Source organism: Episyrphus balteatus, chromosome 1 (assembly GCF_945859705.1).
Source record: "Episyrphus balteatus chromosome 1, idEpiBalt1.1, whole genome shotgun sequence".
Lineage (NCBI taxonomy): Eukaryota > Metazoa > Arthropoda > Insecta > Diptera > Syrphidae > Episyrphus > Episyrphus balteatus.
This window is the reverse complement of record NC_079134.1, coordinates 160,986,023-161,058,111: the sequence shown is the minus strand read 5'-3', so window position 1 is coordinate 161,058,111 and position 72,089 is coordinate 160,986,023. Positions and strand designations below refer to the sequence as shown.

The 72,089-nt window shown below is 29.3% G+C and overlaps 2 protein-coding genes and 2 non-coding genes across 4 annotated transcripts; 1 reads left to right on the top strand and 3 right to left on the bottom strand.

The window, feature by feature from the left end:
• Positions 1-5,496: 5,496 nt before the first annotated feature.
• Positions 5,497-5,568, bottom strand: Trnac-gca (transfer RNA cysteine (anticodon GCA)). The gene has a single exon. It is a non-coding gene; the product is annotated as a tRNA-Cys (tRNA).
• Positions 5,569-22,263: 16,695 nt separating this feature from the next.
• LOC129906419 (diptericin A-like) lies at positions 22,264-22,878 on the bottom strand. Its single transcript, XM_055982188.1, has 2 exons — positions 22,619-22,878; positions 22,264-22,546 (listed from the first exon to the last, which is right to left on the bottom strand). The coding sequence occupies exons 1-2, from the start codon at positions 22,721-22,723 to the stop codon at positions 22,295-22,297; spliced, it is 357 nt and encodes a 118-aa protein (XP_055838163.1). The 5' UTR covers positions 22,724-22,878; the 3' UTR covers positions 22,264-22,294.
• Positions 22,879-23,294: 416 nt separating this feature from the next.
• Positions 23,295-23,366, top strand: Trnac-gca (transfer RNA cysteine (anticodon GCA)). Its single transcript has one exon. It is a non-coding gene; the product is annotated as a tRNA-Cys (tRNA).
• Positions 23,367-27,240: 3,874 nt separating this feature from the next.
• On the bottom strand, positions 27,241-71,422 carry LOC129916731 (uncharacterized). Its single transcript, XM_055996842.1, has 2 exons — positions 70,794-71,422; positions 27,241-27,689 (listed from the first exon to the last, which is right to left on the bottom strand). Exons 1-2 carry the CDS (start codon positions 70,987-70,989, stop codon positions 27,547-27,549), a joined length of 339 nt encoding a protein of 112 aa, XP_055852817.1. The 5' UTR covers positions 70,990-71,422; the 3' UTR covers positions 27,241-27,546.
• Positions 71,423-72,089: the final 667 nt, after the last annotated feature.

Below are 72,089 nucleotides of genomic sequence, written 5' to 3'. Positions count from 1 at the left end.
TACAACAAAATTTCAAACAAAATTCAATGTCCCGTTTTCGAAAATTTGATTTTTCAAAAACAATTATTTTTTTGGAAATTTTATTTTTGGTTTATATTTAAATTATATAAATGCTTCCTCACAAAAAGTTTCGTTGAAATCGAATAAGCAGTTTCGGAGATAATCGGATTTGAAAAAAACGGTTCTATGGCAGGTACCGTTAATAATGATTTTCAAACAAAAATTTTTTCATTAGAAGACCTTTGCTTAAAACTACTACTTGAATTTTTTAAACAAAATCGTTTGAGCCGTTTTTGAGATATTTCAATTTTACTAAAATCGGTATATGACAAGTACCGTTATTTTTGGTCCAAAAAAATTAATTCCAAAAACCCCTCTGTAGAGTCGCCAAATAACGCAACATACCAACTTTGACATCAATCGGTCCATCCGTTTAGGCTGTAGCTCCTTATACAGACAGACAGACAGACGGACTTCCGGGACCCACTTTTTTGGCATTGTCTACCATCGTAATGTCATGGAAAAATGTAATCTCAACTTTTTTTTTGTACGAATGCATAACTTGATATATAGTACCTATATCGCAAGTAAAAATTACGATGAATACGTTTTCGAGATATAATTTTTCAAAGTTTTTTTTGTCATTGTTTTTCCCAGCATACCTAGTATTCACTATTCAGGCTATATCTTGAGTAATAAACAATCAATCTGGACAGAAGAACCGGCACCTGAAAGCTAAATGAATAGGCAAGAAACAGTAGAATAACTTTTTTAGATTTTTTAAAGGAAATTTTTGATAAAAAAAATTCTTCCTGAACAAAAAAAAAATCAAATTTTTTCGAATTCTCATAGTTTTGAATTTTGCATGTGTAGTACACTTTTTGGCAAAGATAACCAGATACTCTATTTCAAAATCTATGAATAAATTATATTATATTATGACCATTTTTGTAACGATAAAAATGTTCGACTATTTTTGTTAGTTTTTGTCTATATAACTTGAAAATGAATGAATAAATTTTATTTATTGAAAAGCAAGCCGAAAATGAAAATTTTTATTAAGTAACTTTTTGTATATTATGTATCCCTCTAAAAAATTTTAAAATTTAAATATTGTAAAAAAACTTAAGAAAAATTATTCACAAAAAAAAAGAGGAAAAAAATGAATTTTTTTATATTTTTACTAAATAGTCAGTTTTTATAATTAGAGCATTTAAAGATATTGAACATGTAAAGGAGAAAAGAAGATATTTTATCTTTCAACATAATGGTCACAAAAATTTAATATGGCTAAAATTGAATGTCGACATTCGAAATTTACTTTTTTTTTGTCTCTTTGAGCCATTTTTCTATCCATTAAGATTTTCGAGTTTTCTGGGCTCAAATCTATGCGAAAAGTATATTGGCACTTGGTGTCCAAAAAAATTTTATTTTTTTTGTAAGCTAGTGTAATTTGATCAATTATTTTAACCATTAATGTTTATATGTTAATTTAATTATTTTTGTTTTCTAATTTTGAAGAAAAAAATATTTTAACACTAACGACCTATACGTTCTTGTTTTGTTTATGCGAAAATCATTTATTGACAGATTCTCCCAAATTATTTTCTGATTTTTTTTTTTCTGAAAAAAAAAAATTATTTGTTACAAGGCTCTTTTAGGATTAGAGCTGTAATTAATAAAAATCGGTCTTTCTGAACTTCTCGTAACCAAACTAGCTAATTTTAATAAATTTTTTTTACAGCAGCGCTTAATTACATAAAAAAATACATTTTTAGATTTTTTCTTAAATCCAATAATTTTTTTTTTTTTTTTTTTTGAAAACTCAGTTTCTTGAAACTTTACTTTTTTTAAATTATATTTTCTCAAAAAGGGCAGACTAATTTTTTTTTTTTAATATATTTTCTTATAAATTTTATTTTTTTTTTAAACAAAAAGAATGTACCTAATGATTTTCAATAATTTTTCAAAAATTCTTTTTATGATACAACATGATAAGGGTTGTTTTTCTCAAGAACAGTTCTAACGTTTTTAATGTAAAAAAAAATAGTATGAAAAGAAGGCCCATTTTCAGATAAAAACCTTTAATAACGGTACCTGCCATAGAAACGTTTTCTTGATGACTGAATTTTTTGTGTAAACGACGTTGCTGATTTAATCATACCTAAATCTTTGCACAACAAAATTAAAAAATTAGAATATTTTTTAATTAAAAAAAAGTTAGTTTATGTTTTTTTTTAGAAAAATCAATTTTTTGAAACCGTATCAATGAATTTTGTAAAAACTTCTTTTATATGTTTCTTTTAATTGACATGTCAGATTTTTGTTTTAAATTTTTGATATAGTAAAAAAAACAGCTTATAGGATTTTCAAAAAAAAAAATCTAAAAATTCTTTGCTAAACGACAAATTTAATGGTATGTATGTATATGTACTTCATATGAAGGTCAAAACTGCTTTTTTTTTAATACAAATTAGGTATATTTTATTCAAGTTTTAATTAAATTTCTTATATATACCTAATCAAATTAAAAATGGCGTTATTTTCGTGAAACTTAAAAATCGCATTTTTTTGCGGCTATTTTAAAAAATAGAAAAAAAAAACTTTTTTTACGGCTTTAAGTCATAGATAATATTAAAAACTAAAAATTTAAAATTATTTTTGAATTGAAATGATGTTTCATTGCAATATATATAAGTATAAAATATCCAGGCTTAAAAAAAAATACGAAGCAAAATTTGTCTCTGCATTTGATTAAAAAATGGTTAAAGTTAAATCACTTTAAATTCAAATAATACAATTCCAGCAAACAATATAATTCAATTAAAACAATTGTTGTGCGGTATACACACATCCATCCAGACTGTCAAAAAGTCAACATTTGTGTTGAGTTCCATTTCATGCCTTCGAGCCATTTTTACTTTCCCTTCAAACAAAACCGCACTCAAATTCATACCACCCGAGGACAATTGAACACAAAATTATTTTGAACTAGGATATAGAAAGAGAGAGAGCGACAACGACAACGTTTGCCATCCGAAGGTAACCAAGAAGATATACATAATTTACACAGAGCCGTCAACACTTAAAGTTTCAACATCATCACTTCGGTCTCTGGCATAAAGGATGAGAATATGAGGATATACAAAATTTCTACACCTTTATAGTGAGCACCAGACATTTCTAATCAAAAATTCATTGCATAAAATTAAAACACCATCAGCTCAGAAGGAAAGGAAGAGAAAGCTGTGATGTACACGAAACGAGTACAGCATGACAACTCCACAGGCTCAATGTTGTGTTCAAGTTTTCTTATCCTGTGGGTACTTTTCCTATCTGCTATCTCTTACTCAGTATCTGCAGTCAATTAGACTTGTAGAGCTTTGAAAAGTGTGCAAGACTAAAATCTAAATCAAGGATGATAGAGATGAAAATGATTACAACGACGGAGGTGGTGATGAAGATGATTTTGTGGTAGAAGATGAGATGTGGGTTTTAAAAGGATCCTTTTTGAAGAAAATTTTTTTTATATCCGCTTGATGAAGCATAAGTTAACGCCTATTTGGAAATTGCACATCAAAAGCAAGTGATATTTTAGAAAAAGCCATACATTCTTTTTTAAATTGCTCAAATGTTTTCAAGTAACTTTTTAAGCTTTAAAGTCCATAATTTTTCAAATTAAGGCAAACTACATTTTTGGACCTCTCAAATAATCAATATTGGCTTAAACTTTTATCAGACCAGATATAACAAAGAAATACAAAAGACACTTTTAATCCTTGAGCTCATCATGTTCAAAAAAAAAAACTTTACCCGTGAAACCTTTCGAACCTCCATTTGTTATGCAAATGAGATTGCAAAGTAAAAATGTGTTAAAGATCAATATCACATAGTCGAATGGACTTCCAAAGTAAGTAAAGTTAATAAGAGTGTCATGGGGCAAAGTGCTTGGTAGACTTGACACAAAAGGTTCTTTTTTTTTCTTTCTTTTCCTTTTTACATATTAAACAATGTGAATATATACTGAATACTCATCAGGAAAAAAAAAATTATTCTTCGTGTTGTTGCCATCGGGATAAGGATAAATTTAGGACAATTATTTTTGTTCATGAAAGAATAATAACATTAATTAATTACATTCAGAAAGATGCAAAGGGATGTACGACATTCTGAGCAAGAAAAAAAAATGTATATTAACACTGATTAAGTTTTTCCTTCAGGCTTTTTTTCTAGAAGGTTTTTTTTTAGATATATTGCTCAAAGGAATTTTTTTTCTAAGAAGGAAAAAAAATATTAATTCATTGGTAGGTACTGGGTTGGGGAGAAAAAAAACTCTTAGAAAAAAAAAGATTTTTCTTTTGAAGTTTTTTATTTTCTTTTACTTTGAAAGGTTCAAACAATAATGAGGAAACGGTTTTTTGATTTTTGCTGGTGCTTAAATTTTAGAGAAGTCATTTTTTATAATTTTACTTTATACCTTTTTTCGTGTTGAGAATTGCAAAGTTATTCATGTTTTTTTTTCTAACTTTTTTTGTGTTATTTTTTTTTGTTTTTCAAATAACTTCTAATTTTAATTTTATAAAGGGACTGACCTATTTTCTATTCAAAAAGAAACTGTCACAATGTGTTGCTATTTTGGGAATTCTTGTACATGTTCAGCTTTTTAAGAAAATAGAAGAGAGAGATTTATAAACAGGGAAATAAGTTGAAAAATTGTTATTTTCAGATTCAATTAAAGGATTAATCAATACTTTGAGTACATTAACTTGATATTGTATAGAACGGACAAATAAGTAATTTAATTAAATCAAAAGGAAAATAATAGAAAATTGGGAAAAGAAATTTTTTGTAAAACTAGATGATTGTTAGGAGGTGCAACTTCAACTCAAATATTTGTTGTTGATTCTTTAAAAATGAATACGTTTTGGTTAAAAACAAGTACAACAACACTAAGAACATAAACCACACAACATCAATAACACCAACAACACCAAAAGCAAGAACAATACTAAGAACCCCAATCACACAATCAACGCCAACAATAATACCTACACCAACAACAACGCCAACAAAACTACAAACACTTAAAACACCAACAATACCAGTAATACCAACAACAACAACAACACTAAGAATACCAACAACACCAACCACATAAACAACACCAAAAACAATACCTACACCAACAACACCGAAAACAATACAAGCCAAAGCCACATAAACAACGCCAACATGACTTAAAACACCAAAAGCACCAACAACACTTAGAATACCAACAACACCAACAACACAAACAACATTAACAACTTCAACAACACCATCAACACCAATAACGCCTACAGTACTTATAACACCAAGAACGTCAACAACACAAAAAACACCAACAACACTGACAACACCAACAAAACCAACAACAACACCAAAAACAATAACAACACCAATTGAAATTTAAAAAAAAATTGGGAAAAAAATACTATCTCCTTTTGTGAGATTTATAGGGGACACCCGGGTTTGAACCGGGGACCTCTCGATCTGCAGTCGAATGCTCTACCACTGAGCTATATCCCCTCGTGAAATGCTATAAATTCATTATTAAAAAGCGAAGCTGTACAGTGTACATTTCTACATAGAAAAAATTAAAAACGATGGGTGACCTTATCTTAAGAAGTAGGTGCATCTACGAGAACTTATATTGACAAATTTGTGTCTAATTGATAAATTGATAACACAACTTTCCACTGATAACAATAAATTCAAGTTTATGTTTTCAACTATCTTTTTTAAAATGCTGGTTAATCATTGCTATTAAACCTTTCCTGAACGAATTCATGAATCTTGTAGAACAAATGTGTTCTACCAGATTTGAGTGGCTTTCTGGCAAAATGACTGCTAGAGTGGGGACTTCCATTTGCCTATTCGCTGAACAGAAGTTACCCCGTCATGACATAATCCCTAACCTGAAGAAGTAGGTAGTTCTTTAGTTGTTTGGACTGAAAATGATTTTCTTCACAGAAAGATTAAAGTAGGGCTTGAAGGATAAGTTTCAAAGATTAATTTTTATTCTTAGAATCTTTAATTTGGTAAAAAAGTTAAGAAAGCCTTAAAGCAATAAATAAATAAATATTCTAAAGAATACCTACTCCTTAAATTTCTGTTTTGCTTCCTTCATATGAAAGTAACTGCGTATTTTATGTTCACACATATTTTGATGTTATTGACATCGACATAAAATTCATCTCCCTTTAAGCCATATTGTGTGTTGATACAACAACCTGGCGTAGCGGTATTGGAGTAAAATTATAGAAAAAAAAAAGAATAGAAAGAATATTTTTTGTCATTTATTGCCAAAAGGACTTGAGTTTGGTATCGGTATGGTGTTGAATATTTGATAAATAATATGTTTTTTTTTTTCTTGTTCATGTCCTTTTCTCAAGAACCGTTCAATAATGCTTTGTTTTCTTTTTTTTTTTGACAGAAAATAATTTCTACTTATGTCCTCGTTATGACACAAGTAACAGTAAAAAAGACATAAATGATGATTCAAGGTAAGGATATAAAAATATACATAGACTCCTTGCTCGTACTTGTGTATACTATGCATCCAGCAAAATGGCAATAAACCTCAATCAGACGCATATATAATATCCTTGAGGCATATTTTTTTGTTTCCTTTATTTTTTTTTTGCACGACTAGGAAGACCGTCTTCGTCCGACGAACTACGACGACGGAGAAGTTGACGACGACGTTAACGTTACGGATGAAATATATCTCATCCAAAATTGCTTTCACATTATTGATTTTCATATGAAAACATGATATTAGCAACAAGATTGATGATCCGATAAATTTATTCGGTAAGGACTTGGGGGATTTGTGAGAGAGAGAGAAAAAGTTAGCGGTTATGTTTGGTTATAAGGTTTGAAATTGAATGGTGGTGGGCAATCAAATTGGACAAATTTTTTCTCGGTGAGTCTTATACAAAATAAGGTTAAAGGAAATGATTAGATTTATAATACTTGCTTCAATATTGGTTTCCTCTATGAGAGAGAATCGTTTATCTTGTAGGATTTCCCTTTCCCTAAATGACAAAGATTTATTGCTTACAAATTTGTTAGAATATTAGTTTTTTTATGAAGAATTTGTAATAAAAAAAAAATTTAAGAGGAGCAAATTGAAAATTAAATTCACGTAAGATTTTATAAGTTTTGATACTTGTGATAACGGTGGCAGAAACTAAAACAACAAATAAGGATTGTAAACCTCACAGAAAATAAAAATGAGATCTGTTCCGTCATCAAAGCACTTAAGCACAAAAAGGCAGTGGTTCTTGACTTCATTGCCGCCAAACTGTTACAAGCAATTCTACCAAGATCCAGCGATTAACTACAACCACTGAATACAGGTTGTCCCAAAAGTCAACACGAAAACGGTAGATAGGGTAGGTGGTGACAGTTATCAAAAAAATAGTTAAAAAAATGTTAGCAATATATTTTGTGAGCATTCGAAAAAAAAAATCGAAACAATGGCCACCCTGTGCTGGTTTTTAATGTGCCGTGACTACAAATCTTAAGTTTTCTCAAGTTTATTTCGAACCTGTTTTGTGTTTGCGGTGCTTACGGTTGCCGTTTCCGGTCATAAGACCGATAGGAAAGGTTTTTCCACTATTTTCACTTATAAACCTATGCTAAAAAGTAGTCTACCAACTATTACTTTATTTAAGCTTCTTTATCTCTTAAAAAATCAGCACTTTACTACTTCTAAAAATACAAATTCAGTTCTAAAAGGGCTCAAAAATTAAATAATACCTACGGAAAAATTATCTAATAAAAAAGTCGATTTTTTCAGAAAAACATTTTTTTATCCGTTATTTATGGAATATACTCAACAATGTTATACGATTTTGAAAAGATAATTGAACACACCAAATTTTAAGGTAACTTGCCGCAAAATCGTAGTTCATTTTGTTTACACTATGGGACATTGAATTAGGGTCATGTATAATTTTTGAGTACTTTGTTGGGCAAAAAAGTGATATTGGCTCTAAAACTGATGATGCTGCTGAGTTAAAATAAATGCATTTGTTAGCAGTTTTCAAGTTTCCGTAGCAAAAGAAGAAATTGAGAAAACTTAAGACTTGTAGTCAGCAAATTAAAAACCTTAACAGGGTGACCATTTTTTCGATTTTTTTTCGAATGCCCACAAAATATATTGCCTTACATTTTTTTAAATTATTTTTCTGATAACTGTCACCACCTACCCTATCTACCTTTTTGGTTTCGAGGTTGACTTTTGGGACACCCTGTATATGGTCGATGGTGGACTTTCCTCTTTTAGGCCACACTGCTGATAAGACTGATTCTTCGCTAGTTGACGCAGTTCAGAGGGCACCTTTTTTAAGGAAGACAATGCTGAGGTTCCATTCAAGAGGCATGCTTTCTTCCGATAATATTCGACAAAAAAGTTGGCGCATATTCCCAAACAGGACATCGCCTACTGCTTCAAATATGTTAGCAGTATGGTCTTCAAAAGCCGTCCAGCAGCTATATCTGCATAAAAAGCAGTCAACGGCAGGGGCACACACAACATTGGGGCAAGTGAGGTGGTGTCCCGGGCCCCCGACACGTCAGGGCCCCGACTGAAGACAATGCAGAAAAGGCAACTTATTTATAAAAGTAACGAATAATAAATAAAAAAAATAATAATAATAATATTCCATCACCCTCAGGGGCCCCAAATATAAATCGGGTTTTTGTAAGAAAAATTATACATCATCTAAGGGCAAAACCCGTTAGTTGAATAATCTTGGCGACCAACAAATGATACATCAGAGGCCCCCCCCAAAAAAAAGTAGGGCGTATACGTACTTTTTTATTTGTTCTTATTTTCAATATCAAAGAGGCCCCCAAATTTCAAAGGTGCCCCAAAATTTAGTTTTGCCTCGTGACCCCGGCAACGTACGTCTCTGGTAGTGGGCGTCTGCTTATTGTTTGGCTGCACAAGCACATGGTCTATTAAGGAACTTACCATTCATTGTCCTTAAGTCGTTTTCATAAAATAAAGAATAATAACTTTTTAAATGGAGTTATCCTTATTAGCCTGGATTTAAAGATTAATTTCAGGCCTATGCCTACCTCACAAGTACAATCCTTCAACTAACTTTCACAAGAGCTACCATTCGATACATGAAACAATTAAAATTAAATTAACATTTTTTCCATAGCACACAAACAATATGAGAAGTCACACATGAAATTCAATAATTAATCGCATTTATAGCAATTTAATTTATCATTTTTTGTGCAAAATTCAAAAAGTCATTATTTTTCGATTCATTCTAGAAAAAAATAAACATTTCACCTACTCTTAAATTCATAATTAACTAAATGTGCTACTTCATTAAATTTAGTTTTTGCAATTTAATTTGAAAAAATATTATTATCTACTGCCTAAATTTTAAATTAAATTAGTTATATTTCCAATAAATAATTAAAAATTCAATTATAACACTACCCAGAGGAATTATTATAAATTCCCTTTTTTTACCCATTATATTAAACCTATATCCATTCGGTTTGCATATGTGTTTTGTTTATTTATTATTCATCAATTATTTACCCAACAAGGGTTCTTATTCAATTACATATATATATTTTGTGTGTGCAACAAAAATTTATTCGAAAAACCCACAGGAAGTAAGTATTTTCAACATTAATTTATTATTTTTTATTGCATGTTTGTAAGTTAAATCATTTAAAAGGTTTCTCTTCAAAAAAATTGAATTTTAGCAATTTATAAATTGTATTGCATACTTACGGATTCAATACATCAGAAATTGAAATAAATAAACTAAATAAAATATAAAAATAGTACGTGTTTACTGTTTATTGTTGGAAAGTCAAGTGTTAGCATCCGTATAAACAAAAACAGGATTTCTTCAATTGTTTTAATTCAGATATTTATTCATCAATTCATAACCAAATGAACCAATATTAATAATCTTTAGTCTTATTAACATTATTTTCTGGATGAAAACGAAAAACGTATTCCATATTTTCTGATCATATTGTTTAATAAATAAAAGGATTAAAAAAGATACATAAATTAAGTGGAGAGGAAATGAGCTCTCTGGAGCATAATCTAGGAAATGATGATAGCTTCTCATCACAACATGATTGATGACCTAATTTATTTACTCGAGAACTCAACAGTTGTTTTCAACAAGGATGAATGAATAAATGAAGCTTCCATAATGAAGTTTATTTAATATATCAAGTGCTTGGTAGAGTGGGATTTCTTTAGGAAATTTTTCAAACGAGTAGGTACATTTTGAAGTCAAAGTATAAATCAACTTTTTATTAAAAGTTATTGAAATGGTTGAAATTTTCCAGATCAAAATACGAGTAATGCACTTATAAAATTAGAAATGTGGAGATAAAAGATATTACTCAGAAAAACTTTTAGGTTTAATAGATAAATAAAGCTTAAAGACATTTCTTTTGATGTCTCTCTCGATGAAGTTCGAGGAAATTTTTTTAAAATGTTTTTTTTTTGTTTTTGCTTATTTCTCATTGATAGTTTGTTATTTTTGTAATTTTTATTTCGTATTTATTCCTCAATTTCATACTAAAGCTCAAAAAATGGCAATATTAGGTAACCCGGACGAACAGCTCCAATTTTGATTATTTTTTTTTTCATACTTGCGTCGTCGGTAATTAAAAATACTTTAACCTCCATAGGTTACAAATTGCCACTGTTGCCGTATTGTATTAAATTTTATTGAAGATTTTTGTAAACAAAAAAATTTTGTTTTCAAAAATGTTGTTTAAATTTCAAACAAAAAAAAATTTCTAAGAAATTAAAGGAAAAAATAAATGGGATGAAGGACAATCTTTCATCGTTTAGTCGGAAAATGCAATTTTCTCACAAATTGACTTCAAACACAAAAAAATATTTGAAAACAACGGCAACACCTACAATATTTCAATATACATTTTTAAAAAGCTAGAAACTCATTTATATTTGGAAATTCAAATTAGTTAAATTGAATGAAGTGTCCTCGAACTCAGAATTTTGAAAAAAAATGTATTGAAAACATTTTAACATGTCGTTTTTAAAACTTTTTCGCAATTATTTTTCAAAATTTTGTTATTTGAATTCTTAAAAGAAAATGCCAATATGTAGATGTAGATATTACCTATAGTTTATGAAAAAAAAAAAAAAAATAAAAAGCATTTCATTTTCGAAGAACTTTTTTTAACAGAAGTTTTTGATAAAATTTTAACTTTTTTTTTTTTTCAAAGTTCAACATTTAAATATAAAGTAATTTTTTCTTCATTCAAAATCCTTAATTGTTGAAAGTCAAATAGCAAAAGTTAAAAATTCTTTTTTTCCAAAGTCTTTGAGAAAATCAATAATTATTGTTCCAATACAACAATGCAGTTTTTATCAACAAAAATCCAATGAAACTGAGGTATTTTTTTAGTTTTTTTATCAAAACTGTAATATATTACCTTTTTCTGAAATGAAAACAAAAAATGAAAGTCATTTAAAATTTTTAAATAACATTTTTTTTTCAAAGTTCTGAGTTTGAAGACCATTTTTGTAAACACTCTTCTTCTTCATCATTAAATTTTAACAGTTAGCAATAAGCTTCTAGCTTTGTGTAAATATGTTATTAAATATTGTAAGTGTTGCCGTTTTGTTCAAAGTATTTTTTTTTTTGTGTTTGAAGTCAGTTTTTGAGAAAATTGCATTTATCGCTCAAACGATGGAACACTGTCCCTTACTCCCATGTATTTTTTTTTTTCTTAAATTACCTAAACAATAATTTTGTATCATTCAATTTATGAAATTTGCAAAAAAATGGTTTTTTTTAAATAAAAATTAATTTTAATTAAAAAAAATAATACGGCAACATTGGCAATTTTAAACCTATTTACTATTGGTAATAATAAAACAAATATTGAACTTGTTTGTTTCGTTTGACTTGTCGTTCAAAGTTCTTAACTTCCGTAAATAGTTTTTTTCTACGAATTCGTATGTGATATTAATTTTTGTATATTTTTTCTTTAAAAACTTTTTGTATACAAAGAGAATATTAAAATTGAACTTTTTACATTTTTATATCCTTGACATGAAAAAATATCAATATCCATTACATATCTACAACTGTATTCATTGAAGATATGTTTTTATTTCCACAACTTTTTTAACCTTTAATGATAGAGTTTGATATTTAAACTATAATTCAATAGAATACTTTCACAGAATATTAACAACTCTTTTATGAATATAACCAAACATAACAAATTCTAACTTCGTTGACCTAATCTACAAAGTTCTGTTTTCCTGAATATTCTGTTTCTTTTTTTTTTCACAAAAAAAAAATAGAAACAATAAAGTAAAAGTTCCAATTCTTTGTTAACACACACAAAAAAAAGAAGAATCTTTCTCCAAGACCATTGCCACGCTCTAAAGAGCAAAAAAGCAATATAACAAGTGTCTATGGCTTTTTTTTTTCAAAGGACAGAGTTTCTAAGAAAAAAACTATCAAACAAAAAAAAAAGAAAAAAAAAACTTTTTCCAGACTCAACTATCAACTTTTCCAGAGAAATAAATTCCCAAAGTAATTTCATCCGAAACGTTAGATAGTCAATTTTGTTGTCTTCTCTAGAAATCAACACACCCACAACGCCAGCCAACGTTAAAAAAATAGATATCAAATTGTGGAAATTCCCATCCCATTCTGTCTATATTTTTGTGTTTCCGCTGGGATAAATATTCCAGAAGTAGCCCTTTTGTCAATTGTCTGCGATTTAGTATAACAAAAAAAAAAAAAACAGAAATCTGATTATAACGGTAAAGTTTTTGCGAGTAAAAAGACTAATACCTACAACTTAAGTTGATGAGTTCATTTATTAATTGCTTTTTTCTTCCATAGAATTTTTCAGCTGATGGAAATTTATGGTAATTATGCGAGTTTCTATGGAGAATCAATTAAAAGCTTTGAGAGTAAAAATTGAAAATGCAGTGAGATGTTGCATGTACTTGCTTTTTTTAAATGGTTTTTTAATTGGTCCCGTGTTACGAGAAAGAACACTTTCTTAGCATAATCTCTAATTAAAGGATTCATTTGGGTTGGGGTCGAAATTCTGTATGTTGCAAAATTCTGTATAAAATACTGTATGCCAAAATACTGTATGTCAAAATTCTGTATGTGCAAAATGCTGTAGGAACAAAATTCTGAAAGTCAAAATTCTGTATAGCAAAATTCTGGTTGGTGAAAATACTGTATTTCAAAATTCTGTACATCAAAATTCTGTAAATCAAAATTCTGTAAAAATGCTGTAAAAAAATATCGTTTTGATAAACAGAATTTTGCATGTCAGTATTTTGTTCATACAGTATTTTGACGTACAGAATTTTGTATTTACAGTATAATGACGTACAGAATTATGATATTACAGTATTTTGACCCCACAGAATTTTGTCGTACTAATGCTAATTCTAATGCTAATGCTAATGCTAATGCTAATGCTAATGCTAATGCTAATGCTAATGCTAATGCTAATGCTAATGCTAATGCTAATGCTAATGCTAATGCTAATGCTAATGCTAATGCTAATGCTAATGCTAATGCTAATGCTAATGCTAATGCTATTGCTAATGCTAATGCTAATGCTAATGCTAATGCTAATGCTAATGCTAATGCTAATGCTAATGCTAATGCTAATGCTAATGCTAATGCTAATGCTAATGCTAATGCTAATGCTTATGCTAATGCTAATGCTAATGCTAATGCTAATGCTAATGCTAATGCTAATGCTAATGCTAATGCTAATGCTAATGCTAATGCTAATGCTAATGCTAATGCTAATGCTAATGCTAATGCTAATGCTAATGCTAATGCTAATGCTAATGCTAATGCTAATGCTAATGCTAATGCTAATGCTAATGCTAATGCTAATGCTAATGCTAATGCTAATGCTAATGCTAATGCTAATGCTAATGCTAATGCTAATGCTAATGCTAATGCTAATGCTAATGCTAATGCTAATGCTAATGCTAATGCTAATGCTAATGCTAATGCTAATGCTAATGCTAATGCTAATGCTAATGCTAATGCTAATGCTAATGCTAATGCTAATGCTAATGCTAATGCTAATGCTAATGCTAATGCTAATGCTAATGCTAATGCTAATGCTAATGCTAATGCTAATGCTAATGCTAATGCTAATGCTAATGCTAAATGTAAATCTTTAAATGCGTGAAGCACTAGGTACTTAAACTAGATTACAGATTAAAATTATCTTCGGCGATTTAATTGAAAAGTTAGCGTTTCGTTGAAAGTGCATTTTAAGAATACAAAAATGAAGCGATTTTTTCGCTTTAAATATTCTATAATATAAATTGCTTAGTTTTCCAAATTTAACACTTTAGCTTTTTTACGGAATCTATGTAGGTATATAAATAAAATCAAGTGCAGCTTAGTTCGAAAAAAAATCAAATCAAGTAAATTTGCAGTCGTCATAAATAAATAATATAATAATAATTCTCAACTGATTGTTAGGCTTTTCCACGATGTTCTAAAAAAGTTTTGTTTGTCAAACTTATTTTAAAAAAGGGGGTTTTTGACATCTGCCTTAAATATTTATTGCCAATTGAACACGATTCTAAAAACAGATTTGTCATTGGAATCTTTTCGCAACTCAAACGACTTCTTCTACTCCTTCTCCAAACTTTAACCCATCCTCTTTAATTAATTATCAGTTGAAAGTATATTTTTTTCTGCTCAAATAAATTCTCTTTAACTCCACCTTTCATGATATAACAAAACTCTTACCTACTAATTAACTTGCTAACGATAATAAATTGATTTTTTTTTTCTTTTTCAAAAAAAAAAGTTACGTATACGCCACAGTTAACCGTAAGAAATTGTGTTTGCTTAACTTAACCCCAATTAATTATTCCTTGTAAGTAATTAACAGAGAATTATTTAATGATTATCCTTTTTATAACACTTGACCCTTCAGACTTTTACTCATTTGAAACCATTTTCTGTATATTTTTTTTTTATATTCAAAGCCAAAGAACTCAATTTGTCACTCTGACAATCGGTTCTTTTGAATCTTTTCCGTTTTGAAGATTACCTCCATTTGATCGTATTTTTTATTTTGTTTCATGAAAAACGTATGAGCTTAAGGCTACGTATACATCAGGATATATGAGTGTGTATGTGTGTATGTATTTTTTGTGAAAATTTAAAACAAGAAAATCGAGTTCAAATGAATGCCAAGGACCAATTTCTTTTGTCATCGTTGTGAGGAAGAGAAAAAAAGGTGTATATTTATTTCTTTTTGTGGATTTCATTTTTTAAAACTTTTCACATCAACAGACGTTGAAATGTTTATGCTTTCAAAGTTCTGCTCGAAGCTGATACGAATCGGATTATGAGGTTTTTTTTTCCTGCTGTGGGGGAGAATATAATAGTCGTTCGAATGGGAGTTTGGGTGGTTTCTTTTGCTGTGTGCTTGTTCTTCCTTTAAGCCACATCATGACAACATGGATGAAATAAATTATCTTGGCAATGCGAGCCAAAAATACACATCCAAACTTTAGGCAAAAAAATATTTTGGTGCTTTTTTGGTGGGTGTTGAAAATTTCACCAAAAAATAAATGATAAACGTGATTATTAAAATCGTAAAAAGTTTTTGTTTTTTTTTTCTTTATTTTTTAATAGATAAGAAATTTGGCATGAAAGAAAAGTTTTAAAAATAAATGTACGCATTCATTTTGGCTTTAGGGAGTTAACAAGAAATTTGTAGAAAAACAATTTACGAGTATATTTTTGGGATGTGCTTTTTTTTTTGTCTCTTCTAATGGAAAAAGGAGGTGTTTGGGTGGGCTTTTGAGTTGGCAGAGTTTATACAAAATTTTCTTTTACAGTCGTCAATTTTTCAAGGCTGAGAGATTTTTACTTAAGAAAATTGATTTAAATTTGTTAATGTTAAGGCGGTGGAAAAAAAAAAAACCTTTTTTAATTAGGAACTTTGTGATTTTTAATTTGAAGAAACAGCAGGGAATTTTTCGTTCTTGATAATGATTTAAAGGGATACTAAGCAAAATTTAAATTGAAGACATTTCCGACTGATTAATGTCAAATTAGAGAAATTTTTTGTTCTTAGAAAAAATAAGGATCTGAGCAAATAAAATAAGGCTTTGACATTTTGATGTCAATTAAAGAGAATTATTTCTTACAGATTTTCCTCCCAAAATAATGTCTTATTTATTTTAATTTTTTTTTATAAATGTGTATTTATAACTTGACTAACATCATTAATTTTTTTTGGCTTCAATTATTGCCTTACTTGGGTTATTCAGCAATTTCTTAACTTATTATAAAACTATCAACTTAAAACAATCTGTTCTTTCTTTTTTTTTATTGCTGACCTTAAAAACTATAAAGACTCAACTGCCTACTTGAATATACTTAAAAACTGTTGACTAAAACATTACATTTTCCTTGCCTTTTTGATTCACTTCAAAACCCATTGTTATTTGTATTAATTCTTAAAGAAGAATTTGAATTACCAACTAAGAAAAGATAAAACAACTAACATAACCGCTTTATGAGCTCATAGAAAGCCTTAACGACTTACGACAATGACAACGACAACTACAACGTCCAAAAGTACTCTCATTTATTTTCCTTGAAATTACTTCAAGTAGATTTTGAAAAAGTTTCCTCCTTCATACACCAATTTTTAAAGAAAAAAAAAACTTTAGCTAAGTAGAAAAAAAGTGATTACAATAATGATACAGAAAACATCAAAAGAAACCTTGGATTGCCGAAATAAGCTGTTTCAGGATGTCCATTCTTTTAGTTTGAAGGACATTTCATTACTTCAATATTGTATAAGTAATATAAACCACTTTAGCAAAAAAAAAAAAGGATGAAGTAGGTTGTAATAGTCTCTTAATGCGGTTTGAAAAAGTTTGGTGTCCTTTTACTTTTTTGGTTTTCAATATTAATACTTTAGTGGTGAAGTATTCAAGATAAATCGATATAACTGTCAAATATGACAGTCAGGATGATAAAGGTCAGAAAACTTGGTTTTTGTGTTCGGGTTTTTATACCTCTTTTATTTATAACTAATCAAAAATGGAAGACAAAAGATAAGGGACATCAGTTGTAAGCAAATGAATCAACCTAAACTCACTTTAAATATATTGATTTTTTCTGCCAATCAAAATTTGTATTCTGACCCTTTTTATACAATATATGTAAAATCAAAATATGTTTTTGAATAAATATTGTAGTTTTTAAATCAAGATTGATCCCTGTTGACTATTATTATGAATTCCCGAATTTCCATGCTCAAGTGTCTTGAAAACAGTAAGATATTTTTTACGTCCCTATCTTTGCCAAACACTTTATTTCGCGATAAAAAAAAAAATTTATCTCGGTAATTTTAGCTAATTAAATGCAAATTTGTTGCGCACACCAAAAATTTATAGCTCGCATGGTTTTTGAGTGATTGAATTTTCCGCTAAGTCTGAAATTAAGAAAATTATTATTTTTTTTATGTAAAAAATTAAATGCTAATTTGTTATTAATTTTGTAGTTTTAAATTTTTGATGCAAACTCCAATTTTGTAGCTCAAACACTTTTAAAAATATTCAAGTTTTGGTTTCAAAAATTTAGCTCAAAAGAAGGCTTTCAAAATTCAAATAAATGCGGAATCCAATATTTTTTTTTGCAGAAATTTGAAGTATCTTCGATTTTGTAGCTCGATTAGTTTTTTTTTTTTTTGTTATTCAAGATTCCGCTGAAATAAGACAAAACCTCATACGAGTATGCAACGAACAAAATTTTCAAAAAAGTTGCATTTGTTAATTTTTTTCTTTTCTAGAAATTTAAAATTTCTGACACAATAAAAAACCAATAATTTTCCTATTTTCATCCGCTAACTTCAGTCTTATTTTATCGGAATTTTGAAATACCAAAAATCTTTTGGGGCTATAAAAATATAGTTTGTGGAATTCAAAATAATTTAAAAACCTATTGTGTTTAATCATTTCAGATTTTGTACGCTAACTTCAGATTTAAGCGGAAAATTCAATAGGTAACTCAAAAACCTTGCGAGTTATAAATTTCTGGTTTGCGCAACAAATTAGCATTTAATTAGCTCGGCCCTCATTGGTCGTAAAGAGCTAAATTTAGTTTTAAATTGAAGATAATTTAGATGTTTGCAAAATAATAGGGCAAGAGTTTGCTAAACAAAAACAAAATTTCGACTTAATACCATTAATTACACTGTGCAAGCTGAAATCTTAGACATGTGCGCCGTTTCCCCTATTTCGAACCTGAAAAATCGATTGGCATCAGTAGTTTCTCGATTTATCGGTACGACTTCGAACAATTTTTTTTTCGGAATTCTTTTTTTCAATAGGTAATTTTAAGTATTTTACCCGGTTTAAAGTCATTTAAATTATTTATATTGCTATTTATTCTGCTCAAAGGTTATTTACTACCAGCATAAGGACAATATAAACAATCTTGAGCAATTTATTTAACAATTTAGCGATGTTTGTTTTTTTTTGAAAAAATTCAAGAAATTTCGATTTTTTTGCATTGGTAGGTATCGTTTTATTATGTTTTAGTGGACTAACTTAAGTAAATTACAGATCCAATTTTGATGATTTCTGTTCTTAAACGTCGGTAGTGAAAAATACTTTGACCTTTATGGGTTTTTAAAAACTTAAATAAAATTTAAATTTGTTTTTTTAATTTCATTAATTAAATATTGTCAAAAGATTATTTAGATTATTAACAAAAAAAAATTAATATATTTTTTATTACAAGATTAAATCGTTTAGGCGATAGAAGAAATTTTCTCACAAATCGACTTCAAATGTACAAAAAAATGTATTACCTACAACACAACGGCAACACATAAATTATAAGAATATAGTAGTAGTTTATTCCTATCTGTCCTCAAACTCAGAATTTTGTGAAAAAATTTAATTTGTCTTTTTTCAATATTTTTCTCAATAAAGTCAATTTTCTCTCGTCCTAAGTGAAGCTGCCAATTTTTGAAAGATACATTTTTTTGTAATTCAAACAAAAGGAATGTGCACCAAATCGATAGGAAATTATAGAACAAACTATTAAAATTTTAATTTTTTTAGGACAGCCTAAAGCTAACATATTCTAAAAAATAGATGTCATCAGACCTATTGTACATGTATCCAAAAACATTTAAGTTAAAAAATTAAGAAAAAATGTAAAAAAAAAACAATTTCAGACTTATTAAAAAATAGCATTTTCAAAATATTTTTTTCGAAAAATTAAATTTTATTTTCATAGCATTTTTTTTTTTGAAAAAATTTTCTAAAATTTTTATATACATAGGTACAAAAAATGGTTTTTTTTTTTTAAATGGCTTCAAAAACTACTGTTGACATTTTTTAACCTTTAATACCTTACGACACTGTCACAATTTATCTAAGAACTTTTGGGTGAATATTCCTTCTAGCATATCAAAGATAAATTGCATTTAAAAATCTTCAAACAAAATTTTTTCAGCAGCAAATGTTTACCTGTGCTAATGTTGCCAAGAATTTCCGCCATTAAATTTCTCTTAAGTATTTTGTTTGCACTCGACTAAATCATACAATTTCAGTTTTCTAGTTTATTATTATTTTATTTTGATGACCCAGATGAAATCTCTTACTATTCCATACAACACATCTATACACAAAATAAAAATAACTATAATTCAACTATGAATATGTGAATCCATTTGAATGTACATACAAATACATAATGGACACTCAAGGACTCTCCAATCTCCATCCACATCCTGCACTCTGTCCATATTATTATTCGGTGTTATGCATGAACTAGATTCAATTGTGTCTCTCCACACACAATTATATTCTGTACTGGATTGGATGGGAAATAGCAATTAGATGCCAAAAAGAGAAAACATGCCCAAGTGTGTATTTTAGTCTATTGGGCGGGCGAGGAGGTAGCATGTGTGTTAATATGTTTTGCAATTAAAATCATTTGCAAGTATATGAAAGGACACTACACAACTCAGTGCTTCAGATGTTTTACAAAATCCTGAATATAATTGATTTCTTTTGTTTGTTCATATTGCTTGTGAAATGGATTTCAATTAACAAAATTTCCAGAAAACTTATTTGCTATGCTGTTTCAAATTATAGTCCCCTGTGACACTCGAGAGAAAGGATAACAATGTGAAAGTTTGTTTATCTAGGCTTAGGTTTGGAGGACGAAACAATGTGAAAAAGTGATAATCTTCTCGCTAATGTACATTTGTTCAAGGAATAATCAGAATCTACCGAGAATTAGCACAAAAAAAACCCCATTTTTTATAGCCCAGCAAATCCTTAAAGGACTTTAAGTTTGTGAAAAAACTATTTTCATTGAAATTAGCTTTTAAAAGTTCACTCTTTAAACATAAATCATTAACAAAATGAAGAATTATTTGAAAAGTGAAAACATTTTCAACATCAACAAATCAAAAGTTCTCCATCATCGTGTTGAATAGTAAATCCTTGAAATGCATTAACCAATTCGCATACTTCGGTGGTTTAGATCGTTTATCATAGCATCCACTTCGTCGCCCAAAGAAAGAAAAAAAAAACAAAAATACTTTCACCACCAACTGCACCTTCACAAAAGATTTATGGGTAAACTAAACCATTTATCAAAACTCAAGTCCGAAATTCTGAAAAATTTGTGGAAATATTTCAACCAAGAGAGAGAAAATGTAAAAAAAAAACTAAAAGTAGACCACAACTACTAGCTTCACGCGAACATAAACACAAAAACGACAAAATAAAATTCATAACTAGCCTTCGGTGGAATATTTATTTTTTTTACTTTTTCGTTGTATTTGAAAACTTTTTCGTTACCAAACAGTTTTGCAAGGATTTTTTGTTACTTAAGCTGATTTAAAGATGAAAACTGGAGAAAAAATCTGGTGAACTAAAAGAGGATAAATGTATATGGAATGAAGGATACAACTAGTGACAAATGTCGAATGGTCAACTGAACCAAACATACCTCATTTTAAGTCTAAGTTTTCTTTTGCGAAAAATGTTTTAAGGCATAACTTTTCCAAGACTAAAAAAAAATATGAAATTTACAAAATAAATACTTAAGTGGTTTTGAAATTCAAGCAAAGTACACCATTCATAGGAGTATATACCATTAGGGCACGTGTCTTGAAAGTGTCCCAAACGTGTCCCAAACGTGTCCCAAACATGTCCCGAATGTGTCCCGAACATGTCCCAAATTTCTCCCGAACATGTCCCAAATGTGTCACAAATGTGTCCCAAACATGTCCCGAATGTGTCCCGAACATGTCCCAAATGTGTGAACGTATCCCGAACTTGTCAATTGATATAATATCTAGATCACCATAATCGTTTTGAAGACTCCTATAAATCCTTTCTGACATAAAACTCTCGATTATATTTAATATGTAATACATTTCCACCAAACTGATAAATATTCTGCTACCCATTTTTAACATCTTAATAACTTATGTTATTAAATAAATAATACATATTTCGAAGAATTCAAATTGTTTCTTATAACGAAACAAAAGGTTAAAGCCCAATCTAAAACAAAAAAAAAAAAAAAAAAAAACATCCAATATTCATTTGAGCTTTCAATCAAAAAAGGTTTTCTCACATAACAAAAAAAAATGTTTTCTGCTGAATCACATCCCTTAAAAAAAAAAACAAAACAACCAAGTAATATGTCTCAATTGAATTTTGATAGCTAAATGAGTATGTTTTGAACAAAATAAAAACTCAAATTTAACCAAAACCCAACCGTCATTCCGGGAAATTTATTCTTCCTTTTGTTTTTTTTTTTTTGCGTAGCCCAATTGTTCCCCTCTGTTTTATTTTTCAACAAATTGAAAAAAAAAAAAAAGAACAGGAGCGGTTTCAGTATCGAAAAAGACTTTAATGTAATATTTCTGGTTTTTGAAAAGTTTTAAGGCCGAAATTATTTACTCTGAATTAAATTTAAAATGTGGTAAATCTTAAAATTTTAATGCGATTTGACAGATTTTCAATTTTTAATGACGACTTTAAATATAATGGAAAGTGAATAAATTGGGACTATTTATATTTTGTGTATTAAAAAATAAAACAAGAATATTTTTTTCATAATAAATTAGTTTATTTGAGTAATTTTTTTTTTTTAAATTGGGAACAATTTAACAGTTGTATTTTTTTTTTTTTTTTTCAAAAACGGTGTGTGAAAGTGAATCCGCCTCGATAATCGGGTTTGCTGTTTCCATATGGACCGTTTACATGCTGCGAGAAACCCGCTGTTCCGTCAAAAGAACTGCGACCGTTTTCACTCTTCCAAATTGGAAAACGACTATTTACATTGACATCATAACCTTGACGATTTGAGCCTGCAATAGAAGTACCGTCCATATTAAATTGACGCTTCTCTCTATGTAAATCAAATGTATTCTGGGCAGCAAATTCCTTTAAATAAAGTAAGTATAAGAAAATTGAAAAGTCTTTATTTTAATTTGACTCGAATTATGTAACTCTTACCTCATTTCGATTATTCTCAAAGGCCAATAATTCTTCAGCAGGGTAAGCTAGAACTACAGCCAGACCCAAACAGATAAAGAATGATACAATAATTGATTTGTTCATTTTAATTGATACTAAAGGAATTAAGTCGAGATTTTAAATTGGACTGTTAAGGGAGACTAGGCTTCTTCTTGTATTTATAGTCAATTTATTAATTTTAGTTGATAAGCCACCCGTCACTTGGGGATGCACTGTATTTGGGGACTTTTTCTGTTTAATCAAAACATAACAACAGTTCAACTTAGTTAAACTTGAGACTCAATAAAAATTAGCCGTTCTAGATGAAATTTGATACAGATGACAGATGATGCACATTGTACCTACTCACAATTTTTGTATGTCCCCGTTCTCAGTGAAATAGATGATTAGGTGCAAGAGGTAATCATTCCCAACAATATATTTTTTTTTTTTTTGATAAAAAGAATGTCCGACAAAAAAAAAACTATTACTAATTGATTTTGTTATCAGTGCCATGTACCATGTTAGAGTAGTTCTAATAGTTTTCTTCTCAAGATAGCTGATAAGGTTCACACATCATTACGCCGCAATCATTCCTTGCTTCCATTATTGTTTGATGTATTGACTTTTTAAGCAAAGTGTTGTTTGTTTTTCATGAAGTAATAAAATTTTAAGTGGGGATATAGCTCAGTGGTAGAGCATTCGACTGCAGATCGAGAGGTCCCCGGTTCAAACCCGGGTGTCCCCTATAGGAAAAACCTTTTTTTGTTGATTTGTATGTTGGTCAAATTTATATACAAAAATAATTAATTTTTTTAAAATGATTATATTAATAACTGCAGCAGCAGCAATAGTTATTGAAATAAATTATTTAGTTAAAAAAGTATTTAGTTTAAATTTTTTGTGCATTATTAGGCCTTTCAGTATTCGTCCATCAACCAATTCAATTTAAATTACTGAAGAGGAAATAAAAACAAAAAATCTGCGCCTGAAGGATATTTTCGGAAAACTATCTTAATCGTTGATAAATGAGTCAAAACTTATTTCCTTATCAATATAAATATGAACAAATATCTTCTTAATTTGCCAGATTTGAATTGAAGTTGACATAAGCGATGTTAACGTTTTTTTTGGCATTTATGGAAGTTTTTCAATATTTTAACTTAATTTTGGGCTCATATTTTAAAACTAGCTATGTATAGGTACTCTATGTAAATTAATTAAAGTAAAATTATTATTTATTTTTTGACTCTGAAAAACATCTTTAATATATGTTGAGATTTATATTTTTCTAAAGGTAGTGTCTAGAGAAATATTTTGCACATGGATTGTCTAGCGACATCCTGTCAAGGCATAGGGTTGCCACGCTTTTCATTTTTTTTTTTTTTTTATTTTTTTTTACTAAACCACTAAATGGTAAGTCTTAGAGGTGTAAAAAAATATTATGTCAGAAAAAATTTAATTTAAAAAATTTGAATATTTAGGATTTTTTGAAATTTTAACAGGGTAACTTAAAAGGGTCAAAAACCTATTTTTATATAAAACGAAAGAAAAGTGAATTTGCAATACCCGAAGGTATTAAAAACACGTTTTTTATCCCAAAATCCAGATTTGGGAGGAATATTAAAAAAAAAAAAACAAAGTATGCAGTTTAAATTTATTCTATGTATATGCCCTACAAAACGGATAAGATCACGAGAAAAAATATTTTCTAATTTTACTTACTTACTTTTTTTTGTTAAACAGATTATAAATATTGAAATGTAAAAATCTGTAATTTTTCTAAAAAAAAAACACAGAAGTCTAAGTTAAATCAAAAATTTGACAGATACGTGTCTAGTTATTTTATTTTTTCTCTCTAATAATACATAAATTATTTCAAATAATATATCTCTCATGCTCATTTTTGGTGAATTATTTCTCAAACATCAAATTTCACAGTTTTGACTTTTAAACTTCCGTATCTGGAGATTGCAGATTTTTAACATTTTTTGTATGTATGTGTGACTTTCATATGTTTACAATTATATCTATCGATTCCAATATTAATCTTTTTTCTCTAACTTTTTACCATTTTCTAAATTCACCCAAAAAAAAAAAACTCAAAAATTTAACTTTAAAGCGTGGCAACCCTATACCTTTTTGAAAATGCTATTTAATGTAGACAAGAACATCATCAAACACCTTTCCTTTAAACTTTAATTCAATATCTAAAAAAATGATCTTATACGTCAAAATTTACCTTTTTTGCAAAATTTAACCATCGTGGGGCGCCATCGAGCATCCAAATAAAAATCTGAAAAAATTAGGTAATTTTTTTTTTGTATTATTTTGAAATGAATTTTTCCACTTAGGAGCTGGATTCTCGGAAATCCCTTAAATAACGAACGTATATTAATCTTTTGAATGAAACTGTTTTGATTTTTAATGACGATGAATATTGAAACTTTCGTGACAAATTTGGTTATACTGGTTGGTTTTTTAGAGACGTCAGATTTCCTTGATTTTGTGTCTTTGCAATCAGCATTGAAAAATATTCAATGCATTTTTGTTTTATATTTGTGCCATAGTTTACATTATGTTAATTTTGTAAGGCTTTTGGGGTTCGAAACTGAAATCGCAACTTTCGGACATGGTATACTTTTCTAAACTCTTGAGGTAAGTTATTGAATTCCAAAACTAGAATTGAAACCATTTTGTATTTAATTTAATTTTTTTAAATCAGTTTTATCTGAAATCAACAGATTTGTTCTCTAAACCGACGCGACGTTTTTATTTTTCAGTACGCTTTTGGTTTTTTTTTTAAATGTGGAACCAAATGGAATTGTTTTATCGCGATAAAAATGCTAATTTCTATTTTTTAGTATTTATTTTAATATTTAATATTTAAGTTTTTTTATATTTATTTAGAAAACGTTGAAGGCATTTGAAGCATTTTTTCCACTCTGATAACAGAGTTCCTCCAAAATACTTGTGTTTACAACAACAATCACTTCTTTTTATCTAAGTTCATGTAAACAGTTCACTCAACAAGAAAAAACTACATTTCTTTTGATCTCTTACCCATTAAAAAATATTGCCAAATGAACTGAAAAATATATTTCGAAAAACCGTAAATGCGCTCAATGTACCATGCAGTTGAGCTTCATAATCTAAATACAAAATACATATTTTTCTTTCAAGGATGGGTTTAAATACAATTTCATCATTCCGCTCCTGAAAACTCCCTAAATCACAAAACATGAATACAAAAAAAAAAAAAACAACCTTAAATCGTGTATAAATTACTAAATCGTGTTGAGCCCCCATACAAACCTTCTATGACTAATATTAAATCATGTCTTACACAGAAATCAACAAACAAAATCCCTAGAATTACAAAGTTCAAGGAATCAAGTAGATATAGTCAACAAAAATAACACGAAAAAAAAATTCTTTCAAGCTCCCTAAAACATGCTTTTTCCACCTGCCAAAAGAACCGAAATGTAAACTTCTTGAAAATCAGACATCACATTACAAAATCATTTTCAAATTTTTTCGATTTCTAACAAACCCAAAAAATATCCTACACAAGGATATATCAACACATCCTCCGGAATTCAATGTAAAACATCCATCGATGTACCAATTTCCTTTCACTTAACAACAACACCAAACAGAATAAAAAAAATACCTATTATAAAAAATCAAGGCTCGACGATGTGTCGAGATGTGTGAAGGACCTGATGCTGTCAGGATAGGTGAGTAGGTCCCTATACACATATCAATTCAGTGAATCTCTCTCTCTGCAGCAATATCCTTTTCATATTCAACCGATAGACATTGCCAGGAGCTCCACCCCCACATAAAATATTGTGCCGACTCGACGAGTATAAAATGGAAGCAGGTCGAACGAATCCTTTTATTTCCATTTAACGTTTTTCTTGTACGAGTATATTGCATATTTTAAGGGCGAATGGATACAATATTCTCATTTTCACATCACCCAAAACGACCCCATATGTGTCGTATGCTGCCATTGAAACATTCATGTTAAACATTATTTTTCTTTCCTGTGGCGTTGAAAATTACATTATAACGTTGATGTTTACGAATAAACGTATTTGAGTGTAAGTTATGTGAGCACGAAAGTGACTTTTATAACGGGGCCACGTCCTCCATGGTTAGCAGCATAACAACACGGTAATAATAATAAACAACAAAAATAGAATAAACGTGTCCTTTTTTTTGTTTTTTTTTTTTATTTTATTTTTATTTAATTTATTAGAAACAAAATTTAATTTAAAAGTGTCACATTGAAGTTATTTAAGGATGGACGCACTTGGCTTCTTTTTTTTTTTTAATTTTTACTGAACGCTTTCAATCAATTTTTCAATGGGTTTTGGAGTTCATATTTTTGGCTAAATATCTATACGTAGAAGGTGTGGTAATTTTCTTTTGGCTATATCTCTTTAAGGACTTCTTTTATAGAAAAAATGATGAAGTTGTTTTTTGTAGCAATTGTTCCGAGCTTTAAATATATTTTAAACATTTTTCTTTAGATGGAACCGTTTATGAGATATTAAAGTAAAAATTAATTTTGGGGGTTTTCGACCCTCCAAATCAATTAAATTGCTTAAATGACACATTTTCTATATTTTACAAAAGATATGAACTCCATAACCTCAACTATTTTTTGTCTTCTTAAAGTAATCATTTTTTTTTATTTTTTATTTATTTTAAAATTAAAATTTTCTTGGATATTATTTTTTTTTTTTTAATTATTTATTTAAGACGACTATATGCATTTAATATGACGAAAACTATTGTGTTTATTGTTTGTTTTTTATATTTTTTTTTTTTTTTGGATTGTTAGAGATGAGTATTAATAACCTTTGGCAATCACTCTATATTAGCGGGAAGCACTCATAGTTTTAATTAAGCTTTGCTTAAACACCTCGATATTTTCTTATCAGCATCGCCCATACATCAGGATATCGTGTTTGTAAAAATGTTGTTAGTTTTTGAGCATTTTGTGCCTGTTGGGGCGAACAATTACGGCAATTGCGAAGAATTACTTCGGGGAGGGCAGCTGGAAATAAAAGAGAAAGATAAAAATTAATAATTTAAATTACTTATTTGTTGTTGTTTGGTAGAAGATTAAAAAAATACGAAAGTTTGTCAAGTAGTATAAACCATAAAATGTAATTTTAACAAATTTCAGAGAATTTTGAAAAGTCATTTCAAGAACACTTTTTTAAAATCTTTTGTAAAAGATTGATTGATTATTTCAAGATTGGCTATGAGAAAATCTAAATTTTAGTATTTCGGCATGACCCTGGAGAAATTATAGTAAAGTGCCTTAAGATTTATACCTCGGAATCTAGGGAAAGTCGATGAATCGAGTATTGGGCTGCATTAGGTTAAAGAAATGAAATCGTTCAATCAAAATTGCTGCCTTATTTTAGATTTTGCTAATTTTGTCAGGATGTGCTCTAGGACTGTAAGGAAGCAAGTCCATAATGATTTAATTATTTTAAAATGCGTGGTTTCACCCGCATTTGGATTTTTTCTGCCAAGAAAACAATCAAAATAAATATTGGGAACTAGGTCAAAATTGTGATTCATATTATTTGCACTTAGTCCAAATTCACTGTGGTGTATACGTGATTTTTTTTGTTTTGTTTTTTTATTTATTTATTGGATTTTTTTTAAACTACTTCTTGAAAGAGTTAGGAAAGAGAAGATCATTGATCAAGCTAGTAATTTTAGGCTCCTGTAAACTGGCGGATTGACACATTATTTTAAAATATTTTATACTGCTGAATGGAACGGGGTGAAGTTTAACCTTCACTAGACTCTCTTCTATCTAAAAAATGTCGGGTGCCACCTCGCAAATCCAGACAAGTACTCGGCAACCTTATCCAAATGCCAAAAAACAAGTGATTTTTGCGTTTTTTTTAGAATTTTAGTAGGGTTGCCGAGTACTTGTCTGCATTTGCGAGGTGGCACCCGACATGTTTTAGATAGAAGAGAATCTTAGCTAAACATGATGTATTTTATAGCCTTTAACTCTATCAAATATTATACGCTTTGGCCAAAAAACAAGTGATTTTTGCGTTTTTTAGCATTTGGATAGGCTTGCCGAGTACTTGCCTGCATGGCACCCGATTTTTTTTAGATAGAAGGGAGTAAGTATTATCTAAAATATGGCGTATAGTTTAGCTTTCTAGTGCATAAAAAGTTATACTGTTTTGTTCAAAGAAGATTTTTTTCAGTGTTGTATTCATTTGAATGGGGTTGCCACATTTGTAGGGTTACGTTCTTTATATTATTTTATTATTTTTTTTTTTAATATTTTGACTTTCGTTTGGCATTTAAAAAAAAAATTTATCTGGCCAAATAACAAAGATATGAATGCATTAGTTATGTGACAATTTTTCCTTTCAAATAGGGTTGCCACATGGAAGTTCCCATTTTAGAAGTGGCAACCCTATTTTTTTTATTTTCAGTATCAACATATCTTTCATTTGACACCAATTTTAACCTCTTACCTTATGAGCTAAGTAACTCGACGGTCGGTCGGCCGCTTGGACTATACGTAAAGCCTTAACTACATCAAATAGGGCCCTATTTCATAAACATTGACAAGTGAGACATGTGACAATTTGTAATGTGACAATTTGACAGTTGTCTAATTTCAGTCCCATAAATAATTTGACAATTATGTAGAATTGTCGGAAAATTCGTGACAATTGTCAAGTTTTCGGATCAAAAAAATTGTCATGACAATAAATTGTCAAGAATTTTCCGAGAATTATCATGATGGACAAGGTGTCTCAAAAGGTTCCATTCAGCGTTGCATGTTGTTTTGTTGTATTTGTACTGTACCTTTATCCGATCTGTTGCGTTCTTACTCTTAACGAAAAATTTATCAAAGTAAGACATTGATAAAGTTGTCACGACAATTTTGTGAAAACACAGAAACGACAAATTTGTCATAGTCTGACAGTGACAAAATTGTCAAGACAAATTTGTCGTTGTATTTAACTGACAAATAAAAATGTAACCTGTCAATGGGCAGGTTCAGAAACGTTAGGGACTAAATATTTAGGTAATTTCTCGATCTCTGATTGGTCAACTGTCAAAAAAAATCCTTCCAATTTAGGTAATTTTATTGGAAAGCTGACTGGAAAGTTAGGCAAGAAATTTTTCCCTAAAAAATTAGGAAAGTTTTTTTTTGTCAACATGACAGCTGATTGTTTTTAATTTCAGCAAAATAAAATTTATTTGTGTGAAAAACGAGTAAAAAGTGCATTATCGGTTATAATTAATATTATTTATTTATTAAAGCGAAGTGAAATTTGGTGTCTGCTCTAAAATTCTCAAGTTAATTTCAAAATTTGACAATACCCAATGGCGTATCCAAACTAATTTAGTCAATTTACTCAAATTTCCGTTCAGAAAATGACGTTACCTAAATATCTAGTCCCTAACATTTCCTGAACGTGCCCAATATAATATGAAACGAATACTTGTCAGACAAGTGCGACAAATTTGTAGAATTGTCACCTGTCAATGTTTATTAAATAGGGCCCAGAAAGTGAAAAATTACAAGAACTTTTCAAATGTTCAAATATTTTAAATTTTCTTTCAAAATTAAAAAAAAAAAATTATAAATTTTTTTTTTATTTTGAACTTTTTATACTTTTTGTACTTATTTTTGGTTTTGTATTTTGATGTAGTTTGAAAAATAGATTAAAACTTCTTCAGTGTTCAATTAATATTTAACTGCATTTGAAGAGTTTTTCCAAGTCCAGAAATAAATAAGATTAATAACAGTAAAGTTTTACATTTCGTCCAAAATATTTCACAAAAAGAAAAACATCCAAAATATTTATTTGCACACACAAAAAAACATCAAAATATTATTCACTTAAACTCTGTCAAGCAAAACAAGTGCCGTATCACTTTCAAGGATTCTATTAAGTTTCATATCAAAATGTACAAAAGTACAAGTGCTCAACTTAAAAGTTTGTCCTCTTTTCTAACACAAATTGATACAAAAACTCGATCCGGATGCATCAACATTGTTGTAACGGAAATTAAATTCGTATCCTTTTGCTCATAGTCCTTGATATTCATTTACTGCCAAGCTTTATTCTATACCAGATATCCTTAAAACAAAACAAACACAACAGAAAAAACAACACAATTAAACTCCCAATCTATAAAACAAAACTGCATCCGCAAGGATATCCACTTTAAGTACAATTTGTATCTGTTTGTATAGAAAAACTTATACTATAGATAAGGCCATTGTGTGTTATGCTGAATAAACACCCTTGTGGGACTCTTCATCGTGGTGGGTCGACTTTGTATCTGTATATATGGAAAATAAGCGAGATCCTTCAATTAACTAGAAGTGTTTACTCCGGGGAAATTGGTTTACATAAAGTCAAAATTTGCATAGAACTTTACATTACGAGTATTTTGTAAAATTGTGTTTTTAGCTTCAAGTTGAAGAGAGAAAAGTAACAGAGATTTGTTGATATTGTTGTTGTTGTTTTACTTTTATAGATTTAGTCTCTCAGAGAGTTAAAATGAAAGTGAAACTTTTTCCCCCTTTTTTCACCATAAGGATCCGTCCGCACAGTTCTTGTCTCGTTTCCCACAACAAAAACAACATTTATATCTTCGATGGAAAAGAAGACGAATGAAGACAAATCCTTTATTCTGTTGGTTTCAAATTGGTGTTGTATGGAGCTTGTTCTCTATACGTAACTTACGACGACGATCTAATCTATCTATAGAAATCTCTATACGTTTAGCATGAGTTTGAGTGAAATTGAGATTCTTCCTCATGACTGGGTAATTTATTTCAAGGAAACTACTATTTTGTTGGATTGGCATCAAGAGAAAATAGGAGTATTCTAGGATATTTTATCTCTAAGCAAAAATAGAAAAAAAGTTATTTCACTACAAAAATCATGCTGGAAGAATTTTAAATGAAAAGGAATTGAACTAAATGCACATAAATGAATGTGCACAAATTTGGATATGTGAGGATATGTAGGGAGATTCATATAGACAGTTGAAAGGTAGGTAACCCGTACCCAATTAGGATATTCAAATAAAGTTTTTGCTCTGAAAATCATGTATGATTTTGTAGCAAGTCAATTTAGGTAGTTTCAAGAAATTTGTGTTTGAAATGAATTTTTGCGATAAATGATTTCATTGTAAATATAAATTTGCAATTTGGTTTGAAAATATAAAGAAAGATAATTCAAACAATTTTGGGATAAATCATTTGAATAATATTTATTTATTCTTGGGAGTTCTTGGGTACAAAAACTTTTAATTGAATTTGCTTTAAGTATAAAGTTTTGAGGTTTTTATGAATATTAAGTCTTTAGAGACTTTCAATGGTATTGATTTTATTAACACTGCCTGATAAAATATTTCTTAAAATTATTTATTTAATCAAAATTTTATTTAACTTTAACAAGATGAAAAAGTATAAGAGCCCAAAAAAGTTATTTCCAATAAAATCAAGTTTAATTCGACATCAGTTCGGGGATTAAAACGTAATCTTTTAAAAGTTAATGATGATGATTAACCTCAACAACACTGACAAAATCAATCCCAAACCATTAAAATCCCGAATCGAATTATTATTTATCCAATCAATCGTATATATCCTGAAATAATACCAAAACGATTGATTTAATTTAATCGTGTCCACAAATTGATTTAATTTATCAAAAGTCATGTGATATTTATGTAACTTTAAATCGTTTTAAATTTTATATGTATATACCAGCCAACACTAATATAATATAATAACGGATTTGATTTAATATAATTTGTTATGCTGGGTGAGATACAAATGTAACAACATAAAAAAGAAATTTATTTTCTTTCCTTTTGTTGTCCTTTATTGTAAGGGATTTCCTTAACCTTAAGTTAGGCAATAAATTTATTTTAAGTGATTATAACAAAATATATACGATGGAGGTTTTCTAAAGCGGAAGGTTACTTTTTTGTTACTTTGTAAGTTGGTATGCCAAAAAATTTAATATTAATAATGTTTTAAAGTTTTTGAAATATTAAAATATGTATAAATGTAGAAACAGAAAGTCAAAGACTTTTGAAGGGGTTGGGGTCAAAATTCTGCTTTTCAAAAATTCTGTTTTTCAAAATTCTGCTTCTCATAATTCTGTTTTTCAAAATTCTGCAAAAAATTAAAAAAGGGTTTGGAAAATGTTAAAAAGAGCGCACTTTTGCAAAATTCTGTAAAATCATCTTCTTGAAAAATTATCTACTTATTTGGTTTGAATGCATATTAATTTTTGTTCTATAAATGAATAAATTTGAAAATATTAAGAAAAGGTTTTTAATACTAAATATTTTCGAAAATAATTCAAAATTTTTTAATTTATCAAAAATAAAGATGAATATTAAAAAATTTGAATAAGAAACGGAATATTTTGTATCAAACAACATCGGTTCCAATAAGTTATAGATTTTATTTGAAACAAAGTTAGTCTATGCATTTTAAAAAAAATTTGCGACACTTAAACAAAAAAAATTTAGGAAAGTACCAATGTTGAATTACATTAATGTGGTGTATTTTTCTTTAGTCAGCGCATATTCTATATAAAAACAAGTAAAAAAACAGAATTGGCAGAATTTTTGTGTTCAAGTATAATGCCAGCAGAATTTTGAAAAGCAGAATTTTAAAAAGCAGAATTTTGAAAAGCAGAATAGAAAAAAAGCTGAATTTTCATTAAAAAAGCAGAATTTTGAAAATCAGAATTTTGAAGCCAGAATTTAGACCCGATCCCCTTTTGAAGGTATTCTACGACTATTTTGGATTACATTTATTGTCTCTGAAAAATTACAAAAAGTAAAAATAAAATATAAAGCTCAAGACAGGTTTTGGTGTCCTAAGGACACCAAAACCTGTTAAGGACACTGTAATTGCTTTATTTTATTTATCAGACCAATTAAGCTTGGCAGCTGATGTTTAAGTTATGTATAAGCAATTGATCGATATTTGAGCAGTAATGGAATGATTCAAAGAGTTCAAAAACGGTACTCTTTTAAAAATATCAATGAAAATAAATACATACCTACACACACTATTTTGTTTTCAATATCTCCTACTGCAATGATAAACGCTATATGATAAAATATTAAATAAATTGGACACCATCTACAGAATGTGCCGTTATAATTTTCATATAGATTCCGCAGATTTCGAATATAACATCGAAAAAAAATGAATGGGTAGGTTTTAGAGGTATGTATGATTTTTTAAGCACTTTTGACATTTTTTTTTAAGCAAATAAAGAACCTGAAACTGAACCCAAAGTCTGAATGAATAGGCAAAAAATATTAGAATAACTTTTGTTTATCACCTTAGAAGTTTAGGTAAAATGCGTCAGAACATTTTCAAATAATTTTTTTTTAAGGGAAATTTAGGACAAAAAAATCTTTCTCAAAAAAATAAAAGTTTAAAAACAATCCATTGGTCCGTTTTCAAAAAACGTATTTTTAAGAAATAAAATTTTTTTATTTTAATTTTTTTAGTTTGAACACTAAGATCGCTAATATACCTTTTTTTACAAAAATTTTCGTTGAAATCAATTAAGTCGCTTACGAGAGTTCAAAAAAATAGTTCTATTGCAGGTATACCTACCATTAATAAAAGTTCAAAAATAATTTTTATTACATTGTCATTCGCATTGTTTTTCGCATTTTCTATTAATGTAATTTCATGACTCATTGCGTTATCTTAAGTTCAATTTTTCAACGAATCTCTAATTTATCTAGTTACTTACTTGTATTTAGCAAGTAATTTGATTTCTTGAAAATCAGTTGATTTTTATATGTAAATACAATGCATACATATGTAAAACAAATAATTTTAAAAAAACGGTTCTAAATATTTTCAATTCTGTACCAGAAATCAAATGCTATACTTCGTTTCGGATTCCAAATCATTTAAAGCAGTGTTCAGTTATTTATTAAAACAGTTTTTATTGTTTTTACATTACTTACATTTGATATTAGAGCTACTTTCAAATTAGAAAACGCTTTAAGAAATTGGCAGCCAAAAGTACTTTACAGACAGTTGATGTCTCTTAAACTTTCCTAAGCCACTCAACAGCGTAAACAATCACTCCATTGGGTGAATACCAGCAATGTCAAACTGACCACCACTTTCTTTTACAGATCTGGAAAGGGGTAGACAAATCTACGAGAGCCCATATTCACTAGGTAAAAACAAATTTCTTTGGACCATCATGGTGGTGAGCTTGTTGTTCACACACTTGAAAATGCAGTCAAAAACGATTTGCTCACCCAGAATACTCAGAACTCCTCAATGAATAGATCCCAATAACATCAAAGCCATGCACGACTACGGGCAGAAGCTAAGAAAAAGTTAGTGAGACGCAAATGCACTTTCAACAGTAGGTATATGATTTTCTGGCAAAGCAACATCGCCATTGCACTTAATAAGAAGTAACAGCGCCAACGTTGCATACCTCATATAGCTATCTACATCAAATAAGAATTAATCAGCTTTTGGATCATTTACAAGACTTTAGAAAATATGTTTCGGATTATTTTTTTTTCCAGCTTTCCAGCGAAAAACCAAGATTAACAAGCATCAAAACAGAAGTTCCACAAGGAAGAAAGATAGGACCATTTTTTTTTTAACATTTAAAGCCTTAAGCAAAAATACAAACACGTCAGATATCTTGATGAACTAATTTATTTTTATATACATACATAGAACCTCAATATGATAACTACTTTCTCTTAAGAAAATTCTAATGAAAACCCTTGAAACATATGAAAAAATGCTAATCTAGTTACTCAACCACACGCTCTTTTTTTTTATTTTCAAGTTTATAATCAAATTTCAGGCTAATATTCAATTTTGACTGCAGAATTTCTAAAAATGAATAAAATATTCATAATATTGCAGATTTTCATCATCAGACTTCATCTTCTTTCAACGTGCACAGAGAAGAGTCGGAATGAAAATTTATTCATAAGCACGTAGTTGTATACGAAATGAAATAGTTTCCATAAATTCTAAATAAACAAACTGAAGCCGCTCTGTTCCTATCCTCTAATATCACTGAACCGCGTACCACATTCAATTCTCTCTTTTGCTTTTAGAGAGAAAAATGTATTTCAGCTAGCAGCCAACTTTTTTGAGCAGAGCGATACTAAGTAATCGTATACATTACCCGAGTAGCTAGCTATATAGAATTTTTTGTATAAAGTATCATTTTGAAAAGCTAGCTGCATAGCTATTTTTTGTTTCTCTATGTTGGCCTTGTTTCCTTGGTTCAGAGAGAGAGGGAGTACTGTGCAAGAGATCTATGAAATATTCATGCATTCTTGATAATATGCAGCTAAGTATCACGTTTCCGGTTTTATGCATTATTCGAAAGTTCTTCTGTGTCGCCCTCTACATCCTTTCCTAACACGAACGATACATATTATTCACATGGGGAAATGACTTTGGAAGGAAGAAGAAGGACCTCTAGTGGTGAATTTTTAAGTCTTGTTTTTTAACATTTTTCTGTATTCTATTCAGAAAAATATGACTGCATTGTATGAAGGTAGGTAGAAGTGTAGAAGAGAAATTTAAATATTTGCTATGTACTTTCGTGATGTGCTTTTGTCAATTGTACAAACGTGACAGTTGAAGCAGAAATGCAAAATCTATTCCAACCACGTTAGCAAGGATTGGGGTTGAAATTTGAGTTCATTTTACAAAAAAAACAAAAGTTGATAGAAATTTTCAATGACTGCAATGGCATGTAGAATATAATGTGATACAAGTCACGTATCATGAGTTTCTTCGTACGATATTATATACCACATGCACAATGTATTGGTTAGATTGAATTTGAATACTAGCAAATATTTTGATCAAGATTATTGCAAACGTCTAGACTATTTGGTAAAGGAGTAGGAGGAAAAATGAATAATGTCTACTATTAAAATTGACCAAATCCTTACATTTCCTGATTGAATTTTTTTCCAAAAGTTAGTGCTGAAAATTACGAGAGGAAAGAAAATAGACTTCTTGAATTTAAAAGATGTGTAGTATTCTACGTGTGGCACAAAAAAACTTCCTTCTTTTGAAATAAAAAAAAAACAAATATTTTTTGAACCGTTATTAATCGTGCTTGTTTTAGAACCATTTTTCTAATATTTTAAACGTAAGCTGTCCAACATATTTCAATTAAGTTTTTGAACGAAAACATTTTTTAAACAAAGTTGAAAAAAAAAACATGAATCTTGGATTCAACAAAAATTTTGAAATTTCAAATTTTTGTTTTTGAAACATCATTTTTTTTTTAAACGGATTAATGACTTTTCAATTCAATAATTTCTTCAAAATGGCATGCCAATTGTAATTTGTTTTAATTTTTATATACTAAAACTATTTTCTTTAAATTTTTCTTTTCCCATTTACAGAGTTTTGAAGTAAAGTACAGAATTTTGGTTGAAATAGTTTTGGAAAGCGAATTTTGGTACTTACAGAATTATGATCCCAACTCTTTGAAAAACGAAAAATCGAATTACTTTTTTTACAAAACTATAAGGACCAGTTGTTTAAAACTGTATTTTTATTTTATCAAATAATCGTTTTAGCTAAGGTTTAGTTGAGGTTCAAGGTTCATATCTGTTTATTGTTATATATGGCTTGGGGTCATAATCCTGTAATCTGTAAATGTCAAAATTGTTTTGGTTTTTGTTCTTGTTCCATTTTACTTTTTTGTAAACCACTAGTAAGTCTTTACAGAATTTTAAAAATCAGTAGTATGAATTTACAGAATTTTTAAATACAGATTTTTATATGTACAGAATTTTTAAATGCAAGATTCTGAATTAACTAAATTTTGAAATACAGAGCAAAGAAAATGGATAATATTTAAATGCAGAATAATGCTCATACAAAATTTTTGATGCAGAATTTTGGCCAAAATACAAAAATATTCCATTTCCCATTAAAATATCCAAGTACACGCTTAAACCAGACCATAACAACTGCTAATATCGGTGATTTAAAAACTTGAGCCTAGTCTACATTCCGTTTGTACAACTAGGTCCTTAATCGCTCAGTGCAATAAAACAAAAATATATTAGTAGTAGAAAATACCTTTTTGTCTGGAAAAACTTGCAATTATAAATCGGTTAAAGGATAAATTGTTATTGAAAAGTAACCTTGAATCGAGTTTGAGAGCTAGAACTTTGATTTGATTTATATTTTAAAAAATCAGAGGAGTGAAGATTTTGATAATCGAAAATTATAAATCAATAATTCGTTCAGCAAAAATAAATTATCTATCCAGAAATTGAATTGTTTTATTGTGGATTCCTATTTTTTTTTTTTAATTTTTTCTTATACATATAATTCTAAAACCCTTACAATTTTAAGCGGTTGCTTTAATTTGGCTTTGAAGCGAACATATTTTTTGTTTCTTAATTAAAAGTAAAAATGAAAAGAAAAAGACTTCTTTGAAACATTATTTTCACAAACAAAGTTACAATTTTTTAAAATAACAAAACCCAAAAAGCATATTCATCTCCATCCACTAATGAAGCCAAAATTATAAAATTCGTTAATTGCATGAAACCAACTTTTTATTCATTAAGAAAAAATTACAACTCAAAAAGAGATAACTAGACATTATTTTTTCAGGAATATTAAATTTCTTTTGAATTCCTTAATCCTCACACCTGATGAAATCAAGCACAAAAAGAAGAAAGCCTTGTGCCAGTTTTACACATTAACTGCGTCAGATAGTAGTTTTTTAAACTTACTTTTAAATTACCCACACCGACAGACGACGATGATGTCGACATCGTCTAGGTATGTATTGTATAAAATATTCTTGCCTCCAATGGTGTCATGCCACTTCAAAAAGTATTTATTTTTTTTCTTAGAAAATCTATAGAATGACACCACTTTTCATGACAACAACAAATGAACCTCTTACGTTAATTCTAAGAATTTTTTTTTTCTTTTGAAATTTTGTTTTTTTGTGAATTTCTTCCCTCTACCAACCACACAACACTCGAAGGCAGAAACAAACTCTCAAAAAAGATTATCCACTGAAAGTATCAACTCTCTGAGTGTGTAACTTATTCTTTTGAAATAAATATTTTTTTTTCTTCCTTTTTTTATTGGAACAACTTGCAGCTTTCAAAAGTTTCCTTTTTTTTCCAAAAATAATGTACATATCTGAGAAGAAAATGAGAACGAATTGCAAAGATTTAAGGATGAGGTGAGTGAGGGGGGTGTAAGTATCTTTAAAGTAACTCATACATATACGAGTATACAAAATACATAATACTTCACAGATATGCTTCTTCGTATTAAGCAATAGAAAAAGAGATTTTTTATTTTGTCGCATGAGGGTAAGTGAATTCAAGTTGAACATTGAATTTAGCCTTTGTAAAGTATATAAAAAATAAATAAAGAAAACCAAAGTCGTAGAACTTTATTCGACCCTTGAAAAAGGAAGAAAATTTGATACGAACAGGGGCGGTTGAATTTTGTCAGATTCATGAGATACCAATATTCTTATAAACGTTAATATCCTTCAGAGAGGCATGACTAAATGACATGGTTAATTCATTATTTTTTAAAATCAGGAATATTAAATTTCTTTTGAATTCCTTAATCCTCACACCTGATGAAATCAAGCACAAAAAGAAGAAAGCCTTGTGCCAGTTTTACACATTAACTGCGTCAGATAGTAGTTTTTTAAACTTACTACTGTCAATGAAAGTCAATTAGTGTCATCATTTGATCAGGTTTAAAATAACAAGGTCACTGGGGTGTATGAGTAACATTTTTTTTTAAATTAATTTTATAATCATCAAGAATATCGTAAGTACTCTGAACTTCACGTAGCGTATATAGATTTGATAAGGAACCAGTGGGAAGTCATTTGTGGCAGCAAATGAGAAAACGGATCCAGGCGGCAGCGGAAGAATTTCCTTATATGGGCTACTTGGAAGTACTCAGAACTAATGCCAGTTATCCTACCTTCGGGGCTACTATCAGCCAGGAACAGAAGGCAGATAGCCTTCCAAAACGTTCATTGAGAAGAGCTAGTCAAATGGAAGTTGAAAAACCACGATATCTTATACGGCAACTCCTACAGTCTTATTTTGATGAAAATTCATAGTTTGACGTAGTCGAAGGCAAAATTATCAGAGTTTCAACTCCGCTCCGAAACGCTCCACGATACAAAATTATATTTATCAACATCAGACTCAAATTGCGCACACGTCCCTTCAGCGAAGAAAGATGATCACGTTAAAATTAGCTTCTACGAATTTCGAGAAAACCAAACAAGAAAACCCTAACCCTCTGTCGGCACACGGGTGTGAATTTGGTAGAACAAAAATAAAAAAAATTACGATTTTTCAAAAAAGCTGTCACAAAAAAGGCTCTTTCTAAGGTTGAAAATATTTTTTTTTTCGGAATTGTGAATACAATATTCGAATTCCTCGGAATATTCTACATCAATTTCATACTTGATTCTCTATAAAATACTAGCTGACCCGGCGGACTTCGTTCCGCCATTTCTTGTATTTCTTTCTAATTTTCGACTCTGTAATTAGTTAACTTTCAAATGATAAAGAGGATCAAAACTCGAAAAGTTTATAAAATGAGTTTAAAAATATTCACTTTTAAACTTTTAGCAAAAGTGGCCTATGTTAAATACTCATTCATGCTCATGATTAAAACCTATATTTCCTATAAGTTTGAGATTTTTTGCAGACTTTTAAAAATTCCAAAAATATAAAAGACTACTCAAAAATGTCCCTAAAAATTAGATGTTTTTCAAAAATTTGTATTTAAAATACAGGGCCTATGAAAAAAATCCGTATTAGACCCCTAATTTTTTTTTAATATCTTTCTAATGGTGTAACTCAAATTTCTGTGCAAAATTTTGCGTACCTGTAATTAGTCTTTTGTCGAAGGTCTATAACTGCAAAAAAACCTTCAAAACTTGGTTTTGAAATTTTTTTGAATTTTTCAATAATTTTTTTAACTATACAATAAATTTTCCTATCATTAAAAAAAAAAAATCAACTCTTTACGACTTACCGTTTAGAAAATAGCCTCCTTTTTCAATGTCGTGTTACCCCTATTTACCCTATAAAATCTTAAATTTTTGTTTGCCTTAAACCTTCTCTTCTTATGCCTCTTTGATTTAAAAAAAAAATTTAGAAAATAAGTCAGACGGTGTGGCCGGTTAGCGAACGTACACAAAACCAAACTTTAATATATATAATAGACTAGCTGACCCGGCGGACTTCGTTCCGCCATTTCTTGTATTTATTTCCAATTTTCGACTTTGTAATAAACAAAAAAAAGGGGATTAAAACTTTAAAAGTTTGTAAAATGAGTCTAAAAATATTCACTTTTAAACTTTTAGCAAAAAGTAGCCTAAGTAAAATGCTCACTACATGCACTACAATGCTGCACCACACAAAATTTCACAATGCAAAGTTATTAACTCTTTCAAACGTTTTTTCCATAAATATTTCAATACGGCTTGTTACGGCACTTTAAAAAATCAGCGTTTTGCAAATACACCATATTATCAATATCGCACTTTAACGGCTCTTTATAAATTTGAATAATGTGTATGCTATTTAGCCTGCCCTTTCTTACGCCCATTTTTACTCGACTTTAGAAAATATTTTGATCTCTCTTTTTGGTACCTACATATAGTTAAATTTTTTCGTAAAACATGTGCGAGTCAGCGGAAATATGCTAACCCATAATGTGCATGAGCGTGGTTCGCTCAACTAGTTCGCTCGGCAAGCTATTCCTACGCTATGAAAAGCATGGCGTTATGTGAATTTCTCAAAATTGATTGTAAGCAACATGGATGCAATGGAGAGAATCAATTTAATTGTCTCTTAATAAAAACAAAAAAAAACATATACTTTATTTTCTCATGCTATAAATCAATTTTTTCGATGACAACCTATAATAAATTTTAGATCATGTGAAAGCCTATTATTTCACCTTTCACATGACGTTTTAATGATATTTCTACGATGCCTACAAAAAAAGTAAGAATTTTTTAAAGCCAACCATATCAAAAGTTCAAACTGAGATTACGGTACTTCCCACACTGGTCACCACCACTGGTGGCTGGTCATGATCAACCGATCTCCACAGGTGTTTTTAGGTATTTCTCAAGTTTTTAATTTAACATTATGTAGCTTGTAGTTGATGTACGGCTATGTGCGATATGTGCGATCAAATGAAAGGTAATATCATCAAGATGCTCAATAAAGTTAAATACAATTTTTATGTGCTCTCAATCAAAAGATGTGACGTGTTGAAAAATAGAACTTTATTTTACCGTTATTCAAGATTGTGTTTACATTTTGATACAAATATACAATTATAGTCTTGCTTATTATCTATCTGCACAGTAAATTTCATTCATTTATATGTTGAAGAAAAAAAGATAAAAATAAAAAACAGTTAAAAACGGCCAAAAAAATTGGAACAAAAAAACTTGTTTTTCCCGTTATTCGGTCAAAAATCATTTTAAAAATTCAATTATTTGCACATGCATGCGCATAATTAAAACCCATATGTCCTATTAATTTAAAATTTTTCGCAGTTTTTTAAAAATTCTTTGTTTTTTTCAAAAATTCATATTTAAAAGTACAGGGTCTATGAAAAAAATCCGTATGAGACGCCTATTTTTTTTTAGTATCTTTCTAATGGTGTAATTCAAATTTCTGTACAAAATTTTGCCTATCTGTAATTAATCTTTTGTCGAAGGTATATCACATGTTTTGACTGCAAAAAACCCTTAACAACTTAATTTTGAAATTTTTTAGAATTTTTTCATTACCTTTTCCAAACAAACAATAAATGTATCTATCAATTTAAAAAAATCAGATCTCTAAAACTTACCGTTTATAAAATAGCCTCTTTTTTCAATGTACTGTTACCCCTATTTACCCTATAAAATCATCAATTTTTTTTGGAATAAACTTTCTACTCTTATTCCTCTTTTATTAAAAAAAAAATAAAGAAAATCAGACAACCGGTTTGGCCGGTTAGCGAACGTACACAAAACCAAACTTTAATTTACTATATATAAGAATATCACATCAGCCACCCATACAGTAGGCCCCAGTGTGCACCAGTGTATGAAGTTAGCAAAATAGTGAACTGACCAATATCATTAACATTACCATCATTAATGGCATCACGAAGTTGAAAGTAGGTACTCCTCAGAATTGAACTTCTTTTGATCAAAAAAAATAGAATTTAATCGTTCTTTTTTTGCATACATACCTAAATACATATCCACAGCATGACACAACAAAATCTGATTAAATTCATGTTTGCGAACTATTTACATGTACGCAAATGTTGTCAAAATCAGGCCTTAAACGATAATAATTATTTTGAAAGCCTGTCTAATAAATTTGTTTACAAATTAGGCTTAGTTTTTTTTTTTTTTAAGTGAGAGTGTTTTTTTACTCGTACAAATTGACAGCTATGTAAAGATGCGAGAAAAGGTATTATTTTTTTTGTATACAAACCATCTACACATTAATACCTTTCAAACAAAAAAAAAATTACCAAAATCGGACCAGCCAAACGCGAGTTTATCGGCCACACACACTAAATGAACTCATTTTTATATATAAGATTGTGACCGAAAAAAGTTCTAGCGACATGAAAAAGTATAAACCAAATTCGCACCCATCACGTCACAAAAAAAGAGGTGTGCCTGCCTACAGAGGGCTGATATAGGATAGGAAAAAATCTTTGGAAGTACCGTCATGAATGTGAATCCAAGTGGAGTGGAGTCACAACCAATGTTAAAATCGCTCTTTTAAGGGGTTATATCTAGTTCTCAAGTAGCACAAAAGTCTAAAATACACCAAAATATTTGGAGTATTTTTTGCACTTTCGTCATATACATTTTGAATATAAAAAATACACCGTTTTCTCGTATATATAAAAACACCGGTTTTTTAAAAAATTATACCGATTTTCGGTACATAAATAGCACTAGTGGTATAAAAAAACGATCTGGTTTTTGGTGAAAAATTATTTCTTAAAGTTTGAAAAGTACCTACACAATAAATCTATGCATAAAAAAATTCACCATTAAAATTATTCTGATTTAAAATTGGAACCATAGTTTATTTTTTCCACCTCAAACAGTTTTTTGAATTAAAACTTGCACCATTTTTATGAAATAAATGAAAATGAATTTTTATTCACTTCCATAATATGGCCATAAGAAAATAATGAATAAATATAAATTTGAGTGCCTAATTTAAGAACGAAGCACATTCTGTCTACTAATTTTGGACCCTACCCCTGTTAAAAATCGAGGGCATTGAAAACTTCAATGAATTATTAATTGTTTTTTTCTATTATTGAAAATAAGTTTTTCAAAAATTATATTTTTTTGTTGTTTTAAAATTTGTTTAGAAGTGGTGTCTTAAAAACAAAATATGGCGCCTCCCACTTATTTAGTTCGGTGAATTGTATTTCTCCAAGGTGTACTTCCTACACCAAAGTAAAGTGAACAAAATATACCATTTTGGTTGCTTCCAGAATCGAATCATTTTATGCACCATTAATGGCATATTATAAAAAGAACTGAAATCGGTGCATATTTTGCACGGAATTTAAAAAAAAATGTTGAAATTTTGCACCGAAAAGACAATGGTATAATTTGTACACCACTTTTTTTTAGGTACAAATACACCATTTTTTTTTTTCAATTTTCTCAATTCTAAAATTTTTGAATTTGCACAAATTAATACACCAGTATGCTACTTGAATTGTTATTTTGAAAAAAAAAATCAAATAAATAGAATACGGAACCCAATATTTTTGTAAACTCGCTAAGTTATGTTATTATTGATGTATTTATTTAATAAAAAGCCTCTTCATACAAAATTTACGAAAAAGCACGGTTTTTCGCACTAATAACTAGATATAATGGTGATGGCTTAACTAACTTCACCCAAAGGCAGACTTAACTACTCAATGCTGACTATGAACGCTAACATATTAGTCCCTTAAAGCCCGGTTAACACATGCGTTTTTTGAGGCGTACATTTACTGCTTTTGTGAAAAAAAAACGCAAGAACGATCGGTAAATTAACGCAGCGTCACCCCACGAGCAGCAAATTGAGGTAGCTTTTTGTTTGATTCTTATAGAATTTAATGGCGTCCAATAAAGCTTCTGGAACAGACGGCCTTATTTCCAAGCTATTTGAAGCAGGAGGCGACCACCTGGTTGGGACTATCCGAAGGTATTGACATAATCAGAGAAATTCAACGTAATAACACTTGCTCAATGTTATGAGCATCTAAGTAGAACTTGTTTAAATGGTGAATGAAGGCTCTTGTTTCATTTTTGTCTCGTTTATCTAGCAGAGTTTTTGACTTCACATAGCCTATAACTAGCGGAGAAGCAATATGATTCCAACGAAACCTCATTTGTCAAACTACGACTGCTGGTTATGAAGCCCCAATGGAACAAATGAACAAACATTATTCATAAATACTTAAAAATATAAACAAAAATAACATCAAGGCGCCTACAACGTAAACAGTGTAAAACACCATCCCTGTTAACTATTAAGGTACTTAAGGTATACTCTTTCTCCAAACCAATGGGATATCAAATGCTTTTTTTTTTTGTGTGAAACCTTTAAGCAACAATTTCCAATTCAAAGTAAATTGTATATAGGTAACGACTCAATGATATCCTGTGAATACAATTTTCTGGATTTTCTTTTATAATTTTTTTACAGGAATTTCATACCCTAAGGTAGATTTATGAAAAGAAGAATTTTAATAGACAGATGTTACCAGCGAAGAAATCGTATTTTTCATATTTTGCAATTTAATGTAAAACGTTACGTATGTAACCCACCTACGGTTTTTCTCGTTACAAGTAAGCAGTACAGCAAAAAAAAGAAGAAAGAAACGAACAAAGAAATTGATATCCTCTCACAGAAAAATACAATTTAACTTCTTATTCAATGAGTTGTGTTATTATCTTCATTTATTTAACGTTGTGGCACGTTTTTTTTTTTTTTTCTTTATATTTTTGAAGCTTCACAAAAAGGCATCTCACTTTAAATTAATTTAAATTTCTCAAGATGGAAAAAGTCGTTCACTGTAAATGGCATGAGGATTATAATACAAATTGATTTTTTTTTCATTTTTCGTTCAAATTCAGCATCAAATTAGTTTGGAAAGCAATTTTTCAATCAAGTACACAATTTCACACACAGAAGAAGACAGAGTATAATATATCTACCTACAGGATTAATGACTTTTTGGCACTTCGGGTGCGGATGGAAAATTTTTCTCCGAAAAGGTGAAGAAGTAATTTAAATTAGTAGAATGATCCAATTAGTCGATAAATATCGAAATGAAAAAGCAAGCAATAAACGAATGTAATGAAATTCCTTGACAATCTTCCGAATGCGATTAAGAAGAGAGGGCGGTATATTAAAGTTAATGGAAATATTTTGGAAACTTTAGGTTCAATTAAAAAAAAAAAGTTGGGTAAAAATTTATTTGAATTAAATTTGGATGTTAGACAGATTTAATTTTCACTTCGTTAGACATTGTGTAGATAATGGAAAAAATATTTGGCATTACGACTTTTAAATTGGGCAGTCGTGTCTTGTTTGACAATTTTTAGCAGCAAGTCGAAGCTTGAAGATGAAAAAATAGAGTCTGAGAACATATTAATTGTTTGTCTGTCATGCAACAAAACAGGGACAGTATTTTGTTTCAAAATGCGTCCATAATGTTACCAAAAAGATGTTTTAGGCAGTTTATTGAGAAAGTTTTTGTCAGTATTCTGTTTTTAAAGAAGATCTTTCAACAGGTTTCAATGTTTTATAATATCAGAAAATCTTTAACAGGGTTCCCTGATCTTTTTTATTTGAATTTTTTCTTATACATTTTGTTGCACCAGTATCACAATAATTTTTAACACGACCGAAAAAAAATACTATCGAAAACAATACAAATAAATTACCTACCATCCAATGTATATTTCTTTCTGTGGGCTTTTTCAATAATATTTGCTGCCACGCAAAAAAATACATTATAGTTGAGTGAGTGAGAACCCTAGCTGGGGTAATTTATTGATGAATAATAAAAATAACAAAAAAAAAAAAAAATAAAAACACAATATTCAAACTCTTTGTTTTGTATGTATTAAGACAATAAAGGTAAATAACTACTGGGTAGTTTATTATTGATTTTTTTTTTGCATTTTTTTCGAAACAAAACTCATCCAATTGAAAATGAAAGGAACTATAAATTTTCAGTTGAATTGCACGTATTGAATTTAATCAAGTCAATTATTTGCTCTTTTTAGTATTAATTAAATTTTTATGAGTTGAAGGAGTTAAAAAAAACACTGAATTTGCACATAAATTAATTTAAAAAATATATCTATAAAATTTTATATCTGTTCAAAAAATGACTTTATTTCATGCTGTTATTGGATGCGACTACTTTTTAAAGTTGGTTTAAGTATTTATTCAATTTTAATAATTTATGCATTGAACAACTTTAACTGGGGCTTATCGAAGCTCGAAAATATTATTTAACCTTCTGTCGGCAAACGAACGAGTGCGAATTTGGTAAGATAAAAATTTTAAAAATAACGATTTTTCAAAAAAGTGTTCGCAAAACAGTCTCATTATAATGGTGACAATATATTTTTTTTAGGAATTGAGAATGCAATATTAACCAAAATAAAAAGAAGTACTTACATTTCTCAAAAACTGCGATTACGATTTTGATTAAAATATTTGTTTGTATTGCAGCAATTAAGGTCTCACTTTTGATTGAATTGAACCGTTAGTTATAAACTGTACCTTTCACAGAAGAGTTTTCTTGTTCCCTTAAACTTTTGCAAAATCTTCAAAAAAATTGTTAGGAAAAATGTTTTGCAATATTGTTTTTTATGTGGATTGATTGATTTTGGTAAAATGCATGATTTGGATTTACAAAAATTAAAAAAAAAAACTTATCTAACAATTTCAAAAGAATTCAAAAGTTCTTCTTTATAAACCAAACCAAAAATAAAGATGCTTCATATAGTTTAATTTTTCAATTAAATTTAAATTCTATTATAAAACTGGTAGTACGGGAAAGTTAGATTTTATTAGGTATATGGGTTGTGGGAAAAAATTCCAAAATGTATTTTGACTTTTTGACACGAGTCGAAAACCACATTTTGCACAATCGCACCTAGAGTCATTTGGCCGCCATTTTGTTTTTATGAAAATTACATATGTATATGAAAATTTTACTTTTTCACATAACTCGCGTATTTTTGAACCTACAGAAAAATAATGACAAACTTGAAGATAATTTAATTTTTTACAATATTTGTTAATTAACTTTTTTTGATTTTTATTTGAGCCTTTTTCCTAGTTCCTAGTAAAATTATAGATCTTTTTATTACTTTCGACATCCGGTGTTTTGTGATTGATTACAAATTAATAATATATTTAAATGTTTAATGGATTTGAATATCGAATTTTACTAGCGTATCATCATTTTCATGTTGGTTTCAGTAAGGTTTTATAGTTTTTTCAAAATTATCTTTTACCTTAATGAAAATAATTTGGTGATTGATATGTTAATGTCCAACCGACACCACTTAACGATGCGGTTAAGTATACACAAAAAAGCAAAGTCATCTAAAATTACTTACACAAGCGAAATTTTAATAATGATTTACCACAATTTTACTGTCAAAAACATTTGAAATCCTCCAAATAGCTTTTGACAGTCGTGGGGCCATGCAAAATCCTATAGAAACAATACCACAGAAATTACGAGACAATTAGCAATTGGTTTGCATATTCAAACCGCAACAGTATGTAGTTTGTTCGTTAAGTCATCAAATTGTTTCCGCTTCCTCTAATGGTTAAATCCTCCTGTAAAGTACCTCCTGCTAGTTACCATTTTCCACTTAACCAGATCGAATTTATTTTCCTGGCCACCGCACACAACCAAAACTAAAAGGTAAACCGATACTTAAATTGCCCGTTTGCTGATGACAATGTAAGAGCTAAAGAAAACAAAATCAATGGATAAATTTATTTTAATTTGATTTTCCAAGTTAGTTGGTAGTTTTAAACCGGAAATTGAATCTGAAACTGGGTAGGAAACACAAGGACGTGAATAATAGGAAGTGGTAGTAGTACTTTGCCATTGTATTAAATTTTCTTCAGGCATAGTAGAATGTAATTAAGGCCAATATTGTGGTAGGTACCAGTGGCGAAACTTTGTCTACCAAAGTAATTTAACTTTTCCAAAGCCTGGGATTAAATACAACCATCACCAGACTCAAAGACTCCTTTAATATTATATTCACATGCATTGGCCAGGACTCAAAGTTATGAAGTAATTGCAACTAGCTCTCGTGGTTTGTATATAAAAGGTGTGTTCGTGATGTGCAATGTGCATTGTTTAAAGACATGCCTTCGCATGAACTTTAAAACTTTCTACAGTTCCTTAACTTTCTTACTTGTGTAACTACTGTTTTGTATGCTCAAAAGTTATAAGTGCAAAACAGTACAAGTAAGTATAAGGGACTTAAACTTGTGTGTTGTGGTAGTATAGTTTTTGGAAAATAAAATAAAAATAAAATATTTACTTTACACTATCGTCGCCGAACCACAAAAGCTTAAGAAGGTCGAAGTTTCTATGTTTAAAAAGTCTTTGTTGTGGTTCATGTTGTGTGGTGGTGTAATTTCAAGCCACCAAGCATCAGTTGCAGGCAAATTCCCTTAAAGCATGCAACTTCCAGGTGCATTATACAACTCACATAAACAACTATTTTACTTTTAGATTGGTTTAGCATGAGTTATAGAGGGAACAAAGTTTCCTAAGCTCCTAGGAGGGTTTTTGCTTGAATTAAATAGTCTAAGCCACATGGCAGTTAAACTTTGGAGCAAAGTTTACATTTCACTTAGTTGGAAGTTTAGTTATTGTTTGATCACACTTTTACTCTCGCAGGCATAGCACCTGCATTTAAGTGAAATATATTTAGCATTTCAAATTAGATGGGATAAATTATTATACTATGATTTGAGGAAAATTTATGAACTACTTCAAGTCATGTTAGAATTGGATTAAAGTTTAAAAATGAGTAGCAAGTTAGTTGAAAAGCTAAGAAATAATAATTATTTCTCCTGGAACTCTCCTGGAACTGTAATCTGTTATTTGAAGGTTTTTTTACTTGCGATAAAGGTGCTATATGGCAAGTTTAAAGGATTCATTAAGGAAAATCGAACTCGAGATCACAATGAGTAATGACAATACCAATACGATGATGGAGAAGGCCAATAAAAAGTGGGTCTCTATCATCTCAAGCTACAGACCAAACCACTAAAACGATTTGCTTCAAAATTGGGAGATAAGGGTTTTGAGGGAAGATCGAAATATGCCATATGACCAAGATTAAAAAAAAAATGTTTTCAAAAACGGATCTAACGATTTTGATTTAAAAAAATACATATGTATACTGTGGCAAATAAATTCATACCTACATTTGAAATAAAAAAAAAATATTTTTTGAACTGGAGTTTTCTTCATTTCTGACTTTCTCGAAAACGACTTACCTAAGCGATTTCAATGACAAGTTTTTTGTACAAAAGCGTTTGTTTAAAATATAAGAAAAACTTTTAAAAATATAAATTTTGGACTTTTTTTATAAACATAAAATTTTGTTTTTTTTTTTTTTGAAAAATTAATGTTTCCAAAATTTATAAATAAAATTTTTTTGAAACTTTGTTTTTGTATGTTTTATTTCTTTAGAACGGCATAATGATTTTTTTTTTCAATTTTTGAAAATTTTTATATACAAATATGTACCTACCTATTTTTTTTTAAACAGGTCTTACAATTTAAAAAAAAAATCAAAAATCAAAAAATTCAAGAAATCTAATGGTGTACTTTCTTTGGAAATAACGAAGAAAAAAATAACAAAAACAATAAAAAATTATTAAAATTATTTTTATTTTAAGTGGAGTGATTGAATATAATTCAATATAAGTTCAAGTGACCTCAACTCCAAAAATTTTATAAAGCGTTTCGCCCAGGGACGACACACAGTGGGGAAAAGGCGGAAAAAACCCAACTTTCGGAAGTACGATTTATTTTGATACTGCACGTGTTTCTAACAGTAAATTAGTTGAAGAATCAGAAAATGAAAACTGTTTTTCAAAAAAAAAATTGTGGGCCTGGAGATTATCGCTCAAAGTTGAAAAATAGTGAAAACTGATAAAAATACAAGTAGTTTCAAAATGATCCATTTACCGTATAATTTCAAGGTTTGAACCAACTTTTTTTGTAAATAGGCTTAAAATAAATTGACAAACAATATGGTACATTAGTTTAGCGAAAAAGAATTGAATACCATTTTTTTGACAAAAAACATTCCATTTTAGTGACTTTTTATGTTCACATAAGGTTTTAACTACTTCCTCTGTTTGCCTCTGTTGGCGGATAGGTTTCGTTAGATAGTGTTAAATCTCAGCAATAGTTTTCAAAAAAAATCTCACCCGAAGACGTCCGTATTCGGTTTTTATAGCAATTTCAATCTGAAAAAGTCATTCAAAAAACCAAAAAAAAAAATAAGGCAAAAAAGAAATATGCAGCTATTTTCGCCAGACAAATCTTTCTAAATGTATTTTGGTATGCTGAATCTGAATGTGAAGTCCGTTTTGCTAAACAGCCCAAAATTTTTGATAAGATTGCAAAAAAAAATTTTAAACCCACAATTTTAAAGTTTTTCCCAATTTAGTCGCTGTTGCGATCAGGAGTTTGTGTTAATGAAACCTGCATTGCACATTTACCTATTAAAACAAATTTTTTTTTTCACTAAGCCACTTTTTTGACTTTATTTATAACTATCGGAATCGGAATACAGTAAAACTGGTTATTTGAAGATTCTCTTATCTTTAGTTCCACTTGTTTCCAAAAAAAGGATGGAATGATTTGATGGAATGTTCCGCTAATTGAAGGAAAAGTTTAGGCTTGGTAACCGTTTAAATTTTAGAACTAACCAAGGAAAAAAAAGTTTCCAAGAAAGTTAAATTTTGAAAAAAATGCCATACCTACCGTTTTTGGATATTTTTCCTTTTTTGAAAATTTTTGATTTTTTTTTTTTGATTTATGAAAAATTTAAACGGTATTTATTAATAAAATGTTCAAATAATCTCAAAAAAATTTGATTTTTCTAAAAAAGCGATTGGAAGTAAGCCATTTACAGCTGCAAAAACTTGATTTCTGATTTTTTAATATAATTTTTTTCTGAGTGGACGTGGCAATGGGTGGTCATTGATGTAGGTTTGTCTTGCTATTAGCTACCTTTCCTACAAATTTCATGAAAATTGGTTCAGTAGTTTAGTCTTAATTGAGTTTTTTCCGGTCTCCCATACAAGGTGCCCCACTGTGCGACAGTGGGCTCATCAGTTCGATCTGTCGTACCCTTACTAAGACGCCTTATTTTGGTCGATGTTTACCGACACTATATAAAACTCACAGCATGAATATACTGTGAATTATAATATTCTAAGGGAATTTGTTTAAATTCAGACACTTAGAAAATGTATGCCCGTGGTCAGGCTTATATAATAACGAAGTTTTATATAGTGTCGGTAAACATCGACCAAAATAAGGCGTCTTAGTAAGGGTACGACAGATCTAACTGATGAGCCCAATGTCGTACCTGGGCGAAACGCTTTATAAAATTTTTGGAGTTGAGGTCACTTGAACTTATATTGGACATTCTTTGGAAATTTAGACCATTTAAAAAAAAGTTTTAGTGTAAAAAAAAAACAACTTTGAAAATTAATAATAAAATTAAACTAAAATTATTGTTTTATAATAAAAAAGTATTTAGGATTTTAAGAGTCTTTAACCATAAGAGCAAGTACATGCGACCCAATCGTACATTTTTTTTAAAAAGAGGTCAATCAACTGACCGCTAAGCATGGTCAAGACTCATGCTCTTCAAAAATTTAAAGCTTATCTAATAACATAAAGGCGATTTTTTTTTCCTGAAACAAAGTGTCAAGTTGAAAAAAATCGAAGAATTCCTTTATTTCCTTCGAGACCCTCAATGTTTTGCATCAAACTTAAAGCCATTAATAAACGCTTGTATCTTCAGGAGTATACATACTTTTTTAAGAGGAATGCTTTGATGGTTTGAGTTACAAAGTTGATTAACAATTTTGAAATACTTGAAGAAGCAGCTCTTCACAAAGTATCACATCCCTTATGTTCACTTTAAACTTCTTTTATAATAAACACAGGATGCTCATTAAATTTATTTTCCGATGAAAAAGGAAGTATGTTAAAGGATACACGTTTAAGAAACTATACTGAAATTGTAACAAAATAACATCTTAAATCAACATCATAGAGTTAATGATTGTAAAGTTTGTCTCTCATCAGAGACAAAGTAATTATATACATTCTACGAAGAAGAAACTTAAAAATAGATATTCTGAGAATCATAAGAAGATAAGAGATGATAATGATATGTTTTTTTGTTTTTTAACTCAAAGAAAAGACAAGATGCTCAACAGTCGGTTTGTGGAAAAATAGTGTAATTTGAAAGTTAGTATATGCATAGACTTAGAACTTTTAGCAAAAATCTAAGATAATTTTCATTTATGTCATCTTAAATGAATAAAATCAATTATCTATGTACATCTGTTCTACTTGTCAACACTAAGTAAAAAATATTCCAGGAGGTACAAGACACAGGATAATTATACATAAAATCATGTTAAGCTTCAACTGAACACAAACTTGTGCTATGAATTATTTGTTTCTTATTTTTATGTTTTTTTTTTTTTCATTTTAATTTGTTTAGGTTCTTTTTTTTTAAGTTGAGATAAAAATCAAAATTAGAGAATGCGAAAAAAGTGGATCTTGAAAGTCCGTCTGTCGGTCTCTAAAAGAAGCTACAGAATAAACGGATGGGTCGATCCACTTCAAACTGTACAGAGGGCGTTTTGAAATTATTTTTTTTGACAAAAAATATCGATACATGACCAATTTTGGAAAGGTTTATTTTTGTAAAAAACGGCTCTAACGATTTTGACGATTTTCAAGTATTAATTCTTAGACAAGTTTTTTTTTTAACGAATTTTTTAATGCAAAAGCATTTACATTGCCTGAATTGAATATAAATCAAAATCAAAATTTTCAATAATAACAATAAAATTTTTGAAAATATTAATTTTTTTTTATTTCAAATATAAAAAAACATTTAAAAATAAACGCCTCTAACGATTATTTTTTGTTTTTAATGCACGGTCATAAAAGAAATCAGATTGCATATTCTAAAAAATTAAGCAACTTTATTTTTTAAAGTGATATAATTTTTTAATTATATCACTAATCTGCCCATCGCGTCAGGTAATTCCGTTGAAAACATACTTTAACTAAAATGCTTTTTAACCCACAAAACTCAAAAATCATAACTAAATAATGTGTTTGGTACGAGTATGTTTTCAAGACATGATTTTTCAATTTTTTTTTTTTTTTTTTCAGGCATTAATATTCGGGCTGTACTTTGAGTAATAACTGACTTGATTGCTGAATAAATAAGAAAGAAACTTATTAAATTACTTTTCTTTGTCAACTCAGAAGCAAGTCCAATGAGTAAAAACATTTTTTTTTTTAAATCGTTTTTTAAAACGGAATTTAAGACAAAAATATTTTTCTACTCAAAAAATAGGTATAGGCAAGATACTTTTTTTAAGTTTTATTGGTCAGTGCTAAGCTCAGTAAAATTTTGCTCGGGAAACTACAACAAATGATTGCTAAGGATTTTGACAAAAGTTTTTATTTGTTGGTTTACTTAGAGAGAAATTTTTTTTTTAACCTACACATTTTTGACCCTTGAACAATAAGGATTATTAATGAATAAAAAAAGTAATCAATTGTTGTTGTAAACCAGCATAAAATATTTACTCGGTCAAAAACTGAGTACCAATAAAACACGACCAAGGAAAACAATTTTTAATTTTCTGTTACTTTCCGAGTTTTTGTAAAAAAAAACTTTAAAAGTAGATGAGTCGAATTTGAAAATTTTACTTAAAAAACTTTTCGTAGAAAATTCCCTTTCGATATGTTTTCTTTCAAAAAATTCATAAATATTGTACGAAATTTAAGAAAACTATTCAACAAAAGAGAAAAAAACACATTTTTGGTGTTTTACTAGATAGCTTTTTTGTATCTTTTAAGCATTTAAAGATATTAAGGTTATATTAAGAATGAAATATGGAATTGAATGAAATATGGCCTTTCAAAGTGTACTATTTTTTATCTTTTTTAACAATATTTTCCGAATAGTAAGTAATAGTAAGTATGCTTGATAAAACAACTACAAACTAATTCAAAAAAAAAATCATATCACGAAAACGAATCGATTTTAATTTTTTTTAAATTTGATTTCCGACTCCGATGTCAAGAAAAAAAAATATATTTGGTTTCAGTGTCCACGATGTTGGGTATTTCTATTTCACTAATTTTTTGTAATGCTCATCTGTAACCTACTTCTAACACAGAAATGAAACTAGTCCTTTTTGGGAAAAAAAAAAATAATTGGATATTATTTGCGCACTTCAGCGTCACTAAATAAGTAGATAGTTCTAACGAACTGTTATTTATTTTATTGGTTTGTTTTTATATTTTAAAATACCTTTAGTGAAAACATTTACGTTTCACTAGAATCCATTTTCGTTCAGTAGATTTTAATGAATTTTTATTCTATTTTAAATAACTTAATGACTTTGAACTTTAATTTATCAAAATTCAAACAAAATTCACACAAAATCCACGTATGTAAAAAAAACCTCAGAAAATACTCTCTGTTTTTTGTATATCTGTGCGTGCCAGTATATGTTTTTTTTTGCTTAGCAATTATGATGAAATACCATCAAAAGCTGTATAATATTTCTAAAATAAAAAATTTCTACGAAAAAGGTGGGACTAGTAACTAATTAAAATCCCTCTAGTGTAAAAGCTTTGTAAATTGAACCTGATTCTGAGAAATATTGACAGGTTTTAAATCAAAAATTTAATTCAAAATTAAATTTTATAAACATCTCAAAAATTTGTAACCTCTTAAATACTAAAAAAGTAAAAAAGTAAAATCTCTGTGAAAATTACAAGAATACTCCCTAACCAAAAAGTCATAAATTATCTCTCTCTTTTGTGGGATACATAATTTAATTTTATTATCTACAAATTTGATCTTATTTGTCTAAATGGAAAAAAGGGTTAACCCCAAAACAGCCTTATTCAATATCAATAAATAACTCAAGAAATAAATGCCAATTACTGTGTCCCCAGTCTAATAAACATAATAACAGAATTGATTGAATATAATTTGTTTTCCTTCCGGAATAACAAAACAATGACAACAAACTGGATATAACTGGTATAACAAATCGATCTGTTTTTTTGCCTTATTGTGTCCTTTATCGCAAGGATTTTCTGGATATAATATAAATTGAGCAATAAATCTACTCGAGTGATTATGAGATTATGAGAAATGAAATTCACTCATATCGGCATTCGTGACTGTTGATGGGGTGTGCTATTTTGTGGAGCGTTATTTTGGTATAAAATAAAGCAGAAATATTGATTTATAATTGATATTATTTTAGGGTTATATAGAAGAAGTTTTCTTTATTAAGAGATATTGAATAAAAAGAATAAACGAAAAGTCATATATGTACATTAGCCCTTTCGAACCCAAGCTATGAAAATCAATATTAAAAAATGTTTTTTCGGTATTATCGGGTCAAAAATATCACAACTAAGAAATATGAATAGCAAAAAGTAATTTTCTCAAATAATAAATAGCAAAACTTATGTGTTATTCTCATGTTACATGTAAGTAATATGCACTGCCTATGACGACCAAAAAAATTCGGAGAACTGAGAAAATAACTTTTTATGAAACTCTAATGTATGCTACTACTTCTAAGCAAAAAAACAAAACACTTTCTGCATTAACATTTTTTATATCTTTTTTTCAAAATTATGACCATATATAAAAAAAAAAATTTTTTCAAAAAAAAAATGTGATTTTCAGTTCCTTTTTCGATGAAAAAAAAAAAAACTAAAGGGATAATATTTGACCAACTTTTTGTAATAATCCAGTAACTAGGCATTATTATCTTTCAATTAAGCCATGGAAACCTAAAAAATTGTTTAATTTAATATTTTTTACGAATTTTTAAAAAAATGTTACATGAGAGTAACGCTGGGTCCGAAAGGGTTAGGGTGGGTCAAAAAAAAATCGAAATTCGTTTTTTTGATTTGGTACCTTGAAAACTCGATTGCTAGACACCTCTAGAATATACTCACCAAATATGAGCTCTTTATCTTAATGGGAAGGTCCTCCGCTTTTCAATTTTCCATTTTTACATCAAGCTTCTACCAAAAAAAAAATAATTTTTTTATTAATTGACTTTTTAGCCAATTTTTTTAACATATACTTGTAGAAAATTGAACGCTCTACAAAAAAGGTTAAATACACTTTTTTGAATTATCTAACCGTTTAGTAGATATTTGCGGTCCAAAAATCGAGAAAATCTTTAAAAATTCGTTTTTTGTTCTTAATTTTGTAACAAATTGAAAAATTATAATAATCAAACGCGCATGACATATTCTTGTAGGAAACAGATTGCTCCACAAACAAGGTTTTATTAAATTTTTTTATTAATCTAGCCAATTGAAAGATATTCGAGGTCAAAGTTAAACAAAAATATAAAAACTTTTTTTACTTTTCAAAATTTTCTAATTCGCTGATTCGTTATAACTCTAATACTGCTCATTTAAGAGAAAAAAAAATAGTGTTAACGGGTCAAAAGGTTTACCACAAAGTTTATGTTTCCAGTTTTTATAACAGAAGATAGGTAATATTTAAGAATGTCAGATTTGTACATTTTAAAGAACATGAACTTAAGACTACACATCCTTCAAAAAAATATTAACGAAAGATTTGGGAAAAATAAAGAAAAAAACTGTGCGGGTCAAAATTTCCTAATTGATATGAACACTGTTTCGAGTGAAATTAGTTTTTTTTTTCTGCAAACAATTTTAGCTATATCAGAAAAATACTCAGAGTTGAAAATTTTAACCCGGTTATTATTATTTATTTTTTTTTTCATTTATTATTCCTTGATCATAGCAAGCATTCTTATCCTATTTATTAGAAAAATAAGAAGTATCGATTTATCTACATAATTTAAACAAATAGATGCATTTATCAATTTTACGTTTGCTAAAGAGTTGACATTGAAATTCTTCAATTTTCAAGAAATCAATTTTTTTTCACCAAGTTCGATTGTTTAACAGTGTTTGTCTTAAATCTCAATGAAATTCCATAGGATTCCCTCAAAGTCCATTTAATCAAAAGCAAACAAAGGTACATTTCCTGGTTTCCATTTGTCTTACCTGAAAACTAGGAAATCTCACGAAAAACCACCTGAATTTTTCTTTTAAATCAAAAAAAAAAAAAAGAGCTTTGTTGGGTTTTGGAATGCTGCACATCTTTGAGTGTTTTTTGTTTGAAGTTATTCAAAGAATTACTTTTTCGTTTGGTTTTCAATTTTATTGCTGAGAATTTTACGTTTCATAGAAACCAAAATGGAAAATTCTTCTACATTCACTCTAAATCCAGGAAATTATATGGTAATAAATGAAATTTAAATAATTCCTCAAAATGAAACCATTTTTTATTGTTTTTCTATTCTAACTATGAATATGGACAACCGACATGAACAATCAACATGTTCATTGTTCAAATATTTCATAACTCAATCTCTACAGCAAGTACCTACATATTTTTGAAACCCTTACCCTTTGACCTATTTCATTATAATTTTTCAAATTGAAATCTCACCCTGAAACATAATTTTAAACTTCTGTTGTTCTGTTTTGTGTTTGTCGGATTTGTAAAATAGATTGACATGAAACTGAATGAAGGAAGAGTGTTTGGATTTTCTTTTTGAAGTTTGATGACAAAAACATCCCTTTTAACAGCAGAAATGTGTATGTTATAGGAATTCACTGAAAATATGTCCGGAGCTGTCCCACAAATATGTGGTCAAGCTCTTGGACATATCAAACAAGAAATTCCGAAACAAAATGAAAATTTAGGTTCATGACAAGGGAGAATGTGTTGTAGTGGTCAATGGTTGTACTCCAGTCAAAGCGTCGGAAAAAAGGGCCTCACCTTGCGATGAGACGCACTGTCAGTTTTTATTTCATGGATCGATAGAGGTATATTTAAAAGGCTTAAACCCAATTTCTCACCACCTGATCATTCTTTTTAGCGGAGTTATTCACAAAAATGCATTTTTTGGGATATTTTACTTCTAAGCTAATATCTTTGCTCCAGATTATTGTAGACCAAAAAACAAACATACATTCTCTTCCTTATAATATTTTCTATCGTTGTATGTAATTTCATTGTATTTGAGTGAGTAAATATAAAATGGCAGCCATTTAAAGTCAAATTCCTGTTGTTAAAAAACACATTTTTGTCATTATTTCGAAAAAAGCTTATAACATGATTGACATTTTTCTAACCTATTTTGTAGCCCTGTTCATGTCCTGCATTTTACAGAAAAAATGAGCTCTTTATCACTAAAGATGGCCGAGCTATATATAAATGAACGCATGCAGAATCGGTGCGAAAACACCCAAAAATATCGTTTTTTGGGAATAACTCGACTTCAGAATGTCCTACGGCAAAAAATAAAGCAATGAATTGTTCGTTACAACATTTTCTATCAATTTAGTGCACAATGTTTTTGTTGAAACAAATAAAAAATAAGTAATATTAAGTCAAAGTCGTTTTTTTGTTTAGCAAACTCTTGCCTTATTATTTTGCAAACGGTGCGAGTATTGGCTAAGAAAATAAAATATTATTGTAGTCCTTTAAATTATCTACAATTCAAAAAAAAAATTAGCTTTCTACGATCCACGGGAGCCGAGCTATTATAATTTTAAGAAAGCATTAATCCGTACGAAAATTCAAAAAAATTTCCCTTGTTTATGATTCGAATACTAGTTCTCAGTGAGAGGGGTTGTTTTCATTGTTTCTTGTTATAAGAGAATTTGTCTTATGTTTTTTCGTTGGTCATTTGGACCTTTTTTAAAAAATTAATTACTCGGCTCGTGTAATTACTTATTTGTGTATATGTTGTTGTTTTGGTTAAAAAGGATGAAGGGTTCTTGAATTAGCTTCGATACACATATGTCGCCATAGTATAGGAGTAGTTTTTGGTGAGAAAAGTATTAGGTATGTTTGCGATTTTAATTCATTGGTATATCCTTTTCCTATTATCCTTCTTACCAAACCCTACTCAATATTTTAGTTTGAAATATTTCTATGCAAAATCAATATTATAACAAATTCAATAAAATATTAAATTAAAGGAATAGAAAACATGATGTTTTTATTCAAAAACAGATGCCAGAAAAAAAATACAGACCGTAAATTGATGACAAATGCAAAGGAAAATTCTTGTTCATCTTGATTAAATGTCAATTCAATCTATTCTATCTCTGTACCCTTCTCTGTTTTCACATCCATTTTCAAAGAATTTCTGTTTGTTTTTTTTTTTTTTTTTTTGTATGCCAAGTTTAAAAATGTTTTGATTAGAGGAAACATGTTAATGGAACTGTCAATATCAAAGAATAGAATCTGAATGTGAATTTGGTAAATATAACACTAAACTCAATTGAAACAGAAGTTTATATAAAATTAATCGAACAACGTTTTGTTATTACACTTATTAAATAATGAGCTGGTGTGACATTGATAGTTTGGTAAAATGGAGTGAGATGAGTTTTGAGCGATGTCTGGTTTGCAAATTGATTAAGGTACCTACACATTTGTGTTACTACTTTGGTACGTTATGGTCTTTGTTTTAAATTTTGTTTTTCATTGAATATGAACGTTCTAAACAAATCCAAGAGCGAAAATCTTTTTGACATCAATTTAGCTAAATTTCAAGCTTGTATTCAGTTTTGTAAAAGAAAATTCTATAAACGCTTACTCTGTCCGCCATTTTGGAACCACCATTTTGAAATAATAAAAGTTGGAAGATTTTTCGTATTTCTCATACTAATATGATTCAGTGTCCCAAATTTTATGACTTTTCGTCAAGAAATAGCCGTGTAAATGATTTTTGACGCCATAAAGCACCACTGTGAGACGAGGAGAATGATACATAGTCAAATTCCTCTTGACCGACAGATTTTCAAATCTTTAACGAGTTCATATGTAGCATTCACTGATTATGTAAACTTCATTTTTACTTCAAATTTGGTAAAAATAATAATTTACCAAAATTCGTAAAAATAGGAATTTTTCCATATTTCGACAAATTTCAAAACGAATGTGTGACCGGAAGTCCTTACCCAATTTGAACATTTTTTTTTTCTACTTAATATTTAGCTAATATAAAGGTTGTCCAAAGCTTTTTTATTATAAAAAAAGATGTTAGCGTGTTTAAATTTTTTTTGTAAAAATACCATTTTTTAAATATTTTTTTAAGCTTTAGAGCCGATGCGCGGATTGAAGATATTAAATGATTTTGATTATTTTTCAACCCCTTCTTAGTCTTTACCATTCACAACCTCTCCGCGCTATTACGATTTAAAATTCGAAAAAACTCAAAAACAACCCACCTTAATTTAGAATCCTATTTCTATGAGATGAACGAATTTGCTTTTATAATGGTCCAAAAAAGCTTCCTGCCATGACTAATTTTACCAGTGAAAAATTATGTCAAAAAGTTCTATTACACCAAAAAGAAGTAAGTTCTAATACTCCGATAAATGTTCTTATCAAGAGCCAATAGTGTTATTTGTTCCTATAAGTCTACCACAGAATACTTATTGCATAATAATATAGGACTATTGATGAACCGTATATGGTGACAAAACAAATAAAGAATCTATCTATCTATTCATAGGACTATTAATTCTTGTGGAAGATATTCAAAAGGAGTCCACTTTGCACTCCAATAGCACTCCTATATTCGATAACTGAGAGAGTACTTAGTGCATTTTTTGTGTGTGACTTTTTATGCTTTTTTATAAAAACTAACCCGATATCTTTAATTTAAGCCAAGATATATCTAACCGTTTTTGATATTTTTTGTACCTATAATCATTTATCCGAGTAAAATTGGACTCCCGCCGAACCATCTCCTCATGGCTTTTTGAGAGCCGAACCACCGACTTTAACCGCACCGTCGAACCACAGACTCGACCATGATCAAAAATTTATGTTACGCTTTACGCCGCACAATGGGGCAAAATGGCAAAAAGGTGGCATTAAATCAACCAAAAGAGCTGGACACTTGAAATTTGGAAAAAATCTTACTTATACAAATGTTAGTTCATAGCCAAAATTTCGAATGGCCACGCCCATTTTTAGGGTTACCACCCAAACACTTTTTTAAGATTTTTGAAATTTTTCGGAAAATCCTCAATCAGTTTAATTTAAACTTTGAATGACTTTTATAAAATATTGCTACTTTTGAAATTTTGTATTTTTTTTTTTATTATTTTATTACTATTTTTTTTTTAAATAAATTTATTCAATGACTTTTTTTTAATTTTACTATACCTACATAAATACGCATTTAATAAATGAACGAATTTAATGATTGTATCACTCTTAATTTTAACTAAAAAATTGCATTTATAGAAAATGACGTCACCAACTAAAAATTAACAATTCACACAGGGTAGCAAAAAGTAGCAAGAAAACTTTTCATATTCTAAAACTAGACAAAACGCAGAACAAAATGACATATAGAACTTATTGGCGTTTTACGGCGAACGTAACTAAATTACTAAGGCTTTCAGAAGAGAGCTGAAAACACATTATTTTCAGGTTTTTTGACTACGAATTAAAATATTTTGAATGCATATTTTTCATAAAAATAAAATTTATTAGTACAAGTCAAAAATAATAAACAGTAGGTACACAACTTATTAAAACAACCCAAAATGATAAAAAGTCGTAAAAATTCTACCCAAAAGTGATCTTTCTCTTCCTTTGAAACAATCTCCTGAATTACACGTGGCTTCAATTAATTTTTTCTCGCTCATTTCTAATTCTCTATTATATTTCAAGATAAATAGTTGGGTTATTCAAAACAAAGCTTAACTTTATGATTTGATTAAATGTCAGCTTTTTTAGTTTTGCCCCATTGTGCGTCGCATCAAATCCGAAACATTTACATGAGTAAAGGCATACCAAAGTAAGCGTTTTCTTAAAACATCGCTAAAGGGTATCAACTTTGCAGATATGAGTTACTGTAAAACAATTTTTTTCTTAGAATAGGTATACCCAAGAATCATCTCCCAAATCATCTTATCTCATTCCGGGACACCCTTTATGGAAATTTTTTTTCGTTGCGCCTTTAAAGACACTTAAAAAAAAAAAAAAGTAGAGAGAATTACCCAAGAAGAATTATAGCGGTTCTGATTTTGCAACGTGCCTTTGAATTCAAAATTCGGGAGCGAAATTGTTACTTAAGTATCTGATCTGTTAAATTTTAAACACTTAACAAAATATACAAAAATAAAAAATCGATGCATTTTTTCAATAGAAAAACAAAGAGAAAAGAACCCCCAAATATTGAGTCTTGCCTGGGGCCCCGGCACTGTTCAATATGTACGCCTATGGTAGAGTGAATTTAAAAATTCATATTTTCAAAGACAAAAAGCAAAACCCAGTTGAACACACTGAATGTTTGTCAGTTCTATTGATAGTAACACAGAGACACAGTGGTCTTACTCCCATAAGAAGATATAAAACGATGAAAAGGGCACAAAGCTGTGGACACTGAAACGCAATTATTTTTTAAAAAGTTGGTATGAACTATAAACTTTTGAAAGCTAATCCCCAGAGTACCAATTTAGAGAACGAGTGTAAGTATACAATTAGCTTTTGTGTGAATTTGTTTGTATTAAAAAAAAAACTTTTATTTAAGTATTTAATCAAATTTATCTTCTTCGTTTTGAAACGATTTGTTTCAAAACGAAAAAGTTGTCCGTACAAAACTAAAATTCAAGTCGAAAAAGATTATCTCTTGTTTGCCATTTTGATTTCAATTTTCGATGTCATATTGTTGATAAAACTCTTAAATTAAGTGAAATTTTCCAGCAACCTTTGTGTAACTTTATACTTTTTGGATGTTGTTTGTATCTGTAGACATTTTGTTGTATAGGTGCAAAAGATGGTCATAAAGGTTTTTTTTTTATCTTGAATTACAGGGATGATGTATATATGAAAAATTAATGAAATAGAAAAGTTTAATTTAAGTCGTTGACCTTTGTGAAACTGATTTCTCTTGGAAACATCAAATGTTTAATACAAACCTACATATTTTTTCATATCTTTTAATCTTTTTCTTAAAGTTTAAATTGAATTTTATGGTTAATTAAGTCGATTTTTTCAAGAGTTCTGTTTTTAAACATTTTTGGGATTTCGGGTTCATTTCGGTAATCTTTTTAATATGTTCTTCAAATTTAATCTATATCGTTTGTCAAAATGAGTAATCCCTATTTTTAACCTTTAAAAATCAACAAGCAACAATATTATTGAAAATCCAAAAAAAATAAAAAAAAAAAAAAATGGGAAACTGGTAATTTATTTAAGCGCCCAGGGATCTGTTTTGGATATAATCAATATATTTTCTTCATTTTTGTCGGTAACGAATAAATTTTTTTTTTATATAGTTTTGTCTTATTAAAATATACTGTCATTTTTGAAGTTATACTTCTTATGGGAGGGTGGGTATGAAAATTTACTTTTTGACAAGAATGTCAAAGGGATTATGACGCGATCACCCTGGGTAGCAGGGCTGTCGTTTCACCTTTAGAGTAGGCAGTACTTTAGTATTTAAAAATGCAGTACGCCGTAGTACGGCAAACATAAAACACACAACACGTTGCAAGTTACATGTTTCATGTGGCAAGTTGCATGTGGCAAGTCGTATGTGGCAAGTTGCATGTGGCAAGTTGTATGTGGCAAGTTGCGTGTGGCAAGTTGCATGTGGCAAGTTGCGTGTGGCAAGTTGCATGTGGTAATTTCCATGTGGCAAGTTGCCATGGTTGCAAAAAGCTCACATTTCAGCTCAGCTCACAGCTCAGCTCAAATTTGAGCTAGGTACCATAGCTAAGCTCATTTGAGCTGAGCTGAAAGTGAGCTGAGCTGAAAGTGAGCGCCCCAACTTCCAACGCCTATATCTCGGAATTTTGAAGAAAATGAAAAAAATTTTTTTGATGCCAAAAGGTAGCGAGGACTCTAACCTACATTTGGGTACAACTCCCATCCCTGTAGGTGCACGCGTTCTCAAACCGGGTGAACTTAAAGGTAAAAAAAAAGTTAAGCCCGATTCTGAAAAAATAGGTATGATGTGGCGGTTTAACATGGAAGATGATTTTTTAAAAATCTGACAATGTGCAAAGCGTAGGCCCATGACACAAGCTATCATTGGGCATCACTCCCAAAAATTGCTCTCAAGCGGTTTAGCTTCCAGGAGCGTTCAAAGATTCGGGGATTTTTCGAAAAAAAATTTTACCCCAACTTTCAAACGCGATTTTCTCGGAATTTTGAAAAAAATCGAAAAACCGGATTATACCACTATCGGCTAGCTGAGAATATAAGCTTTCATATGGCACCACTCCCCTGTCTCTAGATCAAAGCGTTCCAACGCCTATATCGCGGAATTTTGAAGAAAATGAAAATAAAATTTTTGATGCCAAAAGATAGCGGGGACTCTAACCTACATTTGGGTACAACTCCCATTCCTGTAGGTCCACGCGTTCTCAAACCGGGAGAACTTAAAAGTAAAAAAAAAAATAGGCACGATTCTGAAAAAATAGGCATGATGTGGCGGTTTAACATGGAAGGCGATTTTTTAAAAATCTGACAATTTGCAAAGCGTAGGCCCATGACACAAGCTATCATTTGGCATCACTCCCAAAAATTGCTCTCAAGCGGTTTAGCTTCCAGGAGCGTTCAAAGATTCGGGGATTTTTCGAAAAAAAATTTTACCCCAACTTTCAAACGCGATTTTCTCGGAATTTTAAAAAAAAAATCGAAAAACCGGATTATACCACTATCGTCTAGCTGAGAATATAAGCTTTCATATGGCACCACTCCCCTGTCTCTAGATCAAAGCGTTCCAACGCCTATATCGCGGAATTTTGAAGAAAATGAAAATAAAATTTTTGATGCCAAAAGATAGCGGGGACTCTAACCTACATTTGGGTACAACTCCCATTCCTGTAGGTCCACGCGTTCTCAAACCGGGAGAACTTAAAAGTAAAAAAAAATAGGCGCGATTCTGAAAAAAAAGGCATGATGTGGTGGTTTAACATGGAAGGCGATTTTTTAAAAATCTGATAATGTGCAAAGCGTAGGCCCATGACACAAGCTATCATTTGGCATCACTCCCAAAAATTGCTCTAAAGCGGTTTAGCTTCCAGGAGCGTTTAAAGATTCGGGAATTTTTCGAAAAAAAAAATTTACCCCAACTTTCAAAACCGATTTTCTCGGAATTTTGAAAAAAGTCGAAAAACCGGATTCTACCGGAATTTTTTTTTTATGATAAAACGAAGTGTGGATTAATTAATTTAATAATAGAAATTAAAAATATCAAATGAAATTCATTTATATATGTATACTGAATGAGAAGTATAACTTCAGTCGAGTGTACATGTGTACACACACTCTTTTTTTTTTTTTATTAAATTTGCAGTTTAATTGCGTAAAAATGGGTTTATAATCCAACTTGACATCACCACCTATTTGTTGCTCAATTTATATTAAAAGACTCGTTCTAGGTACCACGCAAAGGACAGATGAGTTAATTTGTTGTCATCATTATTGTTCTCAGAATATCTACATATTTCTCGGGAAGTAAAATAAATTATATTGTGAATCCAATTACTTTGCTACCAAATTACCCTAGGGTAATGTCCGTCATGATATTGTCAGTATATTGTTTGCAAATGAGAGTCCTGGGGAATCCTTCGTCATAGGAAAAAAAAAATGAAAGATGTTTAAAATAAGGGAAATTCATGATGACACAATAGTAGACAATGTAAGTATATAGTAATTACTTTTTTTCAGATTTAAAATGATGGGACGATATTAAATGCGACATCTCAAATTGATCAAATAGGTAAGAAATTTATCATGAAAACTGCAAGGTATAAGGTAAATTTGTGAGTAAAACAAGAAATTTTCTATTGATGTTAAAGTAGACAGAAAAAAGAGATAGAAGGAGGAAATTTATTATTTTCCTTTAGAAAATCCATTGTAGGATCTTATTTGATGAACAATCCTTAATCCGGCAAAAACTTTTAAAAACTAGGTACTATTTATAAAAATTTTGAGCAATTTTTTTTTTGTATGGAAGTATGTTTTTTTTACTTAAATACTATTTTCCAAGTTCTAAATCAATTTATTTGATTAATTTGGTTTGAACAAAAGATAATTTTTTGCATTTTCTTACGATTTTTGTATCTTATTGATAAGATATTGAAAGTGGTAAGTGATATTGTTTTGGAATTTCACCTCAAATTTTTTAAGTTTAAAATATAGTTCAGTTTATGTAGGTATAGAATTATCGTGTAATTGTATTTAATGAAAAAAATCCTTAAAAATATAGTCATTATTTTTTAACCTCGATACTTGAAAGCAAGGTTTTAAATATATATCATTTAAAAAAATCAATTTTAAATTAAAAAAAAATAATCCTTATTGCAAATAAAAAAAAATTTCTTAAAAAAGAATATTTGCATTAAAAAAAATGTTATTGCATTAAAAAAAACTTTTGCATTGAAAAAAAAAAATCAATGCAAAATGTGAGCAATTAATATTTTTTTTAATATCCATCAAATTACTAACAACTTTTACTATTTGGCCTTAGATTAAATTCAATGTTATAGTTTGTTTTGTTACAAAAAAATATTTTTATTTTTGAGACATTGTTTATCTTTGACTTTTTTTCGAAACTCATTAAACTACCATTAAATAGAAAAAAAAAATTTCACAAAAAAAAAATTTTTTAAATCTGTTTTTCGAAAACGGAATTTTTATTTTTTGAAATTTTGGTTTTAGATGTTCATTAATAATAACTATAAAAGAAAATTAAAAATAAAACTTAAAAAAAAACGACTCTTACTATTTTTTTCAAAAATGCATTTATATGAAAAAAATCAAGTTGCGAATTTTTTAGACCTCAAATTCTTTTAATTTTGTTTCCAAATTTGTATATAAAAAGATTTAAAAATATATTCAACTCCATTTAAAATTGTTTTTTAAGACATTCCGTGTTTAACCCAAAGGAACTTTTCCTTAACCACAGTCCTAACATTATCTTGCTTTAAAAACACTTAACTGAATATTGAGTGAAATTAGTAACCCCTTTTTTGGTTTTATCACACTTTAGGTCAACAATTTAAATAATAAAAATCCTCAAACGCATTTCACACTTATAGTCCAGTAATTTTAGGTTTTATCTGCGGAAAAATTCCTACTGGGCTGAATTTTGGTATACAGCTTAATGACGGCTTTGTTATGAAGATGTGAAAAATCGACATTGATATCGTGTCCGCGTTAAGAGTTATAGGGGTCAAAAGGTCACAAAAACTGGGTTTTCACGATTTTCAGCAAAACGGTTAGTCTTATCAAAAAATATTCAATGCAAGAATTGTAGACCAGATTATTAAATATAAAAAGTGTCATGACACTTTTTTTTCTAAGACCCACCGTTTCTTAGGTATAACGATTCAAAAAGTTGAAGTTTAGTTGTAATCATCATAATCCTATTCCTGAAAAAAAAACTCCTAACTGAAAAGTTCCTGAAATTTCATTATTTTTTTAGCTTGAATTTCGTTCCTCAACTGTTAAGAATATGGCGAAACCAAAAAAAATGGAAATTTTCGCCATTTTTCCGATTGGGGCCCTTCTCCCGAAACCATTTCCCTGGGAATTTTTGTTTAGAATATGTCTGAAAATATACAGGGTGTGCAATAGAGAATGGACAACCCTAAAACGGCTTATAGCTACACTTATGATTGTTCTAAAAACAGATAGAAAAAAGTTCTATCGCAACCAGTTCATAAAATATGGACTTTTTTTCGTTCAGTGTATTTTAAATTTTATCATCTTATGTTTTCGTTCACTACAACCACGAATGAATGAATTTTATTTATTTCTTTTTTTTTATAATTTTCTACAATAATTGGATGAGTACATAAACACTTTAAAAATTTCATAGCTATTGCACATTTTCGTAAAAAAAATTTTGAAATCTGTTTTTTGATGCAAAATGTACAATAGCTATGAAATTTTTAAAGTGTTTATGTACTCATCCAATTATTGTAGAAAATTATAAAAAAAAAGAAATAAATAAAATTCATTCATTCGTGGTTGTAGTGAACGAAAACATAAGATGATAAAATTTAAAATACACTGAACGAAAAAAAGTCCATATTTTATGAACTGGTTGCGATAGAACTTTTTTCTATCTGTTTTTAGAACAATCATAAGTGTAGCTATAAGCCGTTTTAGGGTTGTCCATTCTCTATTGCACACCCTGTGTATTTTCAGACATATTCTAAACAAAAATTCCCAGGGAAATGGTTTCGGGAGAAGGGCCCCAATCGGAAAAATGGCGAAAATTTCCATTTTTTTTTTTGGTTTCCCCATATTCTTAACAGTTGAGGAACGAAATTCAAGCTAAAAAAATAATGAAATTTCAGGAACTTTTCAGTTAGGAGTTTTTTTTTCAGGAATAGGATTATGACGATTACAACTAAACTTCAACTTTTTGAATCGTTATACCTAAGAAACGGTGGGTCTTAGAAAAAAAAGTGTCATGACACTTTTTATATTTAATAATCTGGTCTACAATTCTTGCATTGAATATTTTTTGATAAGACTAACCGTTTTGCTGAAAAACGTGAAAACCCAGTTTTTGTGACCTTTTGACCCCTATAACTCTTAACGCGGACACGATATCAATGTCGATTTTTCACATCTTCATAACAAAGCCGTCATTAAGCTGTATACCAAAATTCAGCCCAGTAGGAATTTTTCCGCAGATTGGGCTTAAAAATGACTAAAATGACTGGGCTATTACTAAAATATAAATGAACTGAACCGACCTCAAACATTATGAAAAGCAAAAATTACAAGCTTTCAATAAGCAATTTCATGAGAGAAAATTTTATAATAAGAAAAGTCTTATATATTTACTTTTGTTACTTACAAGATAAACTCCTTAATTCTTTAATATTCTCATTACAAAAAGGACAATCCAAATATTCCCTTGGGCTTCAGATAAACTTTTCATTTTGTTCAATCTCTTTTTACATACTTCATAAATGATTTCAAAAATTTTGCTTTTCAAAAGTACTTATCATTAGCAAAATTATATATGCTTTGACAAATTATACACATTTCATACAAGTTAAAGACCTTTAATCCTTTTAGGTCAAAAATACACTCGTTCGTTTCTGGACATCCTGCAGGACTTAAACTTTTGTTCTACTTTAATGAAAACAAAAAGATAAAAATATTGCTGACATTAAGTCACAAAGGCTTAATGTCTCGCACCCACTCAAAGTTGTGCTACTGGCATCAGAGAAATCCTTGTTCTATATTGATTGGTCCTTATAGTTCAAACAAACACACACACACACACTCAGTGTAAAAAGAAAATCGCCTTACCTCCTCCTACTCCTATATACTGGCTGTCAAAGAGGATTTGGCAACAAGCAAACCTTTAACTATTGAATGGTGCTCATTAGGAAGGATACAATAAGGATATAATATGGAAGAATAAAACCTCTTATGAGGTAATTTCGTTAGACTACCTGTGTAATCCTAGTAAATGTTGATCTTTATTGAATGTGTAGTTAACAAAAGTTATATTCGCCCCACAAAAAAAAAGAGGATAATTTTTTTTTTTTTGTGGAAACACAGGTGGACGCACTTACCTTTCAATTGCCTGCCAAGTTGGTCACAAGGACTCTTCTCAAGGACACACATTATCTGCCTGCTGACAATCACCTGGTTATTTAATAGTCTTGTTATGTTCTTATCATCAGAACGTATTGCGGCTGCCGACGACATTAGCAAGAGAATGGACATGGTTCCAGCCCAGACCATAATCGACGGCATCTTAATGGACATATTTTGTTTTTGTTGGTTTTTTTTTGTTGGGTTATAAAGTGGATCCTTTTTTAGGGTTATCTAAGCGGTTCACTAATTCACTTTCACGATTCAGTCTCTCTCAAACGATTAACAAAAAAATCTAATTTATTTCTTTTCGACAAGGATACAATTGAAAGAGTTTTCTTAAATTTCAGTCAGAATTAAAGAATAGGCTTGTGTAAACATAAAAATTAGGAAATAATCACAAGCACGTTCAGCCTTGGTTTATTTTTTTAAAAATAGATTCAAGAGGGAAACACTCGATGAAACGATAAAGGACTTTTAGTATCAAGCGAATTAGCTACTAGCACGTGCGGCGGTTAGAGTTCTACTGATTTTCTATTTTAGCCAAAACATTAAGATTGTCCGCATCTGACTGAAGTTGTCAAAGGACGAAATCCTTTTGCAGAAATTTCCGTTTGTTTTTCTGCGAGAGGAAATGCATTCAAAGTTAGCAGTTGCGCACTGTCGACACAACAAAAACAGATTATAACGTAGACTTTGCAGAAATGAAACTGGCTATAAGGAGTTACAAACGTATACAATAAATTAAGATTTTGCTCGCTTGATATGGTTATTATGTTTATTACCGAAATTATCCTTTATTATTATTGTTGGCTTTCATCATTGTAGCCAAATCTACCACCAGAAAAAAGGATTTTTCTTCTTTTTGCCATTGTTTTTGATTATTATTATTTTTGGTGGTTTGGTGTAAGGAAATAGAAAAAAGTTCTTAAATTGCAATTAAAGAAAAGTCAATAACTTTTTACTAAGATTAGAACAAAAGAAGATTATGCTAATTTATAAGCCTAAGAGTATAATAGGATTAAAGTACACAACTACATTGGTTAATTTTCCTTTTTAAGTTACCATACTTCGAAGTCGACTTAAACTTGAAAAGACAATGATTTGGTAAGAGCTGGATTTGAAAGTCCCTTTAGCAAATTATTATAACCAACCTGCCTGCAAAAGTCCTGTATCTCATACCTAAAATGGTTTAATCCTTGTGGTTATTTTCTTTATGGATTATGCTTTGTTCTTTTTGATTCTCATTCAATTGTGTGTTTTGCTTATTGTGA

What these genes read in the sequence shown, in the direction of transcription:
- LOC129916731 (XM_055996842.1), bottom strand. Translation starts at nt 70,989, where the DNA reads ATGTCCATTAAGATGCCGTCGATTATGGTCTGGGCTGGAACCATGTCC. An exon ending in ACTTGGCAGGCAATTGAAAG is followed by an intron (nt 27,690 to 70,793) that starts GTAAGTGCGTCC and finishes TTTTATTTCCAG; the next exon opens with CTGCCCTCCCCGAAGTAATT.
- LOC129906419 (XM_055982188.1), bottom strand. Translation starts at nt 22,723, where the DNA reads ATGAACAAATCAATTATTGTATCATTCTTTATCTGTTTGGGTCTGGCT. An exon ending in TTGAGAATAATCGAAATGAG is followed by an intron (nt 22,547 to 22,618) that starts GTAAGAGTTACA and finishes CTTTATTTAAAG; the next exon opens with GAATTTGCTGCCCAGAATAC.